Consider the following 61,010-nt stretch of genomic DNA (forward strand, 5'->3'; position numbering starts at 1 on the left):
CTCTCTCCCTCTGTGGCCCTTACTCTCTCTCTCCCCCTCTGTGGCCCTTACTCTCTCTCCCCCTCTGTGGCCCTTACTCTCTCTCCCCCTCTGTGGCCCTTACTCTCTCTCTCTCCCTCTGTGGCCCTTACTCTCTCTCTCTCCCTCTGTGGCCCTTACTCTCTCTCTCCCTCTCTGTGGCCCTTACTCTCTCTCTCTCCCTCTGTGGCCCTTACTCTCTCTCTCTCCCTCTGTGGCCCTTACTCTCTCTCTCTCCCTCTGTGGCCCTTACTCTCTCTCTCTCCCTCTGTGGCCCTTACTCTCTCTCTCTCCCTCTGTGGCCCTTACTCTCTCTCTCTCCCTCTGTGGCCCTTACTCTCTCTCTCTCCCTCTGTGGCCCTTACTCTCTCTCTCTCCCTCTGTGGCCCTTACTCTCTCTCTCTCCCTCTGTGGCCCTTACTCTCTCTCTCTCCCTCTGTGGCCCTTACTCTCTCTCTCTCCCTCTGTGGCCCTTACTCTCTCTCTCTCCCTCTGTGGCCCTTACTCTCTCTCTCTCCCTCTGTGGCCCTTACTCTCTCTCTCTCCCTCTGTGGCCCTTACTCTCTCTCTCTCCCTCTGTGGCCCTTACTCTCTCTCTCTCCCTCTGTGGCCCTTACTCTCTCTCTCTCCCTCTGTGGCCCTTACTCTCTCTCTCTCCCTCTGTGGCCCTTACTCTCTCTCTCTCCCTCTGTGGCCCTTACTCTCTCTCTCTCCCTCTGTGGCCCTTACTCTCTCTCTCTCCCTCTGTGGCCCTTACTCTCTCTCTCTCCCTCTGTGGCCCTTACTCTCTCTCTCTCCCTCTGTGGCCCTTACTCTCTCTCTCTCCCTCTGTGGCCCTTACTCTCTCTCTCTCCCTCTGTGGCCCTTACTCTCTCTCTCTCCCTCTGTGGCCCTTACTCTCTCTCTCTCCCTCTGTGGCCCTTACTCTCTCTCTCTCCCTCTGTGGCCCTTACTCTCTCTCTCTCCCTCTGTGGCCCTTACTCTCTCTCTCTCCCTCTGTGGCCCTTACTCTCTCTCTCTCCCTCTGTGGCCCTTACTCTCTCTCTCTCCCTCTGTGGCCCTTACTCTCTCTCTCTCCCTCTGTGGCCCTTACTCTCTCTCTCTCCCTCTGTGGCCCTTACTCTCTCTCTCTCCCTCTGTGGCCCTTACTCTCTCTCTCTCCCTCTGAGGCTCTTACTCTCTCTCTCTCCCTCTGTGGCCCTTACTCTCTCTCTCTCCCTCTGTGGCCCTTACTCTCTCTCTCTCCCTCTGTGGCCCTTACTCTCTCTCTCTCCCTCTGTGGCCCTTACTCTCTCTCTCTCCCTCTGTGGCCCTTACTCTCTCTCTCTCCCTCTGTGGCCCTTACTCTCTCTCTCTCCCTCTGTGGCCCTTACTCTCTCTCTCTCCCTCTGTGGCCCTTACTCTCTCTCTCTCCCTCTGTGGCCCTTACTCTCTCTCTCTCCCTCTGTGGCCCTTACTCTCTCTCTCTCCCTCTGTGGCCCTTACTCTCTCTCTCTCCCTCTGTGGCCCTTACTCTCTCTCTCTCCCTCTGTGGCCCTTACTCTCTCTCTCTCCCTCTGTGGCCCTTACACTCTCTCTCTCCCTCTGTGGCCCTTACTCTCTCTCTCTCCTTCTGTGGCCCTTACTCTCTCTCCCCCTCTGTGGCCCTTACTCTCTCTCCCCCTCTGTGGCCCTTACTCTCTCTCTCCCCCTCTGTGGCCCTTACTCTCTCTCTCCCCCTCTGTGGCCCTTACTCTCTCTCCCCCTCTGTGGCCCTTACTCTCTCTCCCCCTCTGTGGCCCTTACTCTCTCTCCCCCTCTGTGGCCCTTACTCTCTCTCCCCCTCTGTGGCCCTTACTCTCTCTCCCCCTCTGTGGCCCTTACTCTCTCTCTCCCCCTCTGTGGCCCTTACTCTATCTCTCCCCACAGCGAGCGTGAGACAGAAAGGGTCACCGAGGGAGAAAGGGAAAGAGCAGAGAGGGGAATGCCTGTAGAGAAAGTGGTGGACTGTTAGTACTGACCCAAAGGAAGAGGTCAGATCCATGTTGACTCCAATGCTTCCCACAGTTGTGTCAACTGGCTGAATGTCCTTTGGGTGCTGGACCATTCTCGATCCACACAGGAAACTGTTGAGTGTGAAAAACCCAGTGGCGTTGCAGTTCTTGACACAAACCGGTGTGTCTGGTACCTACTACCATAACCTGTTCAAAGGCATTTCAATATTTTGTCTTGTCCACTCACCCTCTGAACGTCACATATACACAATCCATGTCTCAATTGTCTCAAGGCTTAAAAATCCTTCTTTAATGTCTCCTCCCCTTCATCTACACTGATTGAAGTGGATTTAACAGGCGACATCAATAAGGGATCATAGCTTTCACCTGGATTCACAGTCCATGTCATGGAAAGAGCAGGTGTTCATAATGTTTTGTACACTCAATATACTTACCGTCTCTCTCCTTCTCCTCTCTCTGTCTTTCTCTCTCTCCGTCTCTCTCTGTCTTTCTCACTCGTCTTCCCCCTCTCTCTCGTCTTCCCCGTCTCTCTCTGTCTTTCTCACTCGTCTTCCCCCTCTCTCTCGTCTTCCCCGTCTCTCTCTCTCTCGTCTTCCCCGTCTCTTTCCCTCTCGTCTTCCCACAACGAGTATGAGAGAGAACGGGTCACACAGGGAGAAAGGGAAAGAGTAGAGAGGGAAGGATAGAGAGCTGTAGAGAGACAGAGGTAGACTGAGTTTGTACTGGCCCAAAGGAAGAGGTCAGAGTAAGGGGAACCAATCTGTGTGAGAGAGACCAGACATAACGTCCATAAGATAAATGATACTGCATGGTGAAACAACCATCATGTCATCACTGGGAATTACTATGATGAAACAGATGAAATATCTGTGGTTCAGGCAGAGTCCAGTATCACTGAGAGGTTCTGATTGGATCTGAGGGGTTCTATGAGGGATTCTGGATCCAGTCTGGACTACTGCTAGTCCAGGGAAAGATTGGCCTCAGGGTCTGGTAGTCTACCACACCAAGGGTCTGGTAGTCTACCACACCAAGGGTCTGGTAGTCTACCACACCAAGGGTCTGGTAGTCTACCACACCAAGGGTCTGGTAGTCTACCACACCAAGGGTCTGGTAGTCTACCACACCAAGGGTCTGGTAGTCTACCACACCAAGGGTCTGGTAGTCTACCACACCAAGGGTCTGGTAGTCTACCACACCAAGGGTCTGGTAGTCTACCACACCAAGGGTCTGGTAGTCTACCACACCAAGGGTCTGGTAGTCTACCACACCAAGGGTCTGGTAGTCTACCACACCAAGGGTCTGGTAGTCTACCACACCAAGGGTCTGGTAGTCTACCACACCAAGGGTCTGGTAGTCTACCACACCAAGGGTCTGGTAGTCTACCACACCAAGGGTCTGGTAGTCTACCACACCAAGGGTCTGGTAGTCTACCATACCAAGGGTCTGGTAGTCTACTATACTAAGGGTCTTGTCATTCTCTGCCCAGTGCCGCCCCCTGCTGCATGTGGGAGGTATCTCCTCTCCAAACCACCAGATACACAGTGTATGTCATTATACACACCAAGAGACTAGAACATGTATACAATCCAGGCTGAGGCTTCCCTGTGTGGAGCTTTTGACTTCACAAATGAACACCATGTGCAGTGTGTGTGTGTGTGTGTGTGTGTGTGTGTGTGTGTGTGTGTGTGTGACTTCTGTTTAGAGTGATGATTAGAGATAAAGTGTAATTAGTGTGTTTAGACAGACAGTCAGACATTAAAGGGTCTGGGGCTGGAGGAGAACATTGCTCACAAACGCACGTTTCTGTCTACATCTGCCGCGTAGGGGTTTTAAGGGAGCTGTTCTACTAAGCTATATGGAATTGTTTTAAGAAGTAGGGGTGCTGAGGGTGCTGTTCTACTAAGCTATATGGAATTGTTTTAAGAAGTAGGGGTGCTGTTCTACTAAGCTGTATGGAATTGTTTTAAGAAGTAGGGGTGCTGAGGGTGCTGTTCTACTAAGCTGTATGGAATTGTTTTAAGAAGTAGGTGTGCTGAGGTTGCTGTTCTACTAAGCTGTATGGAATTGTTTTAAGAAGTAGGGGTGCTGTTCTACTAAGCTGTATGGAATTGTTTTAAGAAGTAGGGGTGCTGAGGTTGCTGTTCTACTATGCTGTATTGAATTTTTAAAGGTCATACCAAGGATCATTTTGCTATTTGATTTGGAATTTTAAGTATCAACAAAACATATTTCTTATTTGATGAACACTTACTGCTACGAGCCCAACAGATCTAAAGGAAGTTTGTTCTGTGAGGCCTGTGGGCGTGTCCTAGAGGAAAACAGTCGACATGTTCCTGAGAGTTTGTTCAGACGCTACAGACAGAAGTTGGCAGATCGGCTGTGCTTACTTTAGACGAGTACCAAAACGCTTGTGGGGCGTCGTAGAGCAAAACGGAGGCCAACCTCTCTGTTCCCATCGCTCTATAGTTTCATATGTGGGACCATAGGCTGCTGTTGTAGCCTTCACCAGCAGACTAAGACCACACACACACACACACACACACACACACACACACACACACACACACACACACACACACACACACACACACACACACACACACACACACACACACACACACACAGAGACTAATGAGCAGTGCTTTGACCTTCAGAGGGGGAACAGAACAGCAGGCAGAACCACACCATCAGCTACTGTTACAGTCACAACAAGGTCAGGGGCCCTACGCGCTGATCTAGGATCAGTTTAGCCTTTTCATATGAAACACACCATCAGCAGGGCTACTGTTACAGTCACAACAAGGTCAGGGGCCCTACGGTCAGGGGTCAGGGGCCCTACGTGCTGATCTAGAAACAGTTTGACCTTTTGGATCAAAATGAATAACATCCCATGTAGAGGGGGGACCAGGGCCCGTATCCAAAATGAATAACATCCCATGTAGAGGGGGGACCAGGGCCCGTATCCACAATGAATAACATCCCATGTAGAGGGGGGACCAGGGCCCGTATCCAAAATGAATAACATCCCATGTAGAGGGGGGACCAGGGCCCGTATCCAAAATGAATAACATCCCATGTAGAGGGGGGACCAGGGCCCGTATCCACAATGAATAACATCCCATGTAGAGGGGGGACCAGGGCCCGTATCCACAAAGTGTCTCAGAGTAGGAGTGCTGACCTGGGATCAGGTTTCCCACCCGTCTAATAGTCTTATCAGGCTATCGAGTATTCCAGACACGATACACTTATTTGATGTATTCCAGAACTAGCACAGCTGACTCTAATGGTCACATGATCATCAAGCCTCTCATTAGCTAAATCACTAGGGGTTACTGGAGGAGAGGTTGGGGAATGACTAAGAGTACAGGAGGAGAGGTTGGGGAAATCACTGGGAGTACAGGAGGAGAGGTTGGGGGATCACTGGGAGTACAGGAGGAGAGGTTGGGGAAATCACTGGGAGTACAGGAGGAAGGGTTGGGGGAATCACTGGGAGTACTGGAGGAGAGGTTGGGGAATCACTGGGAGTACTGGAGGAGAGGTTGGGGAATCACTGGGAGTACTGGAGGAGAGGTTGGGGAATCACTGGGAGTACAGGAGGAGAGGTTGGGGAATCACTGGGAGTACAGGAGGAGAGGTTGTGGAATCACTGGGAGTACAGGAGGAGAGGTTGGGAAATCACTGGGAGTACAGGAGAGGTTGGGGAATCACTGTGAGTACTGGAGGAGAGGTTGGGGAATCACTGTGAGTACAGGAGGAGAGGTTGGGGAAATCACTGGGAGTACTGGAGGAGAGGTTGGGGAATCACTGGGAGTACTGGAGGAGAGGTTGGGGAAATCACTGGGAGTACTGGAGGAGAGGTTGGGGAATCACTGTGAGTACAGGAGGAGAGGTTGGGGAATCACTGGGAGTACAGGAGGAGAGGTTGGGGAATCACTGTGAGTACAGGAGGAGAGGTTGGGGAATCACTGTGAGTACAGGAGGAGAGATTGGGGAATCACTGTGAGTACAGGAGGAGAGGTTGGGGAATCACTGTGAGTACAGGAGGAGAGGTTGGGGAATCACTGGGAGTACAGGAGGAGAGGTTGGGGAATCACTGGGAGTACAGGAGGAGAGGTTGGGGAATCACTGGGAGTACAGGAGGAGAGGTTGGGGAATCACTGGGAGTACTGGAGGAGAGGTTGGGGAATCACTGGGAGTACAGGAGGAGTGGTTGGGGAATCACTGGGAGTACAGGAGGAGTGGTTGGGGAATCACTGGGAGTACAGGAGGAGAGGTTGGGGAATCACTGGGAGTACAGGAGGAGTGGTTGGGGAATCACTGGGAGTATAGGAGGAGTGGTTGGGGAATCACTGGGAGTACAGGAGGAGTGGTTGGGGAATCACTGGGAGTACAGGAGGAGTGGTTGGGGAATCACTGGGAGTACAGGAGGAGAGGTTGGGGAATCACTGGGAGTACAGGAGGAGAGGTTGGGGAATCACTGGGAGTACTGGAGGAGAGGTTGGGGAATCACTGGGAGTACAGGAGGAGAGGTTGGGGAATCACTGGGAGTACTGGAGGAGAGGTTGGGGGATCACTGGGAGTACAGGAGGAGAGGTTGGGGAATCACTGGGAGTACAGGAGGAGAGGTTGGGGAATCACTGGGAGTAGTGGAGGAGAGGTTGGGTAAAGTCCCCCTGGTGGTCAGATGAGGTGATGCATTACATCATTATTCACTGAACAGTGATTTCTCTCTCTCTTTACTGCAGTCTGGTTCCCCTGGGTTAGAGACTCTGCTGTGTGTGTGTGTGTGTGTGTGTGTGTGTGTGTGTGTGTGTGTGTGTGTGTGTGTGTGTGTGTGTGTGGCAGAATCGAGGAGATGAAGGGGGAGGAAACATTACACCAATGAACAGAGCAGTGATTCAGCACACTGTGTCCTGTGACCTCAGTGATGACATCACTACTGTATCTCTCGGATTCTGTCAAAGATTGGAGAGGAAACCTTTAACACACCACACACACACCACACACACACACACACACACACACCACACACATAAACCAGACAGAATCATCCTGATCCACTCTTCGTCTTCAGAGAGAAGAGCAGTAAAACACGTACAGTGTTAAAATGCAACAAACACCATCATTTATTAGTATATAGTTGTTCATATACTGTATATCACTCTAATAAATACCTACAGTAGCCTGTGTGTGTGTGTGTGTGTGTGTGTGTGTGTGTGTGTGTGTGTGTGTGTGTGTGTGTGTGTGTGTGTGTGTGTGTGTGTGTGTGTGTGTGTGTGTGTGTGTATCTAAACACACATTCACGTCCATCTGTCTGTCAGTGCAGAGAAGACATCACAGCTCGTCACTCCTCCTGAGAGAGAGTCAAACTTCTCTCTCTCTTTCATTCTCTCTCTCTGTCCATCCAGAAGTCCAGTTCCACTGAGTGTTGGCTGGGAAAGTGGTCTCCCTGAGGTCCTCCAAGACGCCACGGGAGCTGGGTCGCAAAGCATTGTGGGTCTGTCGACAAGACAGGCACGAGGGTCTGAGAATACAATCAACCATGTCCGGTTTGACCAAGTTTGGACTAGTTATGTCAAGTTAGTTCTGGTTTGATCCAGTTAGGTCCAGTTAGGCCGTGTTTAATCCAGTTAGGTCAGATTTGATCTAGTTTAGTCCAGTCAGGTCCAGTTGGTAAAGCGTGTTCGGTCCAGTGCAGAGAGGGTTAGACAGGGAGATGAGGGTTAGACAGGGAGATGAGGGGCAGACAGGGAGATGAGGGTTAGACAGGGAGATGAGGGTCAGAGAGGGTTAGACAGGGAGATGAGGGTTAGACAGGGAGATGAGGGTCAGAGAGGGTTAGACAGGGAGATGAGGGTCAGAGAGGGTTAGACAGGGAGATGAGGGTCAGAGAGGGTTAGACAGGGAGATGAGGGTCAGAGAGGGTTAGACAGGGAGATGATGGTCAGAGAGGGTTAGACAGGGAGATGAGGGTCAGAGAAGGTTAGACAGGGAGATGAGGGTTAGACAGGGTTAGACAGATGGGTAAGGGGTACGGGGATAGGAGGGAGATGGGTAAGGGGATAGGAGGGAGATGGGTACGGGGTATGGGTGATAGGAGGGAGATGGGTAAGGGGATAGGAGGGAGATGGGTAAGGGGTACGAGGGTGCATTCATGCTCTCGGTGAAGCGTTACTGGGTCCTATTCCTCTCTCTCTCTGAGGGGTTTCACCTGAACCTCCAGGAGGAAAAAAACACATTGACCCAGTTGAAGAACCAGTTGTCTCTCCATCTCCCCTCAGGACTCAGAGGAAGAACCAGTTGTCTCTCCATCTCCCCTCAGACCTCAGAGGAAGAACCAGTTGTCTCTCCATCTCCCCTCAGGCCTCAGAGGAAGAACCAGTTGTCTCTCCATCTCCCCCCAGACCTCAGAGGAAGAACCAGTTGTCTCTCCATCTCCCCTCAGGCCTCAGAGGAAGAACCAGTTGTCTCTCCATCTCCCCTCAGGCCTCAGAGGAAGAACCAGTTGTCTCTCCATCTCCCCTCAGGCCTCAGAGGAAGAACCAGTTGTCTCTCCATCTCCCCTCAGACCTCAGAGGAAGAACCAGTTGTCTCTCCATCTCCCCTCAGGCCTCAGAGGAAGAACCAGTTGTCTCTCCATCTCCCCTCAGGCCTCAGAGGAAGAACCAGTTGTCTCTCCATCTCCCTCAGGCCTCAGAGGAAGAACCAGTTGTCTCTCCATCTCCCTCAGACCTCAGAGGAAGAACCAGTTGTCTCTCCATCTCCCTCAGACCTCAGAGGAAGAACCAGTTGTCTCTCCATCTCCCTCAGACCTCAGAGGAAGAACCAGTTGTCTCTCCATCTCCCTCAGACCTCAGAGGAAGAACCAGTTGTCTCTCCATCTCCCTCAGACCTCAGAGGAAGAACCAGTTGTCTCTCCATCTCCCTCAGACCTCAGAGGAAGAACCAGTTGTCTCTCCATCTCCCCTCAGGCCTCAGAGGAAGAACCAGTTGTCTCTCCATCTCCCCTCAGACCTCAGAGGAAGAACCAGTTGTCTCTCCATCTCCCTCAGACCTCAGAGGAAGAACCAGTTGTCTCTCCATCTCCCTCAGACCTCAGAGGAAGAACCAGTTGTCTCTCCATCTCCCTCAGACCTCAGAGGAAGAACCAGTTGTCTCTCCATCTCCCTCAGACCTCAGAGGAAGAACCAGTTGTCTCTCCATCTCCCTCAGGCCTCAGAGGAAGGGGTTGTGGCTGTGTGTGTGAGATTGGGGCGGCACGCGGTGGGCCGGGGCGGGGGAGAGGGGGAGGAGGGGATGGGGGAGGTTAGAGGGGAGGTCCAGGAGGCCGGGGGAGGGCTGGATGGGGTGTGGGAGAGGGAGGGGGAGAGAGGGGCTGTAGGGGAGAGTATGAGGGGGGAGTGGGGAGGTGGAACAGGGACGGAGCATCTGGTTGAGCGTGAGACGAGGCTGGTCACAGTGGAATGGGTTGGTGGGAGAGGGAACACACAGACCTGGAGAGAGAGACACATCTATAAACACCAATGTAAATACAACCCAGATTTATGTTTATTTATTTTCCCTTTTGTATTTTAACTATTTGCACATTGTTACAACACTGTATATAGACATAATATGACATTTGAAATGTCCTTATTCTTTTGGAACTTTGTGAGTGTAATGTTTACTGTTCATTTTTATTGTTAATTTCACTTTTGTATATGATCTACCTCACTTGCTTTGAGAGAGAGAGAGGAGGAAGGAGGGGGAGAGAGTGAGAGAGAAGAGGAAGGAGGGGGAGAGAGTGAGAGAGAGGAGGAAGGAGGGAGAGAGAGAGGAGGGAGGAGGGGGAGAGAGTGAGAGAGGAGGAAGGAGGGGGAGAGAGTGAGAGAGGAGGAAGGAGGGGGAGAGAGGAGGGAGGGGGAGAGAGAGGAGGAAGGAGGGGGAGAGAGTGAGAGAGAAGAGGAAGGAGGGGGAGAGAGTGAGAGAGAGGAGGAAGGAGGGAGAGAGAGAGGAGGGAGGAGGGGGAGAGAGTGAGAGAGGAGGAAGGAGGGGGAGAGAGGGAGGGGGAGAGAGAGGAGAAAGTGAGGGGGAGAGAGTGAGAGAGAGTAGGAAGGAGGGGGAGAGAGAGGAGGGAGGGGGAGAGAGAGGAGGAAGGAGGGGGAGAGAGTGAGAGAGAGGAGGAAGGGGGAGAGAGTGAGAGAGAGTAGGAAGGAGGGGGAGAGAGTGAGAGAGAGGAGGAAGGAGGGGGAGAGAGTGAGAGAGAGGAGGAAGGAGGGGGAGAGAGTGAGAGAGAGGAGGAAGGAGGGGGAGAGAGAGGAGGGAGGGGGAGAGAGAGGAGGAAGGAGGGAGAGAGAGAGGAGGAAGGAGGGGGAGAGAGTGAGAGAGGAGGAAGAAGGGGGAGAGAGTGAGAGAGAGTAGGAAGGAGGGGGAGAGAGTGAGAGAGAGGAGGAAGGAGGGGGAGAGAGTGAGAGAGAGGAGGAAGGAGGGGGAGAGAGTGAGAGAGAGGAGGAAGGAGGGGGAGAGAGAGGAGGGAGGGGGAGAGAGAGGAGGAAGGAGGGAGAGAGAGAGGAGGAAGGAGGGGGAGAGAGTGAGAGAGAGGAGGAAGGAGGGGGAGAGAGTGAGAGAGAGGAGGAAGGAGGGAGAGAGAGAGGAGGAAGGAGGGGGAGAGAGTGAGAGAGAGGAGGAAGGAGGGGGAGAGAGTGAGAGAGAGGAGGAAGGAGGGGGAGAGAGTGAGAGAGAGGAGGAAGGAGGGGGAGAGAGTGAGAGAGAGGAGGAAGGAGGGGGAGAGAGTGAGAGAGAGGAGGAAGGAGGGGGAGAGAGTGAGAGAGAGGAGGAAGGAGGGGGAGAGAGAGGAGGGAGGGGGAGAGAGAGGAGGAAGGAGGGAGAGAGAGAGGAGGAAGGAGGGGGAGAGAGTGAGAGAGAGGAGGAAGGAGGGGGAGAGAGTGAGAGAGAGGAGGAAGGAGGGAGAGAGAGAGGAGGGAGGGGGAGAGAGAGGAGGAAGGAGGGGGAGAGAGTGAGAGAGAGGAGGAAGGAGGGGGAGAGAGTGAGAGAGAGGAGGAAGGAGGGGGAGAGAGTGAGAGAGAGGAGGAAGGAGGGGGAGAGAGTGAGAGAGAGGAGGAAGGAGGGGGAGAGAGAAGAGGAAGGAGGAGGAGAGAGTGAGAGAGAGGAGGAAGGAGGGGGAGAGAAAGGAGGGAGGGAGAAAGTTATAGTATTTAGACATTGGCAGTGTGAGTTTATTTTTGACAGTAGGTGTGTGTGTGTGTGTGTGTGTGTGTGTGTGTGTGTGTGTGTGTGTGTGTGTGTGTGTGTGTGTGTGTGTGTGTGTGTGTGTGGCAGAATCGAGGAGATGAAGGGGGAGGAAACATTACACCAATGAACAGAGCAGTGATTCAGCACACTGTGTCCTGTGACCTCAGTGATGACATCACTACTGTATCTCTCGGATTCTGTCAAAGATTGGAGAGGAAACCTTTAACACACCACACACACACCACACACACACACACACACACACACACACCACACACATAAACCAGACAGAATCATCCTGATCCACTCTTCGTCTTCAGAGAGAAGAGCAGTAAAACACGTACAGTGTTAAAATGCAACAAACACCATCATTTATTAGTATATAGTTGTTCATATACTGTATATCACTCTAATAAATACCTACAGTAGCCTGTGTGTGTGTGTGTGTGTGTGTGTGTGTGTGTGTGTGTGTGTGTGTGTGTGTGTGAATGTGTGTGTGTATCTAAACACACATTCACGTCCATCTGTCTGTCAGTGCAGAGAAGACATCACAGCTCGTCACTCCTCCTGAGAGAGAGTCAAACTTCTCTCTCTCTTTCATTCTCTCTCTCTGTCCATCCAGAAGTCCAGTTCCACTGAGTGTTGGCTGGGAAAGTGGTCTCCCTGAGGTCCTCCAAGACGCCACGGGAGCTGGGTCGCAAAGCATTGTGGGTCTGTCGACAAGACAGGCACGAGGGTCTGAGAATACAATCAACCATGTCCGGTTTGACCAAGTTTGGACTAGTTATGTCAAGTTAGTTCTGGTTTGATCCAGTTAGGTCCAGTTAGGCCGTGTTTAATCCAGTTAGGTCAGATTTGATCTAGTTTAGTCCAGTCAGGTCCAGTTGGTAAAGCGTGTTCGGTCCAGTGCAGAGAGGGTTAGACAGGGAGATGAGGGTTAGACAGGGAGATGAGGGGCAGACAGGGAGATGAGGGTTAGACAGGGAGATGAGGGTCAGAGAGGGTTAGACAGGGAGATGAGGGTTAGACAGGGAGATGAGGGTCAGAGAGGGTTAGACAGGGAGATGATGGTCAGAGAGGGTTAGACAGGGAGATGAGGGTCAGAGAAGGTTAGACAGGGAGATGAGGGTTAGACAGGGTTAGACAGATGGGTAAGGGGTACGGGGATAGGAGGGAGATGGGTAAGGGGATAGGAGGGAGATGGGTAAGGGGATAGGAGGGAGATGGGTAAGGGGATAGGAGGGAGATGGGTAAGGGGTACGGGGTATGGGTGATAGGAGGGAGATGGGTAAGGGGATAGGAGGGAGATGGGTAAGGGGTAAGGGGTACGAGGGTGCATTCATGCTCTCGGTGAAGCGTTACTGGGTCCTATTCCTCTCTCTCTCTGAGGGGTTTCACCTGAACCTCCAGGAGGAAAAAAACACATTGACCCAGTTGAAGAACCAGTTGTCTCTCCATCTCCCCTCAGACCTCAGAGGAAGAACCAGTTGTCTCTCCATCTCCCCTCAGGCCTCAGAGGAAGAACCAGTTGTCTCTCCATCTCCCCTCAGACCTCAGAGGAAGAACCAGTTGTCTCTCCATCTCCCCTCAGGCCTCAGAGGAAGAACCAGTTGTCTCTCCATCTCCCCTCAGGCCTCAGAGGAAGAACCAGTTGTCTCTCCATCTCCCTCAGGCCTCAGAGGAAGAACCAGTTGTCTCTCCATCTCCCTCAGACCTCAGAGGAAGAACCAGTTGTCTCTCCATCTCCCTCAGACCTCAGAGGAAGAACCAGTTGTCTCTCCATCTCCCTCAGACCTCAGAGGAAGAACCAGTTGTCTCTCCATCTCCCTCAGACCTCAGAGGAAGAACCAGTTGTCTCTCCATCTCCCTCAGACCTCAGAGGAAGAACCAGTTGTCTCTCCATCTCTCTCAGACCTCAGAGGAAGAACCAGTTGTCTCTCCATCTCCCCTCAGGCCTCAGAGGAAGAACCAGTTGTCTCTCCATCTCCCCTCAGACCTCAGAGGAAGAACCAGTTGTCTCTCCATCTCCCTCAGACCTCAGAGGAAGAACCAGTTGTCTCTCCATCTCCCTCAGACCTCAGAGGAAGAACCAGTTGTCTCTCCATCTCCCTCAGACCTCAGAGGAAGAACCAGTTGTCTCTCCATCTCCCTCAGACCTCAGAGGAAGAACCAGTTGTCTCTCCATCTCCCTCAGGCCTCAGAGGAAGGGGTTGTGGCTGTGTGTGTGAGATTGGGGCGGCACGCGGTGGGCCGGGGCGGGGGAGAGGGGGAGGAGGGGATGGGGGAGGTTAGAGGGGAGGTCCAGGAGGCCGGGGGAGGGCTGGATGGGGTGTGGGAGAGGGAGGGGGAGAGAGGGGCTGTAGGGGAGAGTATGAGGGGGGAGTGGGGAGGTGGAACAGGGACGGAGCATCTGGTTGAGCGTGAGACGAGGCTGGTCACAGTGGAATGGGTTGGTGGGAGAGGGAACACACAGACCTGGAGAGAGAGACACATCTATAAACACCAATGTAAATACAACCCAGATTTATGTTTATTTATTTTCCCTTTTGTATTTTAACTATTTGCACATTGTTACAACACTGTATATAGACATAATATGACATTTGAAATGTCCTTATTCTTTTGGAACTTTGTGAGTGTAATGTTTACTGTTCATTTTTATTGTTAATTTCACTTTTGTATATGATCTACCTCACTTGCTTTGAGAGAGAGAGAGGAGGAAGGAGGTGGAGAGAGTGAGAGAGAGGAGGAAGGAGGGGGAGAGAGAGGAGGAAGGAGGGGGAGAGAGTGAGAGAGGAGGAAGGAGGGGGAGAGAGGAGGGAGGGGGAGAGAGAGGAGGAAGGAGGGGGAGAGAGTGAGAGAGAAGAGGAAGGAGGGGGAGAGAGTGAGAGAGAGGAGGAAGGAGGGAGAGAGAGAGGAGGGAGGGAGAGAGAGGGGAGGAAGGAGGGGGAGAGAGAAGAGGAAGGAGGAAGGAGGGGGAGAGAGTGAGAGAGAGGAGGAAGGAGGGAGAGAGAGAGGAGGGAGGGAGAGAGAGAGGAGGAAGGAGGGGGAGAGAGTGAGAGAGAGGAGGAAGGAGGGGGAGAGAGTGAGAGAGAGGAGGAAGGAGGGAGAGAGAGAGGAGGGAGGGGGAGAGAGAGGAGGAAGGAGGGGGAGAGAGTGAGAGAGAGGAGGAAGGAGGGGGAGAGAGTGAGAGAGAGGAGGAAGGAGGGGGAGAGAGTGAGAGAGAGGAGGAAGGAGGGGGAGAGAGTGAGAGAGAGGAGGAAGGAGGGGGAGAGAGAAGAGGAAGGAGGAGGAGAGAGTGAGAGAGAGGAGGAAGGAGGGGGAGAGAAAGGAGGGAGGGAGAAAGTTATAGTATTTAGACATTGGCAGTGTGAGTTTATTTTTGACAGTAGGTAGGTGTGTGTGTGTGTGTGTGTGTGTGTGTGTGTGTGTGTGTGTGTGTGTGTGTGTGTGTGTGTGTGTGTGTGTGTGTGTGTGTGTGTGTGTGTGTCTCTCCTCACCTAAGAGGAAGGGGTTGTTGTGGGTCCTGCTAGGAGGATTAGGGGGGATGAGTGCGTCCAGATTGACGAGCGACGCCCCCGTAGGTCCCAGGAAGGCTTCTGGGGTGCGACACATCCGGGGGGCCGCGGAGCCCTGGGGGGGGCCGAGACGGGACAGGTCAAACATCTCCGGACTGCCCCCCCCTCGCCCGTTGACCTCGGGGGACAGAACACGCTCCCCAAACAGGTCTGGTCCTGTAGAGGGGGAGGTAATGACATGAGCAGGAAAACATGCAGTATAAACACAACATACACAGGAAGACAAACACGTGTGTGTGTGTGTGTGTGTGTGTGTGTGTGTGTGTGTGTGTGTGTGTGTGTGTGTGTGTGTGTGTGTGTGTGTGTGTGTGTGTGTGTGTGTTACCAGTAGGACTGCCAGGTTGAGGTGGTCCCTCCTCTCCTTTACACTCCTCCTCCTCCCTGACAGAGAAGAGATCCGTCCTATCAGTACCGTCCACTGTAAGAGGGGGCGGGCTCTCCCAGCCGTGATTGACAGGGCTGGATGATGATGTGAGCGGAGCTTCCCAGGTGGGAGAGCGTGACGGAGCCCAGGGATTGGTTGGGCTGCTGGAGGAGGGGCGGGTCGCCCAGGGACTACCAATCACAGGAGTGTTGGAGTGGACTGCTGTTGAGAGAGAGGGTGCGCACGTTTTGCAATGCAGAGTTTGCATAGCAGAGTGTGCGTGTGTGAGTGTGTGAGTGTGTGTGTGTGTGTGTGTGTGTGTGTGTGTGTGTGTGTGTGTGTGTGAGCGTGTACCACTCACCCACAGAGTCCCAGGGGTCAGAGGTCACAGCAGGCTGGGCGTTCCAGAGGTCGTCAGCTGGGGGCGGAGCCTCAGAGGGGCCAGAGATATCCACCAGGTTGGACATGGCGGACTGGAGAGAAACAGAATCACAAGCATCTGGTTGTCAAGGAGACGTCATGCTGCCTTCAGAGTGATGGGCTGATTGTTCAGCAGCTATGGGACAAAACAGGCCGGGCTAGCTTACATTGTTGACAACATGTAAACTAGATTTTAGTCTCCAAAATGTTTATTGAAACCATTAATACATCTGCACAATGAGCACTTGTTGTCTCTCAAATACATCGTTACAGCGGTTGGTTAGCTAACTAGGGGATGTTTTCAATATTAGCATAGACGAGTCAAAACACCTCAAAACAAGATAACATGGTATCAATAACGAGACAAAACAAGCTGAAACGATCCCCCACAAGGCACCTTGTTGGTTGCTATCTGACCTTCAAAACCATAACAAAGCATATTCATCTCTCTCCCTCTCTCTCTCTCAAAGCAAGAAGTAGATAATATACAAAAGTGAAATAAACAATAAAAATGAACAGTAAACATTACACTCACAGAAGTTACAAAATAATAAAGACATTACAAATGCCATATTATGTATATATACAGTGTTGTAACGATGCACAACTGGTTAAAGTGCAAAAGGGAAAATAAATATGGGTTGTATTTACACTGGTTGCCCTTTTCTTGTGGCAACAGGTCACAAATCTTGCTGCTGTGATGTACACTGTTGAATTCCACCCAGTAGATATGGGAGTTTATCAAAATCGGGTTTGTTTTCAAATTCTTTGTGGATCTGTGTAATCTGAGGGAAATATGTCTCTCTAATATGGTCATACATTGGGCAGGAGGTTAGGAAGTGCAGCTCAGTTTCCACCTAATTTTGTGGGCAGTGTGCACATAGCCTGTCTTCTCTTGAGAGCCAGGTCTGCCTACGGCGGCCTTTCTCAATAGCAAGGCTATGCTCACTGAGTCTGTACATAGTCAAAGCTTTCCTTAAGTTTGGGTCAGTCACAGTGGTCAGGTATTCTGCCACTGTGTACTCTCTGTTTAGGGCCAAATAGCATTCTAGTTTGCTCTGTTTTTTTGTTAATTCTTTCCAATGTGTCAAGTAATTATCTTTTTGTTTTGTCTAATTGTTTTGCTGTCCTGGGGCTCTGTGGGGTGTGTTTGTGTTTATGAACAGAGCCCCAGGACCAGCTTGCTTAGGGGACTCTTCTCAAAGTTCATCTCTCTGTAGGTGATGGCTTTGTTATGGAAGGTTTGGGAATCGCTTCTCTCTCTCTCTCACTCACACACCCCCTCACCTCCCCTGTCCCTGTGTGACTGTCCCTCCTGCTCTCGTCCAGGGCTCTCTGTCTCTCACCTCCCCTGTCCCTGTGTGACTGTCCCTCCTGCTCTCCTCAAGGGCTCTCTGTCTCTCACCTCCCCTGTCCCTGTGTGACTGTCCCTCCTGCTCTCCTCCAGGACTCTCTGTCTCTCACCTCCCCTGTCCCTGTGTGACTGTCCCTCCTGCTCTCGTCCAGGGCTCTCTGTCTCTCACCTCCCCTGTCCCTGTGTGACTGTCCCTCCTGCTCTCCTCCAGGACTCTCTGTCTCTCACCTCCCCTGTCCCTGTGTGACTGTCCCTCCTGCTCTCCTCCAGGGCTCTCTGTCTCTCACCTCCCCTGTCCCTGTGTGACTGTCCCTCCTGCTCTCGTCCAGGGCTCTCTGTCTCTCACCTCCCCTGTCCCTGTGTGACTGTCCCTCCTGCTCTCCTCCAGGACTCTCTGTCTCTCACCTCCCCTGTCCCTGTGTGACTGTCCCTCCTGCTCTCGTCCAGGGCTCTCTGTCTCTCACCTCCCCTGTCCCTGTGTGACTGTCCCTCCTGCTCTCCTCCAGGACTCTCTGTCTCTCACCTCCCCTGTCCCTGTGTGACTATCCCTCCTGCTCTCCTCCAGGGCTCTCTGTCTCTCACCTCCCCTGTCCCTGTGTGACTGTCCCTCCTGCTCTCGTCCAGGGCTCTCTGTCTCTCACCTCCCCTGTCCCTGTGTGACTGTCCCTCCTGCTCTCCTCCAGGACTCTCTGTCTCTCACCTCCCCTGTCCCTGTGTGACTGTCCCTCCTGCTCTCCTCCAGGGCTCTCTGTCTCTCACCTCCCCTGTTCCTGTGTGACTGTCCCTCCTGCTCTCCTCCAGGGCTCTCTGTCTCTCACCTCCCCTGTCCCTGTCCCATCTGTCTCTCCTCCAGGACTCTCTGTCTCTCACCTCCCCTGTCCCTGTGTGACTGTCCCTCCTGCTCTCGTCCAGGACTCTCTGTAAAAACGACTCGTCTCCATGGAGACGACGCTGGTCCTGCAGAGGCGGCATGGTGACATCATCAACACAGTTTCCATGGAGACACTGTGGACACACGTATGCACGCACACACACACGACGCAGACATGACACACACACACACACACACACATTACAATTATTTTCACTATATTTTAGGAAAACAACTGAACTGTTAGAAAGAAAGACAGAAAAGGAAAGGGATTGATATTATCAGCCAGTAAAGGAGGAAGCAGAAGGACAAAGTTAAGGTCACCTCAACCATACAGCCCTGTAATGGAGAGGAGGGAGGGAGGAGGAGGGAGAGGAGAAGAGGAGGGGGAGGAGAGGAGGAGGGAGAGGAGCAGGAGGAGGAGAGGAGAGAGGGGGAGAGGAGGGAGAGGAGGGAAGGATGAGGAGGAGGAGAGAGGGAGGGAGAGGAGGAGAGAGGGAGGGAGAGGAGGAGTGGAGGAGAGGAGAGAGGGAGGGAGGAGAGGGTAGAGAGGGAGGGAAAGGAAGAGAGGGGAGAGATAGGGATGAGGAGGAGGAGAGGAGAGAGGGAGGGAGGGAGGGAGAGGAGGAAAGGGGAGAATGAGAGGGAGGAAGGGATGAAGGAAAAATGGAAGATTAAACTAGGAGAAGGAGCCGACAGAGGTAAGGATGGAATCTGGAGGGGGACAGAATGGTTAGTTAGAGGACAGGATTCACATGGCACTGCAGGAGGTTACCATATACACACTGGTGAAGCAGGCAGAGGAGGGACAATCTGCAGTGTGTGTGTGTGTGTGTATGTGTGTGTACCTGCTCGTGCTCCTCTTTGCTAAGGCTCAGAGCTATCTGTAGCTGTGTGTCATCATCTGTCTCCATAGCAATGGGAGGAGGCGGGGCCAGCTGAAGAGGGGTTGTGTCAGTGATTAGCATCTGACTAACCAATGAGCATTCAGCATCAATCAGGAGAGAGCGAGAGAGCGAGAGTGAGAGCGAGAGTGAGAACAGAGACAGAGACAGAGACAGACCAGCTGCAGTAAGAACCTAGGGAGTAAGAGGGTAACCACAGCAACACACTTTCCCACATCACTGCTAAGGAAAGGACACAGCAGGGTTGTATTCATTAGTGCACACGGTAGCTACATGTTTTGCAACGGAAAAACAAAAACAAGCTTTTCCTATTGGACAAGTTCATGTAGTCCCCCCCCCAAAGTTTGCTTCCCTTTGGGCCCTAGTTAATACACCCCAGCAGTTGTGTGTAGTAGTCTGTCCCACCACACAGTGGTGCTGTTGAGCTCATTGAGCTGGTGTTGGTGACATCACTGACATGACAGATGTACTCTGAGAGGCGGTGTAGGAGTCCAGCCCACCTCACTGACTCACACTTCAGAATGTGTGTGTGTTTCACCTTCTCACTCTCCTCTCTGCTCATGGCCAGGGCCAGCTGTAACTGTAGCTCCTCCTCTCCGCTGGTCTGGGGGCGGGCCTGTTCTAGATCACACGCTTCACGAGGAGAGGATGAAGAGGCTGGGGGAGAGAGAGAGAGAGAGACAGAGACAGACAGAGAGAGAGAGACAGAGAGAGAGAGAGAGACAGAGAGAGAGACAGAGAGAGACAGAAACAGAGAGAGAGAGGGCAGAGGAGGGCGAGCGAGAGGGGGGACAGAAACAGATATAGAGAGAGGATAAATTTTAGCCAGTTGTCTTGTGTTATTCATAGATTTAATCTTTTTCATTGATTGTCCAGACTCAATTTGTGCTGTGTGTGTGTATGAAGTTGTGTGGTCGTGCTTGTATATACTCAGTTAAAGGAGAGGTTTAAAATGAGCACACACAGGTGAAGTAAAAGTCTATAAAGTATCATTCTGAATTTGGTACTACATTAAAGGGAAGGTATTAAAGTCTACACTCACAGTTAAAGGGGATGCGTTAGTCTACACTCACAGTTAAAGGGGATGCGTTAAAGTCTACACTCACAGTTAAAGGGGATGCGTTGATGTTTACCCTCACAGTTAAAGGGGAAGCGTTGATGTTTACCCTCACAGTTAAAGGGGAAGCGTTGATGTCTACCCTCACAGTTAAAGGGGAAGTATTAATGTCTACACTCACAGTTAAAGGGGAGGTATTAATGTCTACACTCACAGTTAAAGGGGAAGTATTAATGTCTACACTCACAGTTAAAGGGGAAGTATTAATGTCTACACTCACAGTTAAAGGGGAAGTATTAATGTCTACACTCACAGTTAAAGGGAAAGTATTAATGTCTACACTCACAGTTAAAGGGGAAGTATTAATGTCTACACTCACAGTTAAAGGGGAAGTATTAATGTCTACACTCACAGTTAAAGGGGAAGTATTAATGTCTACACTCACAGTTAAAGGGGAAGTATTAATGTCTACACTCACAGTTAAAGGGGAAGTATTAATGTCTACACTCACAGTTAAAGGGGAAGTATTAATGTCTACACCCACAGTTAAAGGGGAAGTGTTACACTCACAGTTAAAGGGGATGTATTAATGTCTACACTCACAGTTAAAGGGGATGTATTAATGTCTACACTCACAGTTAAAGGGGAAGTATTAATGTCTACACTCACAGTTAAAGGGGAAGTATTAATGTCTACACTCACAGTTAAAGGAGGAGGGCGAGCCCCGGGAGCGGATGAACTCTTCCCCGTAGAATCCTGCCATATTTGGCTGGCTGGTCCTTCGCCCTGGTTGGTACCCTGGAGGTACCACTCCATGTCCCGTCCCTCCTCCCCCCGTTCCTCCTCCTCCCCCCGTTCCAGCCGTCATGCGTTCTTTAGTCGTCAATGCCTGGCTCCTCTCCTGTCTGAGCCGTTCCTCGTCCCTGAGTAGAGACACCAGCTGGCGGGCCTTCTCCCTCACGTTGCCCCCCTGGTCACGGCCATCACGGTCCATGTACTGGAAGTCACGCAGCGTCTACATGGAGACATGAGGATTTAATATCAAATTGATTCCTTTGCATTATATTATATACACATAATGATTTACATATTTTCATTAAAAACTTTATTTTGATGAATTAATTCATACTATTTCATCCTTCCACACGATAATAGTCCAGACACAAATCTAGGGTTGCTACCCAAGCCGGCTGGTCGTTTGTTCTATCGGTTCAGTGGGCAAAGACCCGACCCAGTCGTTCAGTCTTTTTGTTCTGTATCTATGGACGCGACCCAGTCGTTCAGTCTTTTTGTTCTGTATCTATGGACGTGACCCAGTCATTCAGTCTTTTTGTTCTGTATGACCCAGGCGTTGGTTCTAAATGTTCCATTGCCATACTGCCTGGTAACGTTCTTATCCCTTGCTTGCTAGCTAGCCAACGACGGCTAACTTACAGTCACGTCAAACAGTGCAGCCAGAATCAAAGAAAAGTAGCTGCATTTCCATTTGTTTAAGCTGTTTTCTAGTGACATTTATTTGGATAAATCCATAACAATGAGCTAGTGAAGGGTTCTTCAACTGTCCCCATAGGAGAACCCTTTTTAGTTCCATGTAGAACCCTTTTTGGCTCCAGGTAGAACCCTTTTTGGCTCCAGGTAGAACCCTTTTTGGTTCCATGTAGAACCCTATGTGGAAAGGGTTTTGCATGGAACACAAAAGGGTTCTACCTGAAACCAAAAAGGGTTATTCAAAGGGTTCTCCTCAGGGGACAGCCGAAGAACCCTTTAAGGTTCTCGATAGCACCTTTATTTCTAAGAGAGGAGAGCAGGAGTCCACTGCAGCATTTATATTATTTTGTGCCAGAACACCCTCCCCACCGTACCCCAGTTTCCCCCACCCACCTGTATGGTGAATGAGTTCTCGCTGCCATTTTGTGCCAGAACACCCTCCCCACCGTACCCCAGTTTCCCCCACCCACCTGTATGGTGAATGAGTTCTCGCTGCCATTTTGTGCCAGAACACCCTCCCCACCGTACCCCAGTTTCCCTCACCCACCTGTATGGTGAATGCGTTCTCGCTGCCATTTTGTGCCAGAACACCCTCCCCACCGTACCCCAGTTTCCCCCACCCACCTGTATGGTGAATGAGTTCTCGCTGCCATTTTGTGCCAGAACACCCACCCCACCGTACCCCAGTTTCCCCCACCCACCTGTATGGTGAATGCGTTCTCGCGGCACTGCTGAGCCACTCTCTCTGAGCCGGTCTTGATCAAGTAGTCGAGCAGCGTCAGGGCCTTGTCATATAACATAACTTTATTTCTACAGCACATTTCGTACAGACACCACAACTCAACATGCTGTACATACTAAACAAACATTTAAATACAGAACTTAAATATATATCCAGATAAAAGACAATAAAAGCTGCATAGAATGATAAAAATGAGAACAAACTCACAGGAATAGGATAATAAAACAAGACCAAAATAGACTGATATAAAGCTGGAAAATGTAACTATTCCAGATTCACATTCTCATTGAAAGCAAGTCTAAGAAGCGGTAGATCTGCTCTATGTGCTCTATTTCTACGCTTCCCCTCTTAAGTGAATTTTTTGGCATATTTTACTTTGGGTTTTGTACAGCAGCTTCAAACAGCTGAAAGTACAATATTTTTGGTTATGGAAAATATAATTCACAGCCGTTTAGATGGTACAATGATTCTCTATACAATGGCTGCTTGTTTTGCCACATCACATAAACTTAGAATTTTAGCAACCAGGACATGGTAAATGTAATGGTGTCTCTTAAAAGGGGTTTACCTTGTAGAAGTAATGGTGTCTCTTTAAAGGTGTTTACCTTGTAGATGTAATGGTGTCTCTTTAAATGTGTTTACCTTGTAGATGTAATGGTGTCTCTTTAAAGGCGTTTACCTTGTAAATGTAATGGTGTCTCTTTAAATGTGTTTACCTTGTAGATGTAATGGTGTCTCTTTAAAGGTGTTTACCTTGTAGATGTAATGGTGTCTCTTTAAATGTGTTTACCTTGTAGATGTAATGGTGTCTCTTTAAAGGTGTTTACCTTGTAAATGTAATGGTGTCTCTTTAAATGTGTTTACCTTGTAAATGTAATGGTGTCTCTTTAAATGTGTTTACCTTGTAGATGTAATGGTGTCTCTTTAAATGTGTTTACCTTGTAGATGTAATGGTGTCTCTTTAAATGTGTTTACCTTGTAGATGTAATGGTGTCTCTATAAAGGTGTTTACCTTGTAGACGTAATGGTGTCTCTTTAAAGGTGTTTACCTTGTAGATGTAATGGTGTCTCTTTAAAGGTGTTTACCTTGTAGATGTAATGGTGTCTCTTTAAAGGCGTTTACCTTGTAGACGTAATGGTGTCTCTATAATGGTGTTTACCTTGTAGACGTAATGGTGTCTCTATAAAGGTGTTTACCTTGTAGACGTAATGTTGTCTCTTTAAAAGGTGTTTACCTTGTAGACGTAATGGTGTCTCTTTAAAGGTGTTTACCTTGTAGACGTAATGGTGTCTCTTTAAAGGTGTTTACCTTGTAGACGTAATGGTGTCTCTATAAAGGTGTTTACCTTGTAGATGTAATGGTGTCTCTTTAAAGGTGTTTACCTTGTAGACGTAATGGTGTCTCTTTAAAGGTGTTTACCTTGTAGACGTAATGGTGTCTCTTTAAAGGTGTTTACCTTGTAGACGTAATGGTGTCTCTTTAAAGGTGTTTACCTTGTAGACGTAATGGTGTCTCTTTAAAGGTGTTTACCTTGTAGACGTGTCGCCAGTTCTTCCCGTGGTCGTTGAGGCGCTTCCAGACCATGCCCATGACCTCAGCAAACGCCACCACGTTAAAGGTGAGGTCAGCGATCTCTGACATCAGCGAGGAGGAGGGGCCCCACGGGTCGTTGGACGTCGCCTCGCGCACCTGGTTGAGGGAGGGAGGGTAATTGGAATGAGAGAAAGTAGTATCACACACCAGGTTTAGAAGAGGGGGGGGGGGGTACAATTTCTGGTAACATTTGACCTATAATGATGGGCTGTCTTCTCAATGCCCCAGTGTAGCAGGTGTGAAAGGTAGGGGATACCAATAGTGTAGAAAGGCTTTGTAAGTAGTCAATAAATCATTAATGAACAGGTATCAATTCATAGCTGAGTACGGGACCATCAAACTGAATAGTTAGCTACCTGACATTACACCACAGTGCTACCTGACTTTACATTACACCACAGTGCTACCTGGCATTACATTACACCACAGTGCTACCTGACATTACATTACACCACAGTGCTACCTGACATTACATTACACCACAGTGCTACCTGACATTACACCACAGTGCTACCTGACATTACACCACAGGGCTACCTGACATTACACCACAGTGCTACCTGACATTACACCACAGTGCTACCTGACATTACACCACAGGGCTACCTGACATTACACCACAGTGCTACCTGACATTACACCACAGTGCTACCTGACATTACATTACACCACAGTGCTACCTGACATTACATTACACCACAGTGTTACCTGGCATTACATTACACCACAGTGTTACCTGGCATTACATTACACCACAGTGTTACCTGGCATTACATTACACCACAGTGTTACCTGGCATTACATTACACCACAGTGTTACCTGACATTACTTTACACCACAGTGCTACCTGACATTACACCACAGTGCTACCTGACATTACATTACACCACAGTGCTACCTGACATTACACCACAGTGCTACCTGACATTACTTTACATCACAGTGCTACCTGACATTACACCACAGTGCTACCTGACATTACATTACACCACAGTGCTACCTGACATCACATTACACCACAGTGTTACCTGGCATTACATTACACCACAGTGCTACCTGACATCACATTACACCACAGTGCTACCTGACATTACATTACACCACAGTGTTACCTGGCATTACATTACACCACAGTGCTACCGGGCAATACATTACACCACAGTGGTACCTGGCATTACATTACACCACAGTGGTACCTGACATTACATTACACCACAGTGCTACCTGACATTACACCACAGTGCTACCTGACATTACACCACAGTGTTACCTGGCATTACGCCACAGTATTAACTGGCATTACGCCACAGTATTACCTGGCATTACGCCACCGTGTTACCTGGCATTACGCCACCGTGTTACCTGGCATTACACCACAGTGCTACCTGACATTATACCACAGTATTACCTGGCATTACACCACAGTGTTACCTGGTATTACGCCACAGTGTTACTTGGTATTACACCACAGTGCTACCTGGTATTACACCACAGTATTACCTGGCATTACATTACACCACAGTGTTACCTGGCATTACATTACACCACAGTGTTACCTGGCATTACACCACAGTGCTGCCTGACATTACACCACAGTGTTACCTGGCATTACACCACAGTAATACCTGACATTACACCACAGTGCTGCCTGACATTACACCACAGTGCTGCCTGACATTACACCACAGTGCTACCTGACATTACACCACAGTGTTGCCTGACATTACATTACACCACAGTGCTGCCTGACATTACACCACAGTGCTGCCTGACATTACACCACAGTGCTACCTGACATTACACCACAGTGCTACCTGACATTACACCACAGTGCTACCTGACATTACACCACAGTGCTGCCTGACATTACACCACAGTGCTGCCTGACATTACACCACAGTGTTACCTGACATTACACCACCGTGTTACCTGACATTACACCAGAGTGTTACCTGACATTACAACACAGTGTTACCTGACATTACACCACAGTGTTACCTGGTATTACACCACAGTGTTACTTGGTATTACACCACAGTGTTACTTGGTATTACACCACAGTGTTACTTGGTATTACACCACAGTGTTACCTGACATTACACCACAGTGTTACCTGACATTACACCACAGTGCTACCTGACATTACACCACAGTGTTACCTGACATTACATTACACCACAGTGCTGCCTGACATTACACCACAGTGCTACCTGACATTACACCACAGTGCTACCTGACATTACACCACAGTGTTATCCGGCATTACACCACAGTGTTACCTGGCATTACACCACAGTGTTACCTGGTATTACACCACAATGTTACCTGGTATTACACCACAATGTTACCTGGTATTACACCACCGTGCTACCTGGTATTACACCACCGTGTTACCTGGCATTACACCACAGTGTTACCTGGTATTACACCACAGTGTTACCTGGCATTACACCACAGTGTTACCTGGCATTACACCACAGTGTTACCTGGTATTACACCACAGTGCTACCTGGTATTACACCACAGTGCTGCCTGACATTACACCACAGTGCTACCTGGTATTACACCACAGTGCTACCTGGTATTACACCACAGTATTACCTGGCATTACATTACACCACAGTGTTACCTGGCATTACATTACACCACAGTGTTACCTGGCATTACATTACACCACAGTGTTACCTGGCATTACACCACAGTGCTACCTGGTATTACACCACAGTGCTACCTGGTATTACACCACAGTATTACCTGGCATTACATTACACCACAGTGCTACCTGACATTACACCACAGTGCTACCTGACATTACACCACAGTGCTACCTGACTTTACATTACACCACAGTGTTACCTGACATTACACCACAGTGCTACCTGACATTACACCACAGTGCTACCTGACTTTACATTACACCACAGTGTTACATGACATTACACCACAGTGCTACCTGACATTACACCACAGTGCTACCTGACTTTACATTACACCACAGTGCTACCTGACATTACACCACAGTGTTACCTGGCATTACACCACAGTGCTACCTGACATTACACCACAGTGCTACCTGACATTACACCACAGTGCTACCTGACATTACACCACAGTGTTACCTGGTATTACACCACAGTGCTACCTGACATTACACCACAGTGTTACCTGGCATTACACCACAGTGCTACCTGACATTACACCACAGTGCTACCTAAATAATCCACCCGGGCCCACAGGTGGGAACACACCAGGCAAACACAACTTTCTACATCACACAGAAGGAAAGTATAAAATAAAGTAGAGTTAGTATAGCTAGTATAGTTAGTAGTATAGTTAGTATAGTTAGTAGTAGAGTTAGTAGAGTTAGTGGTAGAGTTAGTATATTTAGTGGTAGAGTTAGTAGAGTTAGTGGTAGAGTTAGTATATTTAGTGGTAGAGTTAGTAGAGTTAGTATAGTTAGTAGTAGAGTTAGTAGAGTCAGTAGAGTTAGTGGTAGAGTTAGTATATTTAGTGGTAGAGTTAGTAGAGTTAGTATAGTTAGTAGTAGAGTTAGTAGAGTTAGTGGTAGAGTTAGTATATTTAGTGGTAGAGTTAGTAGAGTTAGTATAGTTAGTAGTAGAGTTAGTATAGTTAGTATAGTTAGTAGTAGAGTTAGTAGAGTTAGTGGTAGAGTTAGTAGTAGAGTTAGTATAGTTAGTATAGTTAGTAGTAGAGTTAGTATAGTTAGTGGTAGAGTTAGTGGTAGAGTTAGTAGAGTTAGTATAGTTAGTAGTAGAGTTAGTGGTAGAGTTAGTAGAGTTAGTAGTAGAGTTAGTAGTAGAGTTAGTAGTAGAGTTAGTAGTATATTTAGTGGTAGAGTTAGTAGAGTTAGTATATTTAGTGGTAGAGTTAGTAGAGTTAGTATATTTAGTAGTAGAGTTAGTATAGTTAGTGGTAGAGTTAGTGGTAGAGTTAGTAGAGTTAGTAGTAGAGTTAGTAGTAGAGTTAGTAGTAGAGTTAGTAGTATATTTAGTGGTAGAGTTAGTAGAGTTAGTATATTTAGTGGTAGAGTTAGTAGAGTTAGTAGTATAGTTAGTGGTAGAGTTAGTATATTTAGTAGTAGAGTTAGTAGTAGAGTTAGTAGAGTTAGTGGTAGAGTTAGTATATTTAGTAGTAGAGTTAGTAGTAGAGTTAGTAGTAGAGTTAGTAGTAGAGTTAGTTCCAGTCACCTTGATCTCTGCCTCAGAGTAGTTGTGAACAATGTTCTTCACCTGGCGACGCAACGCTGAGGTCGTCATGGTGACTCGTGTTGGGGGGGAGGGGGCGTTAGGGGTGTAAGGTAAATGTTAGAGGGGGTGGGGTAAGGGGGTTGGGATGAAAGGGATGAAAGGGAGGAGGAGGGAGGTAGTTGAGGCGGTAGAGGGGGTCAGAGGCACCACTGTAGGAGGGAGAGAGGGAGAGAGGAGGAGAGAGAGAAGGAGAAAGAAGAGAAAGACAAAAGAAACAGAGCGATAGTCAGACAATTAAACTCTAAAATAACAATTAAAATGTGTTAATACAAGTCAATCATCATCAACTCAACTGTTAGTTAATTAGCTAATTATCCAGTATTATGACACTTCAACTGTTAAGTAACATAACACTTCAACTGTTAAATAGTGAACCATATTCCCCATATAGTGAACCATAGTCCCCATATAGTGGACCATATTTAATATATAGTGAACCATATTCCCCATATAGTGAACCATATTCCATATATAGTGAACCATTTTCCATATATAGTGAACCATTTTCCATATATAGTGAACCATATTCCCCATATAGTGAACCATATTCCCCATATAGTGAACCATATTCCCCATATAGTGAATCATTTTCCATATATAGTGAACCATTTTCCATATATAGTGAACCATTTTCCATATATAGTGAACCATTTTCCATATATAGTGAACCATTTTCCATATATAGTGCATCATATTCTCCTATATAGTGAACCATTTTTCATATATAGTGAACCATATTCCCCATATAGTGAACCATTTTCCATATATAGTGCATCATATTCCCCATATAGTGAACCATATTCCCCATATAGTGAACCATATTCCCCATATAGTGAACCATATTCCCCATATAGTGCATCATATTCCCCTATATAGTGAACCATACTCCCCATATAGTGAACCATATTCCCCATATAGTGAACCATTTTCCATATATAGTGCATCATATGCCCCTATATTGTGAACCATATTCCCCATATAGTGAATAATTTTCCATATATAGTGAACCATATTCCCCATATAGTGAACCATATTCCCCATATAGTGAATCATTTTCCATATATAGTGAACCATTTTCCATATATAGTGAACCATTTTCCATATATAGTGAACCATTTTCCATATATAGTGCATCATATTCACCTATATAGTGAACCATTTTCCATATATAGTGAACCATATTCCCCATATAGTGAACCATTTTCCATATATAGTGCATCATATTCCCCATATAGTGAACCATATTCCCCATATAGTGAACCATATTCCCCATATAGTGCATCATATTCCCCTATATAGTGAACCATATTCCCCATATAGTGAACCATATTCCCCATATAGTGCATCATATTCCCCTATATAGTGAACCATATTCCTCATATAGTGAACCATATTCCTCATATAGTGAATAATTTTCCATATATGGTTAACCATATTTAATATATAGTGACCATATTCCCCATATAGTGAACCATATTCCCCATATAGTGAACCATATTCCTCATCTAGTGAATCATTTTCCTTATATAGTGAATCATTTTCCATATATAAGGAACCATATTCTTCATATAGTGAACCATATTCCTTATATAGTGCATCATATTCCCCATATAGTGAACCATATTCCTTATATAGTGCATCATATTCCCCATATAGTGAACCATATTCTTCATATAGTGCATCATATTCCCTATATAGTGCATCATATTCCCCATATAGTGCATCATATTCCCCATATAGTGAACCATATTCCCCATATAGTGAACCATATTCCCCATATAGTGAACCATATTCCCCATATAGTGAACCATTTTCCATATATAGTGCATCATATTCCCCATATAGTGAACCATATTCCCCATATAGTGAACCATATTCCCCATATAGTGAACCATATTCCCCATATAGTGCATCATATTCCCCTATATAGTGCATCATATTCCCCATATAGTGAACCATATTCTTCATATAGTGCATCATATTCCCTATATAGTGCATCATATTCCCTATATAGTGCATCATATTCCCCATATAGTGCATCATATTCCCCATATAGTGAACCATATTCCCCATATAGTGAACCATATTCCCCATATAGTGAACCATATTCCCCATATAGTGAACCATTTTCCATATATAGTGCATCATATTCCCCATATAGTGAACCATATTCCCCATATAGTGAACCATATTCCCCATATAGTGAACCATATTCCCCATATAGTGCATCATATTCCCCTATATAGTGAACCATATTCCTCATATAGTGAACCATATTCCTCATATAGTGAATAATTTTCCATATATGGTTAACCATATTTAATATATAGTGACCATATTCCCCATATAGTGAACCATATTCCCCATATAGTGAACCATATTCCTCATCTAGTGAATCATTTTCCTTATATAGTGAATCATTTTCCATATATAAGGAACCATATTCTTCATATAGTGAACCATATTCCTTATATAGTGCATCATATTCCCCATATAGTGAACCATATTCCTTATATAGTGCATCATATTCCCCATATAGTGAACCATATTCTTCATATAGTGCATCATATTCCCTATATAGTGCATCATATTCCCCATATAGTGCATCATATTCCCCATATAGTGCATCATATTCCCCATATAGTGAACCATATTCCCCATATAGTGAACCATATTCCCCATATAGTGAACCATATTCCCCATATAGTGCATCATATTCCCCATATAGTGCATCATATTCCCCATATAGTGCATCATATTCCCCATATAGTGCATCATATTCCCCATATAGTGCATCATATTCCCCTATATAGTGAATCATATTCCCCATATAGTGAACCATATTCCTTATATAGTGCATCATATTCCCCTATATAGTGAATCATATTCCCCATATAGTGAACCCTATTCCATATATAGTGAACCCTATTCCATATATAGTGAATCATATTCCCCATATTGTGAACCATATTCCATATATAGTGAATCATATTCCCCATATAGTGAACCATATTCCTTATATAGTGCATCATATTCCCCATATAGTGAACCATATTCCATATACAGTGAATCATATTCCCCATATTGTGAACCATATTCCATATATAGTGAATCATATTCCATATAGTGAACCATATTCCTTATATAGTGCATCATATTCCCCATATAGTGAATCATATTCCCCATATAGTGAATCATATTCCATATATAGTGAATCATATTCCATATATAGTGAATCATATTCCATATATAGTGCATCATATTCCATATATAGTGAATCATATTCCATATAGTGCACTACTCTTAACAAGAGCCTTACAGGTTCTGGTCTAATGTAGTGTCCTTTAATGTGAATCTAATGTAGTGTCCTTTAACGTGAATAGGGTGCCATTTTGGGACGAACTCTGAAGAGACTAGATTGATTTATTGTCCTGTGGCCAATGCTGAATTTGTTGCCTTGCAGCCTGCAGACCTAGTCAGTTTCCTGCAACAAATACTATCCTGAACCATTAGATACTAACCTAGTCACTGATCTAGGTCCAGATTACACTCCCATAATCATAACCTGAACCATTAGATACTAACCTAACCACTGATCTGGGACCAGATTACACTCCCATAATCATAACCTGAACCATTAGATACTAACCTAACCACTGATCTGGGACCAGATTACACTCCCATAATCATAACCTGAACCATTAGATACTAACCTAACCACTGATCTGGGACCAGATTACACTCCCATAATCATAACCTGAACCATTAGATACTAACCTAACCACTGATCTGGGACCAGATTACACTCCCATAATCATAACCTGAACCATTAGATACTAACCTAACCACTGATCTGGGACCAGATTACACTCCCATAATCATAACCTGAACCATTAGATACTAACCTAGTCACTGATCTAGGACCAGATTACACTCCCATAATCATAACCTGAACCATTAGATACTAACCTAACCACTGATCTGGGACCAGATTACACTCCCATAATCATAACCTGAACCATTAGATACTAACCTAACCACTGATCTAGGACCAGATTACACTCCCATAATCATAACCTGAACCATTAGATACTAACCTAACCACTGATCTAGGACCAGATTACACTCCCATAATCATAACCTGAACCATTAGATACTAACCTAACCACTGATCTAGGACCAGATTACACTCCCATAATCATAACCTGAACCATTAGATACTAACCTAGTCACTGATCTAGGACCAGATTACACTCCCATAATCATAACCTGAACTATTAGATATTAATCTAGTCACTGATCTTGTACCAGATTACACTTCCCTAATACTACCCTGAACCGTTAGAGGGAAAACACATAACTGACCTTAGATCAGGGTGTAGGAGGAACCGTATTCTACTTGTTAACAGGAAGTAGGTCATAAAAAGTGGCACTATTGATGTGTCTAGCAGAGCTAGGTCTTATCCAGGCCAAAACACACACACACACACACCCTCTCACGTACAGGACAGACACACACACACTGTAACCCACTTTCACATCTAAACTCATGTATTACCAGAGACATTAGGGACTTCATCTCTTAAGAGCTGTGACTGTATTTATCTCGCCTGTATCTGGCTCCTGTGTACATCAGACTGTGTTCACATCACAATTAACCCATTTAAACCAGTGTTTCTTCATCCTGGTTCTGGGGACTCAAACGGGGTGCATTTCTATTTTTGCCTCAGCACGACACACTTGATCCCACTAATCACAGGTTTGATCATGAGTTGATGAGTGGAATCAGGTGTGTTAGTGCTAGGTACAAAAACTGAAATGTGTAGCCCTTTGTCTGCATTTACACAAGTAGACAAATTAGGATATTTTGCCCAATTATTGGCTCAGTTTGCAAACAGGGTCTTTAGTTAGTTCTCTATTTCAAATGTCCTCCTATAGGACGGCTTGTTCTACAGCCGGTCTCCAATAGGATGTTAGGATGAACAGAACAGTCACAGAATGCTTTGTCCTGCAGTAGTGCTGACTTCAGCAATATCACTGAGGAACTGCAATACACACTGAGAGAAAGGAAGCGAGAGAGGGAGAGGGAGGGAAAGGAGAGGAGAGAGAGAAGAGAGGAGAGAGCAGGAAAGAAGAGAGGAGAGAGACTTGAGGACACAGAAAGAGGAGAGAAAGAGGAGACAGACTTGAGGACACAGAAAGAGGAGAGGAGAGACAGACTTGAGGACAGAGAAAGAGGAGAGAAGGAGACAGACTTGAGGACACAGAAAGAGGAGAGACAGACTTGAGGACACAGAAAGAGGAGAGGAGAGAGACAGACTTGAGGACACAGAAAGAGGAGAGGAGAGAGACAGACTTGAGGACACAGAAAGAGGAGAGGAGAGAGACAGACTTGAGGACACAGAAAGAGGAGAGGAGAGAGACAGACTTGAGGACACAGAAAGAGGAGAGGAGAGAGACAGACTTGAGGACACAGAAAGAGGAGAGGAGAGAGACTTGAGGACACAGAAAGAGGAGAGGAGAGACAGACTTGAGGACACAGAAAGAGGAGAGAGACTTGAGGACACAGAAAGAGGAGAGACAGACTTGAGGACACAGAGAAAATAAAGAATGGAGACATCAGCAGTTCAATCAGTATCACCTTTCTGACAAATCATCTCCAGCTCTCTCTCTCTCACACACTCACACAGACACACACGCACGCACACGCACACACACACACATCAATTTGGGTATGCTGACACAAACATGACCTCCTTGCCAGTTCTCAATGAAGAGAGAGCGAGAGGCGAGAGAGAGAGGAGAGAGAGGAGAGAGAGGAGAGAGAGGAGAGAGAGGGGGGAGGGAGAGGAGAGAAGGCGAGAGGCGAGAGAGAGAGGGGAGAAAGGGGATAGAGAGGGGGGAGAGAGAGGAGGGAGAGGAGAGAGAGAGAGGAGAGAGAGGGGATAGAGAGGGGGGAGAGAGAGGAGGGAGAGGAGAGAGAGAGAGAAGAGAGGAGAGAGAGGGGGAAGGAGAGGAGAGAGAGAGGAGAGAGAGAGGAGAGAGGAGAGAGACTTGAGGAGAAAATAGAGAAAGGGTATCAGCAGTTCAGAGATTTCAGTGAAGGGATGTAAAAGCACTGTTCTTGTTCTACCCTTGAATTCCTCTTTTCCCCCGAGTAACATCCGTCCAATCAACATGGGCCGTCCCCTGTCAGGGTCCTTGTAGCTCCAATCAACATGGGCCGTCCCCTGTCAGGGTCCTTGTAGCTCCAATCAACATGGGTTATCCCCTGTCAGGGTCCTTGTAGCTCCAATCAACATGGGTTATCCCCTGTCAGGGTCCTTGTAGCTCCAATCAACATGGGCCGTCCCCTGTCAGGGTCCTTGTAGCTCCAATCAACATGGGCCGTCCCCTGTCAGGGTCCTTGTAGCTCCAATCAACATGGGCCGTCCCCTGTCAGGGTCCTTGTAGCTCCAATCAACATGGGTTATCCCCTGTCAGGGTCCTTGTAGCTCCAATCAACATGGGCCGTCCCCTGTCAGGGTCCTTGTAGCTCCAATCAACATGGGCCGTCCTCTGTCAGGGTCCTTGTAGCTCCAATCAACATGGGCCGTCCCCTGTCAGGGTCCTTGTAGCTCCAATCAACATGGGCCGTCCCCTGTCAGGGTCCTTGTAGCTCCAATCAACATGGGCCGTCCCCTGTCAGGGTCCTTGTAGCTCCAATCAACATGGGCTGTCCCCTGTCAGGGTCCTTGTAACTCCAATCAACATGGGCTGTCCCCTGTCAGGGTCCTTGTAGCTCCAATCAACATGGGCTGTCCCTGTCAGGGTCCTTGTAGCTCCAATCAACATGGGCTGTCCCTGTCAGGGTCCTTGTAGCTCCAATCAACATGGGCTATCCCCTGTCAGGGTCCTTGTAGCTCCAATCAACATGGGTTATCCCCTGTCAGGGACCTTGTAGCTCCAATCAACATGGGCTATCCCCTGTCAGGGTCCTTGTAGATCCAATCAACATGGGCTGTCCCCTGTCAGGGTCCTTGTAGCTCCAATCAACATGGGCTATCCCCTGTCAGGGTCCTTGTAGATCCAATCAACATGGGCTGTCCCCTGTAAGGGTCCTTGTAGCTCCAATCAACATGGGCCATCCCCTGTCAGGGTCCTTGTAGCTCCAATCAACATGGGCCGTCCCCTGTTAGGGTCCTTGTAGCTCCAATCAACATGGGCCGTCCCCTGTTAGGGTCCTTGTAGCTCCAATCAACATGGGCCGTCCCATGTCAGGGTCCTTGTAGCTCCAATCAACATGGGCCGTCCCCTGTCAGGGTCCTTGTAGCTCCAATCAACATGGGCCGTCCCCTGTCAGGGTCCTTGTAGCTCCAATCAACATGGGCCGTCCTCTGTCAGGGTCCTTGTAGCTCCAATCAACATGGGCCGTCCCGTCAGGGTCCTTGTAGCTCCAATCAACATGGGCCGTCCCCTGTCAGGGTCCTTGTAGCTCCAATCAACATGGGCCGTCCCCTGTCAGGGTCCTTGTAGCTCCAATCAACATGGGCCGTCCCCTGTCAGGGTCCTTGTAGCTCCAATCAACATGGGCCGTCCCCTGTCAGGGTCCTTGTAGCTCCAATCAACATGGGCTATCCCCTGTCAGGGTCCTTGTAACTCCAATCAACATGGGCTGTCCCCTGTCAGGGTCCTTGTAGCTCCAATCAACATGGGCTGTCCCTGTCAGGGTCCTTGTAGCTCCAATCAACATGGGCTATCCCCTGTCAGGGTCCTTGTAGCTCCAATCAACATGGGCTATCCCCTGTCAGGGTCCTTGTAGCTCCAATCAACATGGGTTATCCCCTGTCAGGGTCCTTGTAGATCCAATCAACATGGGCTATCCCCTGTCAGGGTCCTTGTAGATCCAATCAACATGGGCTGTCCCCTGTCAGGGTCCTTGTAGCTCCAATCAACATGGGCTGTCCCCTGTAAGGGTCCTTGTAGCTCCAATCAACATGGGTTATCCCCTGTCAGGGTCCTTGTAGCTCCAATCAACATGGGCCGTCCCCTGTTAGGGTCCTTGTAGCTCCAATCAACATGGGCCGTCCCCTGTTAGGGTCCTTGTAGCTCCAATCAACATGGGCCGTCCCATGTCAGGGTCCTTGTAGCTCCAATCAACATGGGCCGTCCCCTGTCAGGGTCCTTGTAGCTCCAATCAACATGGGCTGTCCCCTGTCAGGGTCCTTGTAGCTCCAATCAACATGGGCCGTCCCCTGTTAGGGTCCTTGTAGCTCCAATCAACATGGGTTATCCCCTGTCAGGGTCCTTGTAGCTCCAATCAACATGGGCCGTCCCCTGTCAGGGTCCTTGTAGCTCCAATCAACATGGGCCGTCCCCTGTCAGGGTCCTTGTAGCTCCAATCAACATGGGCCGTCCCCTGTCAGGGTCCTTGTAGCTCCAATCAACATGGGCCGTCCCCTGTCAGGGTCCTTGTAGCTCCAATCAACATGGGCCGTCCCCTGTCAGGGTCCTTGTAGCTCCAATCAACATGGGCTATCCCCTGTCAGGGTCCTTGTAACTCCAATCAACATGGGCTGTCCCCTGTCAGGGTCCTTGTAGCTCCAATCAACATGGGCTGTCCCTGTCAGGGTCCTTGTAGCACCAATCAACATGGGCTATCCCCTGTCAGGGTCCTTGTAGCTCCAATCAACATGGGCTATCCCCTGTCAGGGTCCTTGTAGATCCAATCAACATGGGCTATCCCCTGTCAGGGTCCTTGTAGATCCAATCAACATGGGCTGTCCCCTGTCAGGGTCCTTGTAGCTCCAATCAACATGGGCTATCCCCTGTCAGGGTCCTTGTAGATCCAATCAACATGGGCCGTCCCCTGTTAGGGTCCTTGTAGCTCCAATCAACATGGGCCGTCCCCTGTTAGGGTCCTTGTAGATCCAATCAACATGGGCCGTCCCCTGTTAGGGTCCTTGTAGCTCCAATCAACATGGGCTATCCCCTGTCAGGGTCCTTGTAGATCCAATCAACATGGGTTATCCCCTGTCAGGGTCCTTGTAGCTCCAATCAACATGGGCCGTCCCCTGTTAGGGTCCTTGTAGCTCCAATCAACATGGGCCGTCCCCTGTTAGGGTCCTTGTAGCTCCAATCAACATGGGCCGTCCCATGTCAGGGTCCTTGTAGCTCCAATCAACATGGGCCGTCCCCTGTCAGGGTCCTTGTAGCTCCAATCAACATGGGCTGTCCCCTGTCAGGGTCCTTGTAGCTCCAATCAACATGGGCCGTCCCCTGTTAGGGTCCTTGTAGCTCCAATCAACATGGGTTATCCCCTGTCAGGGTCCTTGTAGCTCCAATCAACATGGGCCGTCCCCTGTCAGGGTCCTTGTAGCTCCAATCAACATGGGCTATCCCTGTCAGGGTCCTTGTAGCTCCAATCAACATGGGCCGTCCCCTGTCAGGGTCCTTGTAGCTCCAATCAACATGGGCTGTCCCCTGTCAGGGTCCTTGTAGCTCCAATCAACATGGGCTGTCCCCTGTCAGGGTCCTTGTAGCTCCAATCAACATGGGTTATCCCCTGTCAGGGTCCTTGTAGCTCCAATCAACATGGGCCGTCCCCTGTCAGGGTCCTTGTAGCTCCAATCAACATGGGCTATCCCTGTCAGGGTCCTTGTAGCTCCAATCAACATGGGCTATCCCTGTCAGGGTCCTTGTAGCTCCAATCAACATGGGCCGTCCCCTGTCAGGGTCCTTGTAGCTCCAATCAACATGGGCTGTCCCCTGTCAGGGTCCTTGTAGCTCCAATCAACATGGGCTATCCCTGTCAGGGTCCTTGTAGCTCCAATCAACATGGGCCGTCCCCTGTCAGGGTCCTTGTAGCTCCAATCAACATGGGCTATCCCTGTCAGGGTCCTTGTAGCTCCAATCAACATGGGCCGTCCCCTGTCAGGGTCCTTGTAGCTCCAATCAACATGGGCTGTCCCTGTCAGGGTCCTTGTAGCTCCAATCATCATGGGCCGTCCCCTGTCAGGGTCCTTGTAGCTCCAATCAACATGGGCTGTCCCCTGTTAGGGTCCTTGTAGCTCCAATCAACATGGGCTATCCCCTGTCAGGGTCCTTGTAGCTCCAATCAACATGGGCTATCCCCTGTCAGGGTCCTTGTAGCTCCAATCAACATGGGCTATCCCCTGTCAGGGTCCTTGTAGCTCCAATCAACATGGGCCGTCCCCTGTCAGGGTCCTTGTAGCTCCAATCAACACGGGCCGTCCCCTGTCAGGGTCCTTGTAGCTCCAATCAACACGGGCCGTCCCCTGTCAGGGTCCTTGTAGCAGACGAGTGACTCTGAGGATAGAGCCCTCATTGGGCTGTCCCCTGTCAGGGTCCTTGTAGCAGACGAGTGACTCTGAGGATAGAGCCCTCATTGGGCCGTTGAACGTGGAGGAGAAATGCAGCGCGTGGTGCTCACGGCGTGTTACATCTGTTGTGGAAATTCAGTACTGAGAGAGATTTGGTCATTTCTTTAAACAATCATCTTTATTTAGTATTGATTAATTATTGCTAAAATAAGGCTGGTCGATCCCCCACCCTTGAGTTTTGGAGCGAGTAACCTAAGCTTTACACAAATGCAGAGTACTATATATAGCTGCCACTAACAATGCTCAGTCATGGTTGTTTCAGCCCCCCTCATGCAGACCAAGGAGCATCATAAGCCACTCTGGGTTCATCCTGTCGTTATCTGCACGTGGGTTGTTGTCTTAACCCACCCTTGGCTTACTTTCCCAGATGGAAGGATGATTTAGAGACAATGAGGAATTGTTCTAAACCTCTCCTGGCTATCTCTGTCTCGGTTACACCCACCACATCTTGTCTATGTAATGCAGTCTTTCACTCATTTGTCAGCTCAAGCCATCTCTAGTGACCATACGCCCAGATTAGCTGCAGGGAACTAGAGTGGAGACCATAAAACACAGCATTAGCAGGACAGAAATATCTTACTGTTTGTTCACTAAATAATTGTTTGCTAATTAATATCAAACAAATCAGGTAAGTATGTAATTTGTCTATCACACGCCCCCCTGTTTACAGTCAGCTGTGCATGGGAAGTAGAGGAGCAGCTGCCTTTAACAGGTGGAGAGGCAAGGCGTGTCTATTCCCAGCAGTGTCACACACACACACCTATCCATGCAGCAGCCCGCTATAGGTTACAAGGGCCCCTCCCCCGACTATTGCATTAAATATACAATACATGTCAAAAGTTTGGAGACACCTACTCATTCAAGGGTTTTTCTTTATTTTTGCTATTTTCTACATTGTAGAATAATAGTGAAGACATCAAAACTGTGAAATAACACATGAAATCATGTAGTAACCAACAACACTATAAACAAATCAAAATATATTTTAGATTCTTCAAAGTAGCCACCCTTTTTGCCTTGATGACAGATTTGCACACTCTTGGCATTCTCTCAACCAGCTTCATGAGGTAGTCACCTGGAATGTATTTCAATTAACAGGTGTGCCTTGTTAAAAGTAAATTTGTGGAATTTCTTTCCTTCTTAATGCGTTTGATGCCAATTTTGTTGTGACAAGGTAGGGGTAGTATACAGAAGATAGCCCTATCTGGTAAAAGACCAAGTCCATATTATGGCAAGAACAGCTCAAATAAGCAGAAAGAAATGACAGCCCAAATAAATGCTTCAGACTTTAAGTAACAGACACATCTCAACATCAACTGTTCTGAGGAGACTGCGTAAATCAGGCCTTCATGGTCGAATTGCTGCATTGAAATTCAAGGCACACTAAACCATCATGGCTACCAGAGCATTCTGCAGCGATACGCCATCCGATTTATTATTTATTTAACCTTTATTTAACTAGGCAAGTCAGTTAAGAACTAATTCTTATTTATAATGACGGCCTACCCCGGCCAAACCCGGACTACGCTGGGCCAATTGTGCGCTGCCCTATGGGACTCCCAATCACGGCCGGTTGTGATACAGCCTGGAATCAAACCAGGGTCTGTAGTGATGCCTCTAGCACTGAGATGCAGTGCCTTAGACCGATGCTTACTACATGATTCCATATGTGGTATTTCATAGTTGTGATGTCTTCACTATTATTCTACAATGTAGAAAATCATAAAAAATAAAGAAAAACCCAAGAATGAGTAGTTGTGTCCATAATGTTTAACTGATACTGTATATAAACTGAGTCAGGGTCTCAACTTACTCTTGAGAATTAGAAAAGTAACATTTCTAAATGTGTTTTTTGTTCATCAGCAGTTTTTCTCTTGTTGTCATCAGTAGTGGAAAACGTATCCAATTGTCATACTTGAGTAAAAGTATAGATACCTTAATAGAAAGTTACTCAAGTAAAAGTGAAAGTCAGCCAGTAAAATACTACTTGAGTAAAAGTCTAAAAGTATTTGGTTTTAAATATACTTAAGTATGAAAAGTAAATGTAATTGCTCGATTATAGTTAAGTTCATTTACTTCACCTTTATTTAACTAGGTAAGCTAGTTGAGAACAAGTTCTCATTTACAATTGCGACCTGGCCAAGATAAAGCAAAGCAGTTCGACACATACAACAACACAGAGTTACACATGGAGTAAAACAAACATACAGTCAATAATACAGTAGAAAAATAAGTCTATATACAATATGAGCAAGTGAGGTGAGATAAGGGAGGTAAAGGTAAAAAAAAAAGTTTAAAAAAGTAAGAAATTACTTAAAATTCATTTGATTAGGCAAAGCAGACAGCACAATTTTCTTGTTTTTAATATGTACAGATAGCCAGGGGCACACTCCAACACTCAGAGATTATGTACAGATAGCCAGGGGCACACTCCAACACTCAGAGATTATATACAGATAGCCAGGGGCACACTCCAACACTCAGAGATTATGTACAGATAGCCAGGGGCACACTCCAACACTCAGAGATTATGTACAGATAGCCAGGGGCACACTCCAACACTCAGAGATTATATACAGATAGCCAGGGGCACACTCCAACACTCAGAGATTATATACAGATAGCCAGGGGCACACTCCAACACTCAGAGATTATTTACAGATAGCCAGGGGCACACTCCAACACCCAGAGATTATTTACAAAAGATGCATGTGTGTTTAGTGAATCCGCCAGAGGCAGTAGGGATGTACTACATGTTCTCTTGATAAGTGTCTGAATTTAACTATGGAAGAAAAAGTACAATATTTTCTTTAGGAAGGTAGTGGGGTAAAAGTTGTCAAAAATATAAATAATACACCAAAAAAACGACTTAAAACACTTTAAAGTATTTTGACTTTAGTACTTTACACCACTGGTTGTCAGTCCCTGTCAGTCACTCAATTAGCCAATGTCAGCTAACATTTTTTTGATTGATAGGTAAGGTAATCTACCCAGCGATCTAACCCTTGTAATAGGCCTAATCATCACCAAATTACCGACCGGAACACAGGGCATGTGCTCAGGGGTCCTGACCTCCTGGGGGCCCCCATTGATTTCATTAGTCACTCCCACACATATCACTAAAACGTTCTGCCTGCGAGGAGGGGGGGTGCCCCCTGACCAAATGCCGCGTAGGGCCCCCAAAAGGCTAGAGGAAGAACTGACTACTAAACTACCAAGCACTCATGCAAATATTCTTATGCAACGCGATGTGCTCATCGTCCAATCTGAGCTGTCAAGAAAACATGGCTACACTAACTAACAACAACATACACCCTCAAATTGCCTACACGACCTATACAACACCCCCCGCTTTTGTTGCACAAATAAACTGCCGAATAATGTCAAACGAACTAATATATCGAAATCATCCAAGTTTCAGTAATAAAAAGCTTTGGCTGTTTAAAACCCCCAGTAATTTGTATTAGTTTTTATGTCGCGGTAACCTAAAAACCCAGGTGTCCTGTGTGTTAAGTTTACCGCATTCTGTCCGTTCCGCTTACCTCTGCCATGATCACCTCCCTCCTCCTAAACCAGGCACCATCCTCCTCTCCGCTCCTTCCCTCTCTCTGCAGTGTCGGTATTCCCCAGCAGTACTAGACCACCGGTATCAGCTGCACTGAACCGTATCACAGAGATGCAGCGAGTAAGGGAGCTATCGGTAGGCTATTCCCGAATGTGGACAGACAGGCAGAATGCCGTGCTTCAGCCCCGTGCGTGGAACGGCAGTGGAATTCCGAGGAGTCTGTTCCTTTTCGGGTGAAGTTCGCGAGACACGAGGCGGGCAGCAACCGTGAAATCCGCATTGGACAACCACCGGCATGGCACACTCGCGCGCCCACTCACACACGCACGCACGCACGCATGGCAGGTACTCGTACACACAGCTGAGCGAGAGGGAGAGCGAGGGGGCGGGATGGGGGTGGATACTGGGTAGTGGGTAGAATGCAGTCAGCGTTTAACCCACGCTCCTCCGATGCATAATCAGTGTGTGAGTGAGGTAGTTAGGTATGACAAACACATCTCACAGTCATAGTAAGTAAACAAAGATAATAAGTTCACAAAGCAAGTTTATTGATGTCATAGTGAGGAAATAAACCTCTGCACCTGTGATGGATTCTCGGTACAAATGTGTGTGTTGGGGAAGAGTGGAATTTATTATAGTGTGATCAGAGAGCTGTGTGTGTGTGTGTGTGTGTGTGTGTGTGTGTGTGTGTGTGTGTGTGTGTGTGTGTGTGTGTGTGTGTGTGTGTGTGTGTGTGTGTGTGTGTGTGTGTGTGTGTGTGTGTGTGTGTGTGTGTGTGTGTGTGTGTCAGCTCAGGCCTGTCCCTCTGCAGACTCATCCAACAGCACACACAGAGAGTCCACTAAGCCTTCCATTAGAATATACACCTGGAAGAGAAAGACAGACAGAGAAAGAGAGACACAGAAAGAGAGAGAGGGGGGAGAGAGAGAGAGATAAAGGAAGAGAGAGGGGGAGAGAGAGAGAGAGATAGCGAGAGATAAAGGAAGAGAGAGAGAGCGACAGAGAGCGATAGAGAGAAAGGAAGAGAGAGAGAGAAAGGAAGGAAGGAAGGGAGGGAGAAAGGGAGAGAGAGGGGAAGATAACAGCAGTGTTAGTAGATGATTTCGGATTATGGTTATTACAAAAGTACTAATATTACACTAGTTGTGTCTATAGTATAGCAGGATCTACAGTAGAGACCGGTTAGTGGTCCTGGTAGTATAGTATAGTATAGCAGGATCTACAGTAGAGACCGGTTAGTGGTCCTGGTAGTATAGTATAGTATAGCAGGATCTACAGTAGAGACCGGTTAGTGGTCCTGGTAGTATAGTATAGTATAGCAGGATCTACAGTAGAGACCGGTTAGTGGTCCTGGTAGTATAGTATAGTATAGTATAGTATAGCAGGATCTACAGTAGAGACAGGTTAGTGGTCCTGGTAGTATAGTATAGTATAGTATAGTATAGCAGGATCTACAGTAGAGACAGGTTAGTGGTCCTGGTAGTATAGTATAGTATAGCAGGATCTACAGTAGAGACCGTATAGTGGTCCTGGTAGTATAGTATAGTATAGCAGGATCTACAGTAGAGACCAGTTAGTGGTCCTGGTAGTATAGTATAGTATAGTATAGCAGGATCTACATTAGAGACCGGTTAGTGGTCCTGGTAGTATAGTATAGTATAGCAGGATCTACAGTAGAGATCGTATAGTGGTCCCGGTAGTATAGTATAGTATAGTATAGTATAGTATAGTATAGTATAGTATAATATAGCAGGATCTACAGTAGAGACCCTATAGTGGTCCTGGTAGTATAGTATAGTATAGCAGGATCTACAGTAGAGACCCTATAGTGGTCCTGGTAGTATAGTATAGTATAGCAGGATCTACAGTAGAGACCCTATAGTGGTCCTGGTAGTATAGTATAGTATAGCAGGATCTACAGTAGAGACCCTATAGTGGTCCTGGTAGTATAGTATAGTATAGTATAGTATAGTATAGTATAGTATAGCATGATCTACAGTAGAGACAGGTTAGTGGTCCTGGTAGTATATTATAGTATAGCAGGATCTACAGTAGAGACCCTATAGTGGTCCTGGTAGTATAGTATAGTATAGTATAGTATAGTATTGTATAGTATAGTATAGCATGATCTACAGTAGAGACAGGTTAGTGGTCCTGGTAGTATAGTATAGTATAGCAGGATCTACAGTAGAGACCCTATAGTGGTCCTGGTAGTATAGTATAGTATAGCAGGATCTACAGTAGAGACAGGTTAGTGGTCCTGGTAGTATAGTATAGTATAGTATAGCAGGATCTACAATGGACACAGGTTAGTGGTCCTGGTAGTATAGTATAGTATAGTATAGTATAGCAGGATCTACAGTAGAGACAGGTTAGTGGTCCTGGTAGTATAGTATAGTATAGTATAGTATAGCAGGATCTACAGTAGAGACAGGTTAGTGGTCCTGGTAGTATAGTATAGTATAGTATAGTATAGTATAACAGGATCTACAGTAGAGACCCTATAGTGGTCCTGGTAGTATAGTATAGTATAGCAGGATCTACAGTAGAGACCCTATAGTGGTCCGGGTAGTATAGTATAGTATAGTATAGTATAGTATAGCAGGATCTACAGTAGAGATCCTATAGTGGTCCTGGTAGTATAGTATAGTATAGCAGGATCTACAGTAGAGACCCTATAGTGGTCCTGGTAGTATAGTATAGTATAGCAGGATCTACAGTAGAGACAGGTTAGTGGTCCTGGTAGTATAGTATAGTATAGTATAGCAGGATCTACAGAGAGACAGGTTAGTGGTCCTGGTAGTATAGTATAGTATAGCAGGATCTACAGTAGAGACCGGTTAGTGGTCCTGGTAGTATAGTATAGTATAGTATAGCAGGATCTACAGTAGAGACCGTATAGTGGTCCTGGTAGTATAGCATAGTATAGTATAGTATAGTATAGCAGGATCTACAGTAGAGACCGTATAGTGGTCCTGGTAGTATAGCATAGTATAGTATAGTATAGTATAGTATAGCAGAATCTACAGTAGAGACCCTATAGTGGTCCTGGTAGTATAGTATAGTATAGTATAGTATAGCAGGATCTACAGTAGAGACCCTATAGTGGTCCTGGTAGTATAGTATAGTATAGCAGGATCTACAGTAGAGACCCTATAGTGGTCCTGGTAGTATAGTATAGTATAGTATAGTATAGCAGGATCTACAGTAGAGACCGTATAGTGGTCCTGGTAGTATAGTATAGTATAGTATAGCAGGATCTACAGTAGAGACCGTATAGTGGTCCTGGTAGTATAGTATAGTATAGTATAGTATAGCAGGATCTACAGTAGAGACCGTATAGTGGTCCTGGTAGTATAGTATAGCAGGATCTACAGTAGAGACCCTATAGTGGTCCTGGTAGTATAGTATAGTATAGTATAGTATAGCAGGATCTACAGTAGAGACCGTATAGTGGTCCTGGTAGTATAGTATAGTATAGTATAGCAGGATCTACAGTAGAGACCGTATAGTGGTCCTGGTAGTATAGTATAGTATAGCAGGATCTACAGTAGAGACCCTATAGTGGTCCTGGTAGTATAGTATAGTATAGCAGGATCTACAGTAGAGACCCTATAGTGGTCCTGGTAGTATAGTATAGTATAGCAGGATCTACAGTAGAGACCCTATAGTGGTCCTGGTAGTATAGTATAGTATAGCAGGATCTACAGTAGAGACCGTATAGTGGTCCTGGTGTTATAGTATAGTATAGTATAGCAGGATCTACAGTAGAGACCGTATAGTGGTCCTGGTAGTATAGTATAGTATAGCAGGATCTACAGTAGAGACCCTATAGTGGTCCTGGTAGTATAGTATAGTATAGTATAGTATAGCAGGATCTACAGTAGAGACCCTATAGTGGTCCTGGTAGTATAGTATAGTATAGCAGTATCTACAGTAGAGACCCTATAGTGGTCCTGGTAGTATAGTATAGTATAGCAGGATCTACAGTAGAGACCGTTTAGTGGTCCTGGTAGTATAGTGTAGTATAGCAGGATCTACAGTAGAGACAGGTTAGTGGTCCTGGTAGTATAGTATAGTATAGTATAGCAGGATCTACAGTAGAGACCGTTTAGTGGTCCTGGTAGTATAGTATAGTATAGCAGGATCTACAGTAGAGACCGTATAGTGGTCCTGGTAGTATAGTATAGTATAGTATAGTATAGTATAGCAGGATCTACAGTAGAGACCCTATAGTGGTCCTGGTAGTATAGTATAGTATAGTATAGTATAGTATCGTATAGTATAGCAGGATCTACAGTAGAGACCCTATAGTGGTCCTGGTAGTATAGTATAGTATAGCAGGATCTACAGTAGAGACCCTATAGTGGTCCTGGTAGTATAGTATAGTATAGCAGGATCTACAGTAGAGACCGTTTAGTGGTCCTGGTAGTATAGTGTAGTATAGCAGGATCTACAGTAGAGACAGGTTAGTAGTCCTGGTAGTATAGTATAGTATAGTATAGTATAGTATAGCAGGATCTACAGTAGAGACCGTTTAGTGGTCCTGGTAGTATAGTATAGTATAGCAGGATCTACAGTAGAGACCGTATAGTGGTCCTGGTAGTATAGTATAGTATAGTATAGTATAGCAGGATCTACAGTAGAGACCCTATAGTGGTCCTGGTAGTATAGTATAGTATGGTATAGCAGGATCTACAGTAGAGACCGTGTGGTGGTCCTGGTAGTATAGTACAGTATAGTATAGTATAGTATAGTATAGTATAGTAGGATCTACAGTAGAGACAGGCTGGTGGTCCTGGTAGTATAGTATAGCAGGATCTACAGTAGAGACCGTGTGGTGGTCCTGGTAGTATAGTATAGTATAGCAGGATCTTCAGTAGAGACAGGTTAGTGGTCCTGGTAGTATAGTATAGTATAGTATAGCAGGATCTACAGTAGAGACCGTGTGGTGGTCCTGGTAGTATAGTATAGTATATCAGGATCTACAGTAGAGACAGGTTAGTGGTCCTGGTAGTATAGTATAGCAGGATCTACAGTAGAGACAGGCTGGTGGTCCTGGTAGTATAGTATAGTATAGCAGGATCTACAGTAGAGACAGGTTAGTGGTCTTGGTAGTATAGTATAGCAGGATCTACAGTAGAGACAGGCTGGTGGTCCTGGTAGTATAGTATAGCAGGATCTACAGTAGAGACAGGTTAGTGGTCCTGGTAGTATAGTATAGTATAGTATAGTATAGTATAGTATAGTATAGTATAGTAGGATCTACAGTAGAGACAGGCTGGTGGTCCTGGTAGTATAGTATAGTATAGTATAGCAGGATCTACAGTAGAGACCGGTTAGTGGTCCTGGTAGTATAGTATAGTATAGTGTACTAGCCTGTTGGTGCAGCTGTCTCCTGTATTTGTCCTGTAGTGCAGGCTCTACAGTAGAGTCAGTGTGGTGGTCCTGGTAGTCACTCTCAGGGCTGGTTGTGGTGGAGGAGGGCTCTCTGCCTGGTTCTTTACCAGGTTTACCTCCAGGACGCTTCCCCCCTACCACCACCTCCTCACGACCCTTCTTCTTACTGCCCGGACGCTCCTGGAAGAGAGCACAGGAGGCTGCTGAGGGGAGGACGGCTCTTAATAACGGCCGGTACGGAGCAAATGGATTGTCATCAAACACCAGGAAACCATGGAAACCATGTGTCTGATCTATTTGATACCATTCAATTTATAGTGCATTCGGAAAGTATTCAGACCCCTTGACTTTCTCAGCCTTATTCTAAAAATGATTGAATATTTTTTTCCCCTAATCAATCTACACACAATACCCCATAATGACACATTTTTGCAAATGTATTACAAATAAAAAACTGAAATAGCACATTTGCATAAGTATTCAGATCCTTTAAAATCAGTACTTTGTTTAAGCACCTTTGGCAGCGATTACAGCCTCGAGTCTTCTTGGGTTACAAGCTTGGCACACCTGTATTTGGGGAGTATCTCCCATTTTTCTCTGCAGATCCTCTCAAGCTCTGTCAGGTTGGATGGGGAGCATCGCTGCATAGCTGTTTTCAGGTCTATCCAGAGTTGTTTTATTGGGTTCAAGTCCGGGCTCTGGCTGGGCCACTCAAGGACATTCAGAGACTTGTCCCAAAGCCACTCCTGCATTGTCTTGGCTATGTGCTTAGGGTTGTTGGCCTGTTGGAAGGTGAACCTTCGCCCCCAGTCTGAGGTCCTGAGCGTTCTGGAGCAGGTTTTCATCAAGGATCTCTCTGTACTTTGCTCCGTTAATCTTTCCCTCGATCCTGACTAGTCTCCCAGTCCCTGCCGCTGAAAAACATCCCCACAGCATGATGCTGCCACCACCATGCTTCACCGTAGGGATGGTGCCATGTTTCCTCCAGACGTGATGCTTGGCATTCAGGCCAAAGAGTTCAATCTTGGTTTCATCAGACCAGAGAATCATGTTTCTCATGGTCTGAGAGTCTTTAGGTGTCTTTTGGCAAACTCCAAGCGGGCTGTCATGTGCCTTTTACTGAGGAGTGGCTATCGTTTGGCCACTATCATGACTCTCCTGGTTGAGGTTCCAAGGCCTCAGATCAGCTCAGCTCAGCTTGGCAAATGGCCGACGTTGACCAGACCCCTCTCATCACCCGCAGAAGAGGAGAGGAGGGGGGGGGGGGCAGTTTTGACACCTTAACACTCTGTAAATTAGGCAGGAGGGGAATCTCCCTCTTTCTCTTCAGTATTGGTAAAGAAATGTCCCTTTCGTCTACGGAATACCTTTTCCGCCAAAACTATAACGTCCCAAAAAAGTGAATATTGGAATAATATTTCTTCAGATAGGAATGTTAAGAATGGTCAGTGGGGATCTAAAGAATAATCATGTCATATTGCTTTTCATTTTGTGATGTTATTAAAAACTGCATGAACCAAATACTGTAACTTAGGAACGAACCCCCTTTTGGCTGTCAAGTTTCCATCCAATACATTGTGAATATAATATGAAGAACGATGAAAATATTGTTGTTAAGATAGGAATGTGTTTTTCTAATAAGATAATGGTTTTTCATGTCCTTTGCACCTGAATGAGGTCAGAAGAGCGTATCAGTGTGATGGAACCACCCTTTCCGACCAGAGTGCTTAAAATGACTCCCTAAGAATTAACATACCAGACCAAAATACGTGAGACCGTGAACCACACGTTGAAATGGTTAGAAACTCAGAAACTCTCAACAAGAGGTGAAGAAAATGAACTTACCAGACAAGGACCCCGGCAGTCTGCAGCTGCGCGTGTAAAGTGAGTTTGGAACTTTGACTATCGACCCGAGGAAGAGAGGAGAAGTTCACCTCAGACAATCACTGGTGAATCATTGAAGCCACAGACAACTAATAAGGAGGACATTGTGACCTCTGGTGGACAATCAGAGCCTTACACCCCCGGGAGAGCCCACCAAAACAACTTTCAGAGAGGGCTTGATCCTGACCAAGATAGACGACGAACGAAGGCATTCAACACGTACATGCATTCAATCTTTTCTTATCCCAAACGGGCGGTGGATCATGTGCAAGGTATATGATTCATGTGAAAAGAGTCCTAGAACGTGTCCACGATAAGTGTCCCTTTCCTCTCTCTCTCTCTTTCCCTCTCTCCATCTAACGTTATGTTATAGAGAGAGAGACAGAAAGAGAAAGAGAGAGCGAGAGAGAAAGCGAGAGAGAGAAAGAGAGAGAGCGAGAGAGAGTAAGAGAGAGTTAGAGAGAAGGAACCCAAGTGGGGAGAGAGAGATAAAGACAGACAGACAGACAGACAGACAGAAAGAGAGATAGACAGAGAGAGAGTGGGTGTGCTGGTAGTAGTGTCTTTGTGACTGTGATATTTCTGCCGTACGTTCTGTTCATAGTTGTTGGTGTACAGATGGACATGCCTCTAGCTGTGTGTGTGTGTGTAGTGTGTGTGTGTGGCCGGTACAGGTGTCATAACTCACAACCTGGACACACAGTTTGAGAGCAGATGCACATTTTCACATAGTGTTCGGTTACCATGGCACCTGGTGACAAATAAACTGTTGCTCACCTATGACTCAACTAACCATCAGAGAGATGGAGAGAGAGAGGAGTGAGAGAGAAGGAGGAAGAGAAAGAGAGGAGGGAGAGAGAGTGAGGAGAAAGAGGAGAGAGAGGCAGACAGGTAGACAAACAGACAGACAGACACGCAGACAGACAAGCAGACAAACAGGCAGACAGGCAGGCAGACATACATACATACAAGCAGACAGACAAGCAGACAAACAGGCAGACAGGCAGGCAGACATACATACAAGCAAACAAACAGACATACAAGCAGACAGGCAGACAAACAGGCAGACAGGCAGGCAGACATACATACATACAAGCAGACAAACAGACAGACAAGCAGACAAACAGGCAGACAGGCAGGCAGACATACATAGAAGCAGACAAACAGACAAGCAGGCAGACAGGCAGGCAGACAGACAGGCAGGCAGACATACATACAAACAGACAAGCAGACAGACAGGCAGGCAGACATACATACAAGCAGACAAACAGACAGACAGGCAGACAAACAAACAGACAAGCAGGCAGACAGACAGACATACAGGCAGACAAACAGACAGACAGGTGTTTGCTGCCATCTGGTGTTGGTATCAACCCTGTTCCTGGAGAGAAACCCTCCTGTAGGTCTTAACTTAAAATCATCCCTGAAAACCTACAGGAGGGTGTCTCTCCAGGAACAGGGTTGGAGATAAAACCTACAGGAGGGTGTCTCTCCAGGAACAGGGTTGGAGATAAAACCTACTCTCTCCAGGAACAGGGTTGGAGATAAAACCTACAGGAGGGTGTCTCTCCAGGAACATGGTTGGAGATAAAACCTACAGGAGGGTGTCTCTCCAGGAACAGGGTTGGAGATAAAACCTACAGGAGGGTGTCTCTCCAGGAACAGGGTTGGAGATAAAACCTACAGGAGGGTATCTCTCCAAGAACAGGGTTGGAGATAAAACCTACAGGAAGGTGTCTCTCCAGGAACATGGTTGGAGATAAAACCTACAGGAGGTGTCTCTCCAGGAACATGGTTGGAGATAAAACCTACAGGAGGGTGTCTCTCCAGGAACAGGGTTGGAGATAAAACCTACAGGAGGGTGTCTCTCCAGGAACATGGTTGGAGATAAAACCTACAGGAGGGTGTCTCTCCAGGAACAGGGTTGGAGATAAAACCTACTCTCTCCAGGAACAGGGTTGGAGATAAAACCTACAGGAGGGTGTCTCTCCAGGAACAGGGTTGGAGATAAAACCTGATCTAGACACTTTAGAGGTCACTCTCTGATTGGATAGGTATAAATCATCTGGTAATAGCTCCACCCCACTCTCTGATTGGATAGGTATAAATCATCTGGTAATAGCTCCACCCCACTCTCTGATTGGATAGGTATAAATCATCTGGTAATAGCTCCACCCCACTCTCTGATTGGATAGGTATAAATCATCTGGTAATAGCTCCACCCCACTCTCTGATTGGATAGGTATAAATCATCTGGTAATAGCTCCACCCCACTCTCTGATTGGATAGGTATAAATCATCTGGTAATAGCTCCACCCCACTCTCTGATTGGATAGCTATAAATCATCTGGTAATAGCTACACCCCACTCTCTGATTGGATAGGTATAAATCATCTGGTAATAGCTCCACCCCACTCTCTGATTGGATAGGTATACATCATCTGGTAATAGCTCCACCCCACTCTCTGATTGGATAGGTATAAATCATCTGGTAATAGCTACACCCCACTCTCTGATTGGATAGGTATACATCATCTGGTAATAGCTCCACCCACTCTCTGATAGACTAGGAGTTACACTATATTACTAACACCTGTCTGATCCTTTCAGATAAACATAGTGTCTCTGGTTGGGAATAGAGCTGGACCTGTCTGATCCTTTCAGATAAACATAGTGTCTCTGGTTGGGAATAGAGCTGGACCTGTCTGATCCTTTCAGATAAACATAGTGTCTCTGGTTGGGAATAGAGCTGGACCTGTCTGATCCTTTCAGATAAACATAGTGTCTCTGGTTGGGAATAGAGCTGGACCTGTCTGATCCTTTCAGATAAACATAGTGTCTCTGGTTGGGAATAGAGCTGGACCTGTCTGATCCTTTCAGATAAACATAGTGTCTCTGGTTGGGAATAGAGCTTGATAACATATACACAAAGTGACTAGGGGGTAGAAGGTTAATGCGTAGGAGGTTAGGGGGGAGGAGGTTAGGGGTAGGAGGTTAGGGGGGAGGAGGTTAGGGGTAGGTTAGAGGGGAGGAGGTTAGGGGTAGGAGGTTAGGGGGGGAGGAGGTTAGGGGTAGGAGGTTAGGGATGATTTGGGGATTTATTTGTTAGATTAGGTGAGTTTCTCACCTCCACTGGTTTCTCCTTCACAGCAGGCTTGGCTGCTCCCTTCTTCTCCTCCTTCTCTTTGATGCCCCCTCCTTTCTTCTCCTCCTTCAGGGGTGCTCCTGCCTTCTTCTCAAACTTCTCCTCTTTCTTCATTTTCCCCCCTGGAGAGGAATGGGCTGACAGTGGGTTGTAGGGGTAGACAGGCTGATAGTGGGTTGTAGGGGTAGACAGGCTGATAGTGGGTTGTAGGGGTAGACAGGCTGATAGTGGGTTGTAATGGTAGACAGGCTGATAGTGGGTTGTAATGGTAGACAGGCTGATAGTGGGTTGTAGGGGTAGACAGGCTGATAGTGGGTTGTAATGGTAGACAGGCTGATAGTGGGTTGTAGGGGTAGACAGGCTGATAGTGGGTTGTAATGGTAGACAGGCTGATAGTGGGTTGTAATGGCAGACAGGCTGATAGTGGGTTGTAGTGGTAGACAGGCTGATAGTGGGTTATAGAGGTAGACAGGCTGATAGTGGGTTGTAGGGGTAGACAGGCTGATAGTGGGTTGTAATGGTAGACAGGCTGATAGTGGGTTGTAGGGGTAGACAGGCTGATAGTGGGTTATAGGGGTAGACAGGCTGATAGTGGGTTGTAATGGTAGACAGGCTGATAGTGGGTTATAGAGGTAGACAGGCTGATAGTGGGTTGTAATGGTAGACAGGCTGATAGTGGGTTGTAGGGGTAGACAGGCTGATAGTGGGTTGTAAGGGTAGACAGGCTGATAGTGGGTTGTAGGGGTAGACAGGCTGATAGTGGGTTGTAAGGATAGACAGGCTGATAGTGGGTTGTAGGGGTAGACAGGCTGATAGTGGGTTGTAGGGGTAGACAGGCTGATAGTGGGTTGTAGGGGTAGACAGGCTGATAGTGGGTTGTAATGGTAGACAGGCTGATAGTGGGTTGTAATGGTAGACAGGCTGATAGTGGGTTGTAATGGTAGACAGGCTGATAGTGGGTTGTAGGGGTAGACAGGCTGATAGTGGGTTGTAGGGGTAGACAGGCTGATAGTGGGTTGTAATGGTAGACAGGCTGATAGTGGGTTGTAGGGGTAGACAGGCTGATAGTGGGTTGTAATGGTAGACAGGCTGATAGTGGGTTGTAATGGTAGACAGGCTGATAGTGGGTTGTAGGGGTAGACAGGCTGATAGTGGGTTGTAATGGTAGACAGGCTGATAGTGGGTTGTAATGGTAGACAGGCTGATAGTGGGTTGTAATGGTAGACAGGCTGATAGTGGGTTGTAGGGGTAGACAGGCTGATAGTGGGTTGTAGTGGTAGACAGGCTGATAGTGGGTTGTAATGGTAGACAGGCTGATAGTGGGTTGTAGGGGTAGACAGGCTGATAGTGGGTTGTAGGGGTAGACAGGCTGATAGTGGGTTGTAGGGGTAGACAGGCTGACAGTGGGTTGTAGGGGTAGACAGGCTGATAGTGGGTTGTAATGGTAGACAGGCTGAGAGTGGGTTGTAATGGTAGACAGGCTGATAGTGGGTTGTAATGGTAGACAGGCTGATAGTGGGTTGTAGGGGTAGACAGGCTGATAGTGGGTTGTAGGGGTAGACAGGCTGATAGTGGGTTGTAGTGGTAGACAGGCTGATAGTGGGTTGTAATGGTAGACAGGCTGATAGTGGGTTGTAGTGGTAGACAGGCTGATAGTGGGTTGTAGGGGTAGACAGGCTGATAGTGGGTTGTAGGGATAGACAGGCTGATAGTGGGTTGTAGGGGTAGACAGGCTGATAGTGGGTTGTAGGGGTAGACAGGCTGATAGTGGGTTGTAGGGGTAGACAGGCTGATAGTGGGTTGTAGGGGTAGACAGGCTGATAGTGGGTTGTAATGGTAGACAGGCTGATAGTGGGTTGTAGGGGTAGACAGGCTGATAGTGGGTTGTAAGGGTAGACAGGCTGATAGTGGGTTGTAATGGTAGACAGGCTGATAGTGGGTTGTAGTGGTAGACAGGCTGATAGTGGGTTGTAGGGGTAGACAGGCTGATAGTGGGTTGTAATGGTAGACAGGCTGATAGTGGGTTATAGGGGTAGACAGGCTGATAGTGGGTTGTAGGGGTAGACAGGCTGATAGTGGGTTGTAGGGGTAGACAGGCTGATAGTGGGTTGTAATGGTAGACAGGCTGATAGTGGGTTGTAGGGGTAGACAGGCTGATAGTGGGTTGTAGGGGTAGACAGGCTGATAGTGGGTTGTAGGGGTAGACAGGCTGATAGTGGGTTGTAGGGGTAGACAGGCTGATAGTGGGTTGTAGGGGTAGACAGGCTGATAGTGGGTTGTAGGGGTAGACAGGCTGATAGTGGGTTGTAGGGATAGACAGGCTGATAGTGGGTTGTCATGGTAGACAGGCTGATAGTGGGTTGTAGTGGTAGACAGGCTGATAGTGGGTTGTAGGGGTAGACATGCTGATAGTGGGTTGTAATGGTAGACAGGCTGATAGTGGGTTGTAGGGGTAGACAGGCTGATAGTGGGTTGTAGGGATAGACAGGCTGATAGTGGGTTGTAATGGTAGACAGGCTGATAGTGGGTTGTAGGGATAGACAGGCTGATAGTGGGTTGTAATGGTAGACAGGCTGATCGTGGGTTGTAGGGGTAGACAGGCTGATAGTGGGTTGTAGGGGTAGACAGGCTGATAGTGGGTTGTAGGGATAGACAGGCTGATAGTGGGTTGTCATGGTAGACAGGCTGATAGTGGGTTGTAGTGGTAGACAGGCTGATAGTGGGTTGTAGGGGTAGACATGCTGATAGTGGGTTGTAATGGTAGACAGGCTGATAGTGGGTTGTAGGGGTAGACAGGCTGATAGTGGGTTGTAGGGATAGATAGGCTGATAGTGGGTTGTAATGGTAGACAGGCTGATAGTGGGTTGTAATGGTAGACAGGCTGATAGTGGGTTGTAATGGTAGACAGGCTGATAGTGGGTTGTAGGGGTAGACAGGCTGATAGTGGGTTGTAGGGGTAGACAGGCTGATAGTGGGTTGTAGGGGTAGACAGGCTGATAGTGGGTTGTAGGGGTAGACAGGCTGATAGTGGGTTGTAAGGATAGACAGGCTGATAGTGGGTTGTAAGGATAGACAGGCTGATAGTGGGTTGTAGGGGTAGACAGGCTGATAGTGGGTTGTAAGGGTAGACAGGCTGATAGTGTGTATGTTTGTGTGTCATGTGTGTGATAGACTCACAGCTGTGGTGGTGGTCCTGTGTGTGTTAGACTCACAGCTGTGATGGTGGTCCTGTGTGTTAGACTCACAGCTGTGGTGGTGGTCCTGTGTGTTAGACTCACAGCTGTGGTGGTGGTCCTGTGTGTTAGACTCACAGCTGTGGTGGTGGTCCTGTGTGTTAGACTAACAGCTGTGGTGGTGGTCCTGTGTGTTAGACTCACAGCTGTGGTGGTGGTCCTGTGTGTGTTAGACTCACAGCTGTGGTGGTGGTCCTGGGTGTTAGACTCACAGCTGTGGTGGTGGTCCTGTGTGTGTGTTAGACTCACAGCTGTGGAGGTGGTCCTGTGTGTGTTAGACTCACAGCTGTGGTGGTGGTCCTGTGTGTGTTCCCCCCATGTGTCTGTCTCAGGGAGACCCAGTAGATGTCTGAGCCACAGAGCTGCACTGACCAGGCTGTCTAACAGCTCCCTCCACAGCTGCAACCTGCAGGGGTTAACACACACACACACACACACACAAACACACACACACACACACTTTTTTATAATCAACTGCACTGTTGATCCATTTCTGTGGTACCTTTCATTCTTTAGTTTGCCATCAATATTCCCTCTTCTCTTTTCTCCAGACCGGTGCTGCATCTCTGTCTCCCTCCCTCCTCTTCCCTCCCTCCTCTTCCCTCCCTCCCTCCCTCCTCTTCCCTCCCTCCTCTTCCCTCCCAGCTCTTCCCTCCCTCCTCTTCCCTCCCTCCTCTTCCCTCCCTCCTCTTCCCTCCCTCCTCTTCCCTCCCTCCCTCCCCCTCCCTCCCTCCTCTTCCCTCCCTCCCTCCCCCCTCTTCCCTCCCTCCTCTTCCCTCCCTCCCTTCCCTCCCCCCTCTTCCCTCCCTCCTCTTCCCTCCCCCCTCTTCACTCCCTCCTCTTCCCTCACTCCTCTTCCCTCCCTCCCTCCCCTCCCTCCGCTTCCCTCCCCCCTTTTCCCTCCCTCCTCTTCCCTCCCTCCTCTTCCCTCCCTCCCTCCCCTCCCTCCGCTTCCCTCCCCCCTTTTCCCTCCCTCCTCTTCCCTCCCTCCTCTTCCCTCCCTCCCTCCCCTCCCTCATTTTCCCTCCCTCCCTCCCTTCCTCCTGCTCACCCTATAGCGTTGAGTGGTAGTGGCGTGTGTTGTATGAGTGGCTGGGTGAGCTCCAGGAGGAGGGTGTTATAGAGGCTCAGAGCCCCCTCTCTGGTGAGCCTCTCCTGGGGTCCATCCTGCTCCCCGTCCCCCTGGGGCAGAGCCAGCACCGCCTGGAGAGGGGAACAGAGAGGAGAGAGAAGGGTTAGGTCTTGGTTACACTACTCGGTGGCCTTGTAGTTAGCGTGTCCCTCCGGAGATCGGAAGGTTAGGGGTTCCAACCCCGGTCGAGACTCTGTGAATGGGACCTGATGCATCTCTGCTGCGCACGTGAGGTGTGTGTGTGTGTGTGTGTGTACCTGTCGTAGTGTAGACACAGAGAGGTCCCAGGCTGTTTCTCTGTCTTCTCCTGTTTCTGCGGTCACCTGCTGCCACAGGCTCTTCAGCGCCTCCACTGTCTCATAACGGTACTGCAGCTAGGACCGAGATGGACCAACAGTTTACTGTTACAAACACAGTATGGGCCAGTCGTGTGTGTGTGTGTGTGTGTGTGTGTGTGTGTGTGTGTGTGTGTGTGTGTGTGTGTGTGTGTGTGTGTGTGTGTGTCACTAAACAACTCAACAGAAAGAGGAAGGTGTTATTCTATTCAGAAATCAGCTAGAACCATGAATGTAACCATGAATGAACCTAAATCATCGTCATCACTGAGGACTCCTTTAAGTCTTTGTGCTTCTGTCTGTTTTTACATATTGAGAGAGAATCCATTCATGTTCAAAGACAAAAGCCGTGATGACACATAATTATAGTAATGGCTGATAATGTTGCTAATGACCGTGGCTGTGTCTGAAATGTCATCCTATCCCCTATATATAGCATGTCTACCCACTCTGCCTAGAGAGTGTGTGAAAACACCCTTTGTTTTTGAGATTTCACTTCCTTACGTTTAAAAAATACATTTTTACCAAGACAAATATGATTCTTCATGTTCTGAATCGTTCCGTGGGGTCTTTCTCTCATCATTATCGTTATATCTAAGGAGCTGGATGTTGTGACCTAATACATCCCATAATAAGCACTGAGCTCTGTTGACATAGCGGTGCCGCCTTCCCCTCGTGACTTTAGAGGATGTTACATGTTGTGGTGGTCGATTCTGCACGTCGCAAAAAAGCTAAAATAGCCTGACATGAGCTGAATTAAATGTACAAGTCTTTGAAAATAAAAAGCTTACTGCTCAGTTGACATTTCGACAGAGATCTTCTTGTTTTTTTGTGAGAAATCTCACATTAATAATATCAAAAGTGTATACAAAACTTAATTTGAAAATACCACACGTCATGTCTCGAAATCAATATCTATCTGCCCTCGATATTGTTTTATGCTCTGTGGATTCAAGAAGAAGGATGGCGAGTTCAACGGTGAACCTGTCAGTTAGCCTTCATTCTCTGACGCCATGCTATTATCCTGATTCAGGACAAAAACATTCATCTGGCCTTCATCAGAATCGGGCTTCCTGTGTGAAGATCAGAATTGGGCTGCCTGTTTAAACATCAGAATTGGGCTTCCTGTTTAAACATCAGAATTGGGCTGCCTGTGTGAGACAGAAAGAGCTAGGATCTTGTCTCTGTAGGGACACCACAGGACGCAGCCTCAGTTAGACATTGTGTGTGTGTCCAAAATGGCACCCTATTCCCTCTATAGTACAGTGTGCACTACTTTTGACCAGGGCCCTGGTAGTAGTGCACTATATAGTAGAGTGTCCAATCAAAAACATATATTTTGACCAATGGGTAAATATGTGCATTGTGTAGATACTCCTCTGAGAAAACCAATTGGCCAAACCTCATGTTTCTATGATAATCTGTTTAAAGGTTATTGGAGTTTTTACCCTTGTAGGATGGCCAGAATTAGAGCGACTAAATCAATGTTTAAACAGGCAGCCCAATTCTGATCTTCACACAGGAAGCCCAATTCTGATGTTTTAACAGGAAGCCCAATTCTGATGTTTAAACAGGCAGCCCAATTCTGATGTTTAAACAGGAAGCCCAATTCTGATGTTTAAACAGGCAGCCCAATTCTGATGTTTAAACAGGAAGCCCAATTCTGATGTTTAAACAGGCAGCCCAATTCTGATGTTAAACAGGCAGCCCAATTCTGATGTTTTAACAGGAAGCCCAATTCTGATGTTTAAACAGGCAGCCCAATTCTGATGTTTAAACAGGAAGCCCAATTCTGATGTTTAAACAGGCAGCCCAATTCTGATGTTTAAACAGGAAGCCCAATTCTGATGTTTAAACAGGCAGCCCAATTCTGATGTTTAAACAGGAAGCCCAATTCTGATGTTTAAACAGGCAGCCCAATTCTGATGTTTAAACAGGAAGCCCAATTCTGATGTTTAAACAGGAAGCCCAATTCTGATCTTCACACAGGCAGCCCAATTCTGATGTTTAAACAGGAAGCCCAATTCTGATGTTAAAACAGGAAGCCCAATTCTGATGTTTAAACAGGCAGCCCAATTCTGATGTTTAAACAGGAAGCCCATTTCTGATCTTTACACAGGCAGCCCAATTCTGATCTTTACACAGGCAGCCCAATTCTGATGTTTAAACAGGAAGCCCATTTCTGATCTTTACACAGGCAGCCCAATTCTGATCTTTACACAGGCAGCCCAATTCTGATGTTTAAACAGGAAGCCCAATTCTGATCTTCACACAGGCAGCTCAATTCTGATGTTTAAACAGGAAGCCCAATTCTGATCTTCACACAGGAAGCCCAATTCTGATCTTTTGACCAATTATTGTCAACATATCTCATTTGATTGTTAAGGATGAATCAGGGATGCGTCCCAAATGCCATCCTATTCCCTACATAGTGCACTACTGCAACTATGGGAACTCGTCAAAAATAGTGCACTATATAGGGTTCCATTTGAGAGGCACATCAGAGTGATGATGCTGGCTGTGTGGAACTGAGAGAATGGACGTTCAGAGTGATGATGCTGGCTGTGTGGAACTGATAGACTGGACGTTCAGGGTGATGATGCTGGCTGTGTGGAACTGAGAAAATGGACGTTCAGAGTGATGATGCTGGCTGTGTGGAACTGAGAGAATGGACGCTCAGAGTGATGCTGGCTGTGTGGAACTGAGAGAATGGACGTTCAGAGTGATGATGCTGGCTGTGTGGAACTGAGAGAATGGACGTTCAGAGTGATGATGCTGGCTGTGTGGAACAGAGAGAATGGACGTTCAGAGTGATGATGCTGGCTGTGTGGAACTGAGAGAATGGACGTTCAGAGTGATGATGCTGGCTGTGTGGAACTGAGAGAATGGACGTTCAGAGCTGTTTCAGTGTCTCTGACCCCTGTGCTTAGGAGTCTGTGGTCGTGACAGTCTATTGATTTGATTTTGCGGGGCATTCTTTGCCCCCCCCGTCTTTGTTAAAGAGAGACTCAGCGAGATTGCAACGAGCAGCATCGCAGATATTAAGATGAGCTCAATGCAAGACTTTGCTCTCACAGAGGTGCACTTCTCGCTCCGACATCGTGGTAGCCACGGGAACCACAACAGCAGAGAGGTGATGCCTCTTAGTTGTGGTGTAAATTGAGCGGATATTGTGTTTACTTGGTGCACACGAGGTCATCTCTCTGAGTCTACCTTCGAGGTGGAGTGTACCTTTGGGTTCCTGTTGTGGAAGTGTTCTTCCTCGGTGGTGTAGAGCTCCGCAGGGGAGCTGGGTCTCTCTGGGGTGAGGACGCCTCGTAACACGTCACACACCAACGACCGACACACTGACGCAGCCTCTCTCTGCTGCAGCTCCCTCTACACACACACACACACGCACACACACACACACACACACACACACACACACACACACACACACACACACACACACACACACACACACACACACACACACACACACACACACACACACACACACACACACACACACACACACACACACACACACACACACACACACACACACACACACAGAGAGAGAGGCACACACACACACACACAGAGAAAGAGAGGCACACACATACACACACACACACACACACACACACACACACACACACACACACACACACACACACACACACACACACACACACACACACACACACACACACACACACACACATACATACACAAAATTAAACATCACACATAAACACATGAATACACAAACACAATTATGCTTAATTCAACTGTGAAGTTACAAACACACCCTCCCTCCCCACACCCTCCCTCCCCACACCCTCCCTCCCTCCTCACACCCTCCCTCCCTCCTCACATCCTTCCTCCCTCCTCACACCCTCCCTCCCTCCTCGCACCCTCCCTCCCTCCCACACCCTCCTCACACCCTCCCTACCTCCCCACACCCTCCCACACCCTCCCTCCTCACACACTCCCTCCCTCCTCACACACTCCCTCCCTCTTCACACACACCCTCCCTCCCTCCTCCCCGCCTCACACACTCC

General features: G+C 47.4%; 2 protein-coding genes across 7 annotated transcripts; both read right to left on the reverse strand.

Moving 5' to 3' along the window:
• Positions 1-13,327: 13,327 nt before the first annotated feature.
• On the reverse strand, positions 13,328-42,177 carry LOC129847334 (epsin-3-like). 5 transcript variants are annotated; one of them, XM_055915094.1, is made up of 12 exons: positions 41,810-42,177; positions 27,826-28,034; positions 23,554-23,712; positions 21,982-22,065; positions 20,495-20,807; positions 19,274-19,392; positions 18,679-18,768; positions 17,830-17,964; positions 15,547-15,658; positions 15,147-15,404; positions 14,744-14,977; positions 13,328-13,718 (listed from the first exon to the last, which is right to left on the reverse strand). In XM_055915094.1, the coding sequence occupies exons 2-12, from the start codon at positions 27,892-27,894 to the stop codon at positions 13,441-13,443; spliced, it is 1,851 nt and encodes a 616-aa protein (XP_055771069.1). In that variant the 5' UTR covers positions 27,895-28,034; positions 41,810-42,177; the 3' UTR covers positions 13,328-13,440. The 5 variants fall into 5 exon arrangements, with proteins under 5 accessions (XP_055771069.1, XP_055771068.1, XP_055771071.1 ...); XM_055915093.1 differs by having other exon boundaries at positions 15,147-15,407; positions 41,810-42,176; XM_055915096.1 differs by lacking the exon at positions 18,679-18,768 and having other exon boundaries at positions 15,147-15,407; positions 17,830-17,916; positions 41,810-42,175.
• Positions 42,178-42,359: 182 nt separating this feature from the next.
• LOC129847333 (MYCBP-associated protein-like) lies at positions 42,360-60,339 on the reverse strand (the record flags this gene model as incomplete). 2 transcript variants are annotated; one of them, XM_055915092.1, is given in 7 exon segments in its annotated part: positions 42,360-42,698; positions 47,212-47,412; positions 52,244-52,383; positions 55,779-55,900; positions 56,546-56,697; positions 56,884-57,000; positions 60,193-60,339. In XM_055915092.1, coding segments are annotated over 7 exon segments (954 nt in total), but the record flags the coding sequence as incomplete, so codon positions are not given.
• Between the last annotated feature and the right edge of the window lie 671 nt (positions 60,340-61,010).

The sequence above is a fragment of the Salvelinus fontinalis genome, unplaced genomic scaffold (genome assembly GCF_029448725.1).
Source record: "Salvelinus fontinalis isolate EN_2023a unplaced genomic scaffold, ASM2944872v1 scaffold_0780, whole genome shotgun sequence".
Taxonomy (NCBI): domain Eukaryota; kingdom Metazoa; phylum Chordata; class Actinopteri; order Salmoniformes; family Salmonidae; genus Salvelinus; species Salvelinus fontinalis.

Bases quoted from the DNA above. Each gene is read 5' to 3' on its own strand.
- LOC129847334 (XM_055915093.1), bottom strand. From the start codon at position 27,894: ATGACGACCTCAGCGTTGCGTCGCCAGGTGAAGAACATTGTTCACAAC. The intron at 14,978-15,146 runs GTAACACACACA...CCCCCTCTACAG, and splicing joins TCAACCTGGCAGTCCTACTG to GACCAGACCTGTTTGGGGAG. The intron at 13,719-14,743 runs GTGAGGAGAGAC...CTCTCTCTCCAG, and splicing joins CAACAACCCCTTCCTCTTAG to GTCTGTGTGTTCCCTCTCCC.